The 72,089-nt window shown below is 42.9% G+C and overlaps 1 pseudogene; it reads right to left on the reverse strand.

Annotated features, from left to right (window-relative positions):
• Positions 1-15,510: 15,510 nt before the first annotated feature.
• On the reverse strand, positions 15,511-35,781 carry LOC123412199 (annotated as a pseudogene).
• Between the last annotated feature and the right edge of the window lie 36,308 nt (positions 35,782-72,089).

Genomic DNA, 72,089 nt, shown 5'->3' on the forward strand with positions numbered 1-72,089 from the left:
CCACTCCCGGCTGCCACCGGCAGGGGGGGCTATCGGCGGGGGATGCGGGAACCTCAGGGGTCCCATTCCCGCCCTGAGCATGGGAAAAGGCCCCCCCTTGGCTGCCTTGAACTGCACCGGCACTACCTGCTGGTGCCGCTGCTGAGGCCGCACCGACGACAGAGAGCTCCGGCGCGCCACCCTGCGAGACCTGCTGCGCTTCTAGGCTACGCGTCGATCTGCCGCACCACTGCGCCGCTAGGCTACACGTCTGCTGCCGGCTGCTACTACGAACACCCGCGCACACCAACTCGTCCAGCTACTGCATCTCTGTCTACTGCTGCTATCGAACAGGGGAAGACGCGCCATGACGAGGTCTGAGCCGATCCGCGGAGGAGGAAGGAAGGGGGAGGACGCGGCCTCACCTTGGGAAGGAGAGGGGGCGCCGAACGGGGAGGAGGACGCCGAAGAAGCTCCTCCGACGTAGACCGAAGCAGGGAAGGAGACTCCCGGATCGCCCCGTTGACGAGGACGAGCTCGACGGGGGCGGGTCGCTCCTCGGGGTCCTAACGCCGGGAATGGGACGCGGGGAGCCGCCCCGAGCCCCCGGACATGGCGGCCGGTGCCGGAGACGACGGAACGGCGGGTTGACGGAGGAGGCGCTGCACTCTCTCTCTCTCTGCTACCTCTCAGAAGCTACCAGGGAAGAACGAGGGAAGGAGGACACTTGCGGCGGTGGGGGGAACGGAGAGGGAACCCTAGGGCGGAGGAGGAGGCCCCGGGCTCCTTTTAACGTCTTGGGAGGCGAGCTCGAGCCGCTGGATCAAGGAGAGAGCGATCGAGAGGTGGAGCGTAGGTCGTACAAGTGTGACGTCGGGAGGAAGAAGAAAACGCTCGCCAGCGGGCTCTGTCGCCAGGGGTGGAGACCTACTGGGCCAGCACGGGAGGAAGGCTTAATGGGCCAGGGAAAGAAATAACACACATGAGGTTTAACCAAATAGATCAACAGGTAAAAAAAATGCACCGAGGGAAGAAAATATTACCCAAAAACTACTGGGTTAAAAATTAAAAGGAAAATCCTGCTGGTCATGAGGAATTATGGCCCAATAGAAAAAATAGGGAAACAATATTTGGAGCTGTTTGAAATAAATGCAAAACAGGAATTAATTTTCTGTTTTGGATTTATTTGCACCTTTTAAAACAAATAACAAGTCAGAAAAAAATACTCCTCCTCATAACCACATTTTTATCTAACCACCAGACATTTTAGAATCATTTTTGGGAAGAAGGAATTTTGACATGAATAAAAATAGGAGGGAAAAGGAGTTTAAAAAGCAAGAGCTTAAAATGACTAGCACTCACTCCTACATCACACACACCATTATCACATGCATCACAAGGTAGTGCAAAACCACCACTTAACCCTAGCAAGATCACATGCACTCTCAACACCACAACACTACTCCTAGTGAAATCAAATGCAACATGATCATGGCATGCAATCATAAGGTATGGCAAGGAATGATATGTTATGCATGCATGTAAGGGAAGTAAGCACTAAGGAACACACATGAAATCATGGCACAAAATGATATCATCACAATCTCTGACAAGGTGGCCCCACATGGAAGGTTACAAAAAGGGAAAGACCTACACTTGGGGCATTACATTTACTTTGTGATAGCCATATTGTCTCTTGTCATATATCTTGCTATCACTTAGTTGTTTATCTTGCTTAGCATAAGTTGTTGGTGCACATAGGTGAGCCTAGTTGTTTGAGGTTTTGTGCTTGACATATTAAACGTTAGTTTTATTCCGCATTTGTTCAAGCCTAAACCTCAATTATTTTAAAGCGCCTATTCACCCCCCCTCTAGGCGACATCCACGTCCTTTTCACCTATGGGACAAGAACTACATCAAGCTTCCAGGCTCGGCCCCAAGGACAACACCGCCTCCGAGTCGTCGCAGGTCACCTACACCTCCATCACCTCCAAGCCCTCCACATGACGACGGCCAGCACAACACGAGTCCATCTCGATCACCGCCGCCGGACTTGGGTCGTCCGTCTCTGCCGCCGCCCGCTAAGGATACTAAGCGGAAGCGTGCCAGCAAGAACGCTCCGTCGATGAGTTCTAAGCGACGGAGCTCCCCAAAGCGCAAACTGTCACCCCTCCCAAAGGTACCTCATGCTAATCTTCCTATCAAACCCAAAGCGCAAACTAAGCGACCGGGAAGAGTTGATGCCTTCGACCCATTATCGAGACCCTTGGAACAGTTCCAAAGCCTGCAGGACATGCTCCAAGGGTATTTCAATCATTCTTGCGCTCTATCGGTCTCTTTCGATGATTTTCTGATATATCAATAAATGAAAAACTTAGCAAATCATTTTCCTTGTCAGGCAGGGTTTGGAAGCGGTTCAAGTGCGTGACTCCCGGTATCGAGCATGAGAAGCTGACCTTCAGAGCGGCTCAGGTAAGTAGTAGTATGATATACTTCTATTTTCAATACATTTATGATGCTAGATTATTATTTTGATTATATATATTCTATTCTCGTAAAGTGCGACCAGCAGCCACGGGGGACGCATCTATGCGGATACTATGTTTGCGAGACCATTCGCACGTTTACCTCTGAGCACAAGGATTACAGATACGACGTAAGCAATGAACATTCACACCTCTATTTTTACCCGTCATTCTTTGTTATCATGATTGATATTCATATTCATCTCCTCTTCTTATATAGTACACGGCCATGAGGGAGAAGTACCTACCAGAGCAACGCGCGATTGCTATTGCAGAGGACGATTTAGTGTAGCTAGGGGCCATTACTGATGTTGGTCCATGTAATCGAATAGACGGGCTCTAGTCCCGATAATTCAGATCTCCATATAATTGTATATATATGCTCGCTTGTAAGATAAGTTAATCTTATATATATATGCATAAACATGTATATTTAGAATTATATGAAAACTAATTCCCGAACACCAAACGAGGCATCACGTTAATCTCCCGAACACCTAAACCCTAAAACCCTAAAACCCTAAAATAAACAAAATCTGCAGAAACTCTTTAGTCCCGGTCCGTGTTAAGACCCGGGCCTAAAGGGCCTGCCCTTGAGGGCGCTCCGAGGCGCCCACGTGGAGCACCTTTGGTCCCGGCTTGGAACAGGGCCGGGACTAAAGGTTAGGCCTTTAGTCCCGCCTCTTTGGTCCCGGTTGGTGAACCGGGACTAAAGCCCCTTACGGGCCGGGACTATAGGCCCTGTCCCCACTAGTGCAATTGGTGCGACGTCATCCATTGGAAGTAAGTTGCTGCGGTGGTGTCGAGGACGACGACATGAACATAGGGTTGAGGCCGTGACAAGGATGGTGAAATCGACATGGGGCTGTGGCGACGACAACGATGGCGACGACATCCACACGAGGTTGTAGCAACGACAACATCAAACAACAAAATCTACGCGCGGTGGTGGATCTAGGCAGTGTATATATACTAAATGTATGAACTGGATGCATGTATTTGAATATAGTGGTGAACTATACGTATTTAAGTGTATGGAGGAATGTATAAGTATTTGGATGCATGGATGAATTGTTTTTTTAATCCATAAATATTTAATGGTGGCGTTGGTGAGTATGCTCACGTTCCTACTATTAAGTGAACAGTAGTGACGTGGATAAATGACTCATGCCATTGCTATTTTGGTTAGTGCTGGCGTGAGTGAACTGTTGAGATTTAATTAACACACGTGTTAATTAAGGAGAATCTACATTATCCCTAACCGCCATGCACAAAGGACGAGACTGTTCGCTCGTGTCTCTTCAGACCATCGCGTCTATTGGATGCATCCCCTCAGGGGCTATATATACTTGTACTCAATCATCAATAAAGATACCGATTCATTCTTGTCGATTCTTGTCTCTCGTTTTCGTTCTCTCGATTCCACTTGCAATACGTTATCAGCACTGCTCTACGAGAGCGATTCCGATGAGATCGATTCCGGGAGATCGACACGCAAAAGGTGAGGAAAATGCCTCGCTTCATGCCTTCGTACCGTCGCCGCCTGCAGCAGAACAACGACCGTCGTCGCCGCCTCGCTGCACTCCACCGCAGGTACAAGTTTGTAGAGAGCCGCCGCTTCGACAGTCGGCACTACGGGGTGGGCCGCTACATCGGCCGCCGCCACGGCGCCGGTGGCTACCATGCGCGCCGCCACGGTGTGCACCGTTTCCACGGCCAGGGCAACCGCTCCCTCAATGGTGCTGGTCCGGCGGACGACGCCGCGCCCCTCGCCCCGCTCGCGCTGGAAGTTCTTGACTGGCTTCTCGCCGGTCCAGCCCCGCCAATGCTCGGGGCCGACGTGAACACCGACGCGACACAGGGGGCACCGCCGCCGGGATTTTGGTGCCCTGCGCACGGGTGGGTCATCTGCCCACTGCATGAGGATGTCGCCGCCGCCGTCGTGGACGCCGTTGAGCAGTCGCCCGCCTCCGTCTTCGAGTTCGGCTCGACCAGCGCCGCGGCTGCCGACACCAACGCCGTCGCGCCGCGCCTCCCGTCTCCAACCCCTGAGGTTGTCGAGATGGAGGGCGACACCTCCGCGTACGTGTCCGCGCCGACGGAGGCCTCCACCTTCGTCTTCGGCTCCAGCGTCCGCAGCTTCTCGAGCACGGAGACCGTCGATGCCATCGCGCCCGCGACGCCATCCATGCCCCCGCGCCTGTCATCTCCAACGCCTGCCACGCCTCCGCCTCGCCGCCGGCTGATGCCCTTCGGCTTCACGACGTTGAGCCCTCCGTCGAGCAGCCGCGCCACACGCGCACGGACATGGAGCTCGGCCGCCCTTGGGCTCGCGAACGGTGTCTTCAACGGCATCGCGACGGGCACCTTGCTCCCAGGCGGGTCTTCAGACGAGGACCTGGACGAGCGCGGCGGGGGCACTTTCGCCCGTCTCCGGTGAGCGCTGCGCGGCTGCACGCGCGGAGCTTTGCCTGATTCGGTGCCGCCCTTGTTTCTATTGTGTTGGTGGGGATTTGATTTGGTTGAGGCTTCCGCCTGTGTCCTTATCCTCCCGTGAATAGACTATGAATAAATGACTGTGTCTTGCTGTGTTGACCAAAGTGGCCTAGGCACATGCGGTCTAGCATCAGCAGTCCAGCAGGTTTTAGTAGTATTTCTAGTACTATTTGATTTTTGCTAAATTTGCTCCTATGATTTAGCATAGCATGTTAGTCTTTTAACAGTAGCTCTAGCAGTAGAGTAATCTCTGTTTTAGATCCTGTTAAATTCAGTGTCTTTTTTTTAGTACTGTTTTTCTGTAGAGTACTTTGTATTCTAGAACATATGTGATGTAATATATATTTCCATGTTTGCTACATGTTGAGATTTATTACCTTTATTATTTGCAATTGAGATTTTCAATTTCTTGCAAATAAAAATCAATTCATAATCTTAATTGAGCCTTTAGTTTGATACAAGCAAGAATTGATATGCAAAATTTCAAGTGTTGTTTTTCAAATTGATGGTTGGGATCACAAGGTAGTCACTTGGATCTACTGGCTACGCAGATTATCAAGGACTACTGATAAAGCCTACATTTTGTCGTTTCGACATTATGGTTGCTTTACAAAGTGCTCTTCCACACATTTTTCTAAAGTCATGACATAAGGCACTACGAGAGAGTATCTAGTGATTTCATCAGATTATACTCCCTAGTGTTGCGAGATCTACTCCATTTCGGAGATTATCTTCAAGGTGTCATACTTAACAATTTGAGATTCACATTAATGGTTTCAAGATAACTTCTTGAAATACCCATTGATTTTGCTAAGTGCATTACAACATCAACCATGTGGTATTTAATTTACTAACCGTAAATTGATTATCTCAGCGTTACCCATAGCGGTAAAATATGGCTATAGAATTTGAGGCACTCGCCCTCAATGGCCATCACTGCCCTATCTGGACCATGGACATCATGATCGCTCTTGTCTCATGGGATAAAGTGTGCAATCCAGGATTCACTTCTGGTCAGGATCACACCGCTAACAGAAAAATAGTGTCTTATATATCATAAGGCATTAGATTCAAATCTTAGCATTTGATTATTCTGTATTAGCAATTCCTGGGATACAATGAACTCAAGGGCAAAGGTTTGAAGCTCACTTCAACATTCATCCCGACATCGCAGTGATGACGGGAACCCATGGACACGAAGAACGTGATAGTTGAATATGCCTCAACCGACATGTTTGGAGACTGTGAATAGTCTCTCAATCTCTTGAGTGATCAATATTTATTTATGTCTATTTATGATGTTGTATCAACAACATAAGTATTGTTGTCATCATATATTGTATATCACAATATATTGTATCGTCATCTTGGTACAAATACATTTATATGTGTTATATATATCTGACATTGATTTTCATATTGAGAATCTTCATGTCTATATATAGATTTCTACAGGAGTTAATCCAATGAAAGATGATATGTGCCTTGTGGACATATGCACCATAAACTCTATACTTGGGGAAGTCCAATGTTTCCACTCTGTTGAGAGAAATGAGATATTTTAAAATCGCTTGACGCGATGAGGTATTTGTTGGCTCATCTCGAGTCATATTTACTATCCCTCTGGGTACTCGAGTAATGTCAGGATGCTTTATTTCTCCTGATTTAACTCATACCCTACTAAACTATAGAGGTGTTCGTCAAAATAGTTTCCATGGTGAAACTTATGATGACAACAAAGAGGACTAACTTCTCTTTACCATATACAAAGGATATGCCAGGCACATTCTCTATGTATCATTTGGATTGTACTACACATATTACAAACACGTAGCACATGTTGCGTACGAGATAGTGTTCCAGAGTGTCTTGTACATGACAAACTTGGCATACTCGCCTTGATTATCGAGACATTGGGTTGAAACCGAAACTATCAGCAATTCCAATAGTTTATGATTATTTTGATGCTAAATTCTAACAATATATGGATTTTGTGTGCACTACATGTGACACAGCGAAGCTAATTTTAAGGCCCGCACCTTAAAATCTATGTTGAACCACTCAGACTCCTTGAATGCACCAAGTCGAGGTAAGTGGCTCTTCCCATCCATTGACTAGACTATTCAGGTATTCCATGGCTCTCAAAGACATATCTACATGATGGTCTTGAGTGTGTGCTTTATTCACACGAAACCATTGGCTCATTATCCTGACATCGATTTTAAGCAAATCAAATGGATAACATTGTTGAATTCTCCTCGAGTGCCTTCTATATGACGCTTGGATTGGAGTTTAGCAATTTGTCCTAATTTCTAGACCCAAAATGGATTGGTAGAATCCTTTATCCAAAGAGTTAAGCTGATTGCATTATCTTTACTTTGGAATTGCAACTTACCAACTTTACGTTGGAGTCATGCAATTTTACACGCTCATGACAGAACTGCATAATATTATTCCCCTCTATCTTTGATACGTGGAAATCTACCAAGTATTTCCCAACTGCGGTAATTCGGTTGCATACCGATATCACCACCTGACATACATCATTGGCCCCTCAACATATAGTTGGGATCTATGTGAGGAATAACTGTATTTTCGTCAATACATCAAGCCCCTCAAATGGGGAGTTATTCAAGGCCAGTATATTGATTTAATGAGGAATATTTCCAGGCATTAGGGGGAGAATTCAAGTACCATGAAGAATGCCAGGAAATTAGTGGAATGTTCAACACATTTCTGCCTCAAATCCACGTACTCAAAGATCTGAACCATGCGTTCAAAAGATTTGCAACACATTGCAAATAGCCTGCCAGACTCATTTACTGAATATAATGGTGTCACACAATCCTACAATCCTACAAAAGTACGTATGAAAGAGTGGAGGTACCAACAAAAACCACTCTACTCCCCGTTCGATGCAACAGGGGGAGATGTAAGGCAAAAGTACATTAGGATTCAGTTTCTTTGCAAGCAAGGATATCAAGGCCTATGAATCAGTAAATGCAAGTCAACTTCATGTTGACATACACCTAATGGGTAGTACACCCAGTGGATGAGAAACCTCCACCAACCCAGGTCATAGTGCACATAATGACCGGGACATCGGAATACCCGACTCAATCGCATTGGGAAAACGCGAGTAGTCACCATGGGTAATGATATTTCCATCAACTATATATTGATATATATATATATATATATATATATATATATATATATATATATATATATATATATATATGTGGAGAATCATATAACCAAAAGTCTACAATTGTCGACATACATTTTTCAACTAGATTGCAAAACCTTTCACATGATTCGGATCCAAAGACCATGGCCATGGCAAAGTGTGAACAACACTCGGACTGAACTCAAGCAAAGGGTATAATCTAGGTAGAAATGATCTTGCTCAATAATGGAAAGGTATTCATAAGAAATACCTACACCAATTTTCTTCTGGAAACAGAATTGAGAACAACGAGGTGGTGAAACAAAGAGCAAGTATTGTAGCACAAGGGTTCATGCAGATACCCAACTATTCTCTAGAGGTGGAATATCTTTCCGATAACTTATATCATTGGCAGTACAAAATCATCTATCTATGCAGTGGATAGATGTAGTGATCACATATCCATGTAGATCACTAGATTCAGACATATATGATTGATTCCTGATGGAATCTCACTTCTGAATCGAAATGCAAAATACAACATACATTGTGTAAAAATCAGTAAGTCACTATACGACTTATTGTTGTCGGTACATATGGTACAACCGGCATAGTGAGTTCCTTATGCACAATGATTACTCCTACAATGATGATTATCATGCGTGTGTGTATGCAATGATGACACATGTAATCATCTAAATGACGAAGTTTAAAATGAAGGATTTGGGTAAACCAAAATACCGCTCGTTACTACAACTTGAGCACCTTCACTCCTACATTATGGTATACTATGTTGTCTATATCCAAAATATATTGGAGAAATTCATTATGGACAAATCTTATCCATCCATAACTCTTATGGTAGTTCATTCTCTAGATGTAGAGAAAGATCTATTTGGAAATGAGATATTGGGACTCAACGTTCCATAAGGCATTTGATTCACCAAAGGCAATTGGTTGGGACTCAAGAATATCTATCGATATCTTCAAAGGCAGCAAACATCTGTCCTGGTTTTTCAAGTTTCAGAGAAATCTGAACACCAGTATCATTGGATACATTGATCAGATCCCCGCTATGTCAGATCATAGACAAGCATAGTGTTCCTACTAGGTGTGGTATCCCTCTCATGAAGAGTCTTCGAAACAGACCTCATGGCTACACTCACCAACCATTATCTCAACGATAATGTCTCTTGTGTTGCCCGGATGCAAACAGATTACAAATAAGCAATATCTCTGTATTGCATATTATGTGACTGATTTGTTCACGAAGTCTATACCAACATCTACATTCTATAAATATGTTCATGGAATTGGTATGTGACGGCTTCGAAGTTTGCAAGAATCAGGGGGACTCATGTTCAATGCATCATATTATACTCTTTTTCCCTCCATGAGTTTACTATATAGGTTCTCATGAAGGTTTTTAATGAGGTAATATCAACACAAGATCATAGGTCCTACTTCCTGTTTTCCCCCACTTGGGTTTTTAGGAAAGTATATATGACATATTTATTGTCCTCTAAACTCTATGATTCTCACATATTGAGTTAAGGGAGACAACAACTATTATATGTTGCAGCATTTTCTCCTTATTTTTCCCACTGGGTTTGAAGGAGTTTTGGCAACACATCAAATATTATACTCCTCACATTTTTCCCACAGGGTTTTTGGAGGAGCTTTTAAGATACAATGTCTACAAGGATAGCGTAGATTAGGGGGAGTGTTGAGATTTAATTAACCCACGTGTTAATTAAGGAGAATCTACGCTATCCCTAACCGCCATGCACAAAGGACGCGACTGTTCGCTCGTGTCTCTTCAGACCATCGCGTCTATTGGATGCATCCCCTCAGGGGCTATATATACTTGTACTCAATCATCAATAAAGATACCGATTCATTCTTGTTGATTCTTGTCTCTCGTTTTCGTTCTCTCGATTCCACTTGCAATATGAACATGCCACGCCACCGGTAACAAAAATACCGATGACGTGCACCATCGGTATTTGGTTAACAGTGGCTCCATATTAGTGGCAAGGTGGTTCTTAGATCGCCATCGCTAGCGTTTTCTGCATTGTGTGTGTGTGTGTGACTTGTGTTGCTTGCAGCTGGGCGCCAACCGCCTTGCTGCCCAGTCAGATAGGTGATATATGTTGTAAATCTGCTGCTTGTTTGATTTTTGCCGCTCTTGCAGTAATGTTGTTGCTGTTTGAGTGACTTTTGTTACTGCTACCGCTTTGGACAATTTTTGTGATGTACCAGTGAGAGTGGGGGACAATTCTTGTGATGTACCAGTGAGAAGTGGGTTGTTGACAAAAACATTACTAGCACATGAACAACTTTCTATTCTAGGTTTCATGCTAGTACAACACTGGTGTACTAGACTATAGATTAGTTTTTTATTGGCACAGTTCAAAAGTTAAGGTCTTGTTTGTTGGTGACCTTTCGCTCCTTCATTAGTATGGACGTCAAATACTTGATTCTATATGACCGTTTTAAAGTTTGTGCATTTGGCATGTATGGTCATCAAATCATCCTAAAATTTGCTCAAAAAATATACGGTTAATATGATATTCACTACAACCATACCGAAATAATTCGTAGACCAACCAAAGTGTATTGTTTTTCCATACCATATTAACCAAAGAATGAAAACCATATTTACAACAATAACTTATTTTGATATCATGTTGACACATGGGTCCTATGTGTCAACGTATTGGTTATCTACATACGCATTGGATTTTCGTTTTTCTATTTCCCCCAATAATAGAGGTTGTAACACTATGAATCAACACATGGTTATGTGTTACTAACGCTAAATTTGGTAACACCTTTCACCAACACATATTTGTATGTTACTCTGTCAATATCATGTAACACATTGTTGTCAACACATATATTAGGTGTTACTGTCTTTCGGTCCACACAAAAGATGTGTTACTGTAATTTTACTTGTAACATACTTTTCTATGTGTTACATGATTGTGTTACTTAAAGTATATTTTGTTGTAGTGAGCGCGTTGCTGCGGGATTTTCTTATGAATTGTTTGAGATGTGATGGTTTAAGAATATTAAGGTCCAATTTCAAATGACAAAGACTGTACATTAGTGCCCTGGAAATTCATAAGATATTGGGTATTCATGATACGTGAAAGTATTAATTTTCTAAAAGAAGATGAAAATACGATGGTATGCGTCTGCCTACTATGGTCGGCCAAATATTCCTAGATCAAGCAACGTATGTAGAGCTTATCTCAAATCCATGGAATTTGTATTGGTTCAATTTTGAAAAGAGTTCAACTCACAATTTTTTGATAATAATGTACAAAGACAGTGGTAACTAAATGAATAATTAAAAAAGGGTGATTTTATGCTACCATTGCTCGTTTCCTTGTGCAGTTTGGGATTCCGCTCCTTCTCTACTGACTAACAACGTGGACGATTGGTGCGTCGATTGCTAATATAAGATCCAGCCACCTCGCAAAAAAGATTTCTCTACCTTGGTTATGCAAATTTGGTGGCAGTTGAGGAAAGAAAAGAAAGGGGATATCTTTAGTTCCACAAGAAGATATGTGGAAGGTTGGCTTCCACAACTTGAAGCATATGGCATTACATAATTTCTTCCATCAGCTCTTGTAATCTATAAATATTCTTCATACCTCTAATCTTCCATTTTATACTTACTTTGTAATGAATTTTCTTCTTAAGCGATGCAAGAAATATTGTTGCCTTCATTAAAAAATCTTAAGCTGCTAAGCATGAAAATCGGGAGAATATGTTCGTCAACACCAAAAGCAAGCGTGTGTTTTGCTATTCTGCATACTATCAACAATCAATGAAATAATGGATGGAGAAAACTAACGAATCATGGCAAACCTTTGAGGTTGACAGGGAGCAAGAGTGGCACCTGCAGCAGCTACACCCACGTAGTTGCCACTTAATTCTTCGGCCAGTGTTGCAACCACACAACGATGATACAAATTGACAATTTCACATCACCCTCCTGAGTAGAAATTTGCCGACGTGGATTGGAAAGTTGAGGAAGACGTGAGGGGAACCTACAACTATAAAGTACGGGACGCTAAATGGTAATGAACCGTCGGCCGGCCGCTTGATTACCTCATTAGTTAATCTTATACATGTGGAATAGTGAAAGATTGAAATGGCAGCTGGCTGGTAGCGTGACGAAGAAACGAAGCGATGCGTTGAGAGTCGTAGGTGAAAGGCAGATGCACTGAGAGTTTTAAGACACGCTAAAAAAAACTGAGAGTTTTAACACACGGGAATATGGAAAGCTGAGGTGGCATATTTGCTAAAATAAATGGTTGATAGCTTGCATGTCAAGAGAAATCAAGTAGTAGGGGGCTCCTATTTAGATATAGAAGATGTGGTAATGTGTCGCTGCTATGTCTAAATGTGCGTTCTTGGAAGTACATTGTAGTATGGTATGGTGCCATTCAAGAGGATTACTGCAGCATGTTTGTATTCTCATTTCTCTTTGTAAACTTACGTGGTTACGGAGAGACATTCTCCATTCTGTTGATATGATGAATGTGCACCATGCCGTCACATGTTATTTGCGGCATGCATGAATTCTTCTTTCAGATCTAAGGTGAAGTCATGTAGCTCACACATATACAAAATCTCATGTATTTCCCTCACATTGGTTGTATTAATGCACCAAGGCACAAGCTTCTATATTTAATTAGGTACTTGTTTCAACATAATAGAGTTTTTGCTTAGTTACCAATGATATGTTGGCATTTTTAGCTTTGGTTAATTGATTTGATTCCAATCAACGAACCAATTTCCAAAGAACATAATAGGGGGAAATGATTCTAAAATGCGTAATGTTTGGATTCACAGTTTTCTTCAAATACTTAAATATGTGAACTGTTAGCATGAGCCAAATAATAAAATGTGTTGATCAATTCCAAAATGTGACTGGTTTAGATCAAACATAGAGAAAGGCCATGTCCTGCAACACAACAAGTACTACTATTTACGAGTGCAAGCAATTCTACAGGACGGGCCACTGACAGCTCCTCTTCGCCGCAAGCAAGCGAACAGCTCGCTTACTACTCCGCCCTCTATTGATCACCCTGAGCATCAAGATGCATTCTCGCAACAGAGAAAAACAAAGTAGGTGACATCGACCCATCCACTTGAATTCTCAAGTTAACTTACACCCCACCGATTAAAATTCTTATGTTTTCGCAAATCATGTGCACGCACAGAATACTGCCAGTGGTCCATGATCTACTTAAAGGCAAGAGGTCAAAGAAGGGTGAGTAAAAATGAGATTATAATAATCAATGGAACGATTGAGCACACAAAACACTGATGAACTGATGTTTTCATGTCATGCAGCCACATCGCAAAGGAGCTAACACTGATGAACTGATGTTTCCTGTCATGCAGCCACATCCCACATTGCAAAGGAGCTATTTCCGCCAAAAAAATCACAAAGAGGATGAAGTTGGCCTCAGACAAGAGTAAACAACATCCAGAGCCATCTGCCATATAAGCAAGGAAAAACAAGTTGTTTGTCCCATAGATATGCAAGCCCCTTAGCACCGTTCCTTGGACGATGCGTTGCTGTTCATCTGGTATTTTGAACCTCTGTCTTTTGGGCTGCAATAATACAGTGCTGCTTAAACATCTGGTATCTAGCATGTTCATTGTTACTCTTCGTCTATACCCACTAGTATCCCAGAGACAGTTCTTCTAATACAATACGAAAGAGCAGACCAACAGATGCAAAAGCGAGCAAAACGAGCTCAGAGTCCATATTTTGACATGGAGTTGAGTAGTCTGTGTCAAAATAATGATCGTAAAAAAAAACTCCCATGTCTGTGAGCATCAATAGAAGCTGCTCATTATGAGTGCATCTTTAACATGGTTTGGTTTTTTTCGAGAAAACGCAAAAGCCTTTGCGTTTTATTGCATTGAAAAGAGGGGGGAAAACATCCTCCTAAGAGGCTAGTACAACGGATTCCCAGATGATAGTGACATGGTTTAGTTAGCTAACTACCTACTGCATTAATAAGTGTTGGGTGTTTGGTTGACTAATATTATCCCTACCCATAGGATCAAATGTGTTGTATATTCCCAGGGCTGAGAATTCCTTAAGAAAATAAAACATACTAGAAATCATGTGGATCTCTCTATTGCTTCACGTCCACAAGGATTTATATGTCACTATCATCTGAATTATCTGCACATGGACCAGTTGGTGGAAATAAATAACAGGAAGTAGAAGAACCTGGAGACTAAAAACTTACCCAAACTTGGGGTAGCCCTTGAAGTAGAAGAACCTGGAGACTAAAAACTTACAACAGCAGGGAAAAAGACACAATAATAAAATATTTCTGCTAGGTGTGATCGTATCTCCTGGAGATTAACACCAAATGGGCTGTTTACGGTTAAGTCCATGTATTCCGATCTCATTGACTCAGTACCAATTCCAAAATCAATACACATTTGGAAGGTTAGGGTCCCTCTTAGAATAAAAGTTTTCTTGTGGTTTGTTCACAAGGGAGTTATTTTAACTAAGGATAATTTAGCCAAACGGAATTGGAAAGGAAGTTCTAGATGTTCTTTCTGTCCAAGCCTAGAAAGTATTCACCATCTCTTTCTCGACTGTCCTTTGGCTAAAATTGTTTGGCGATCAATTCACATTGCTTTTAACATCGCTCCTCCTGTTGACTTGAACTCGTTATTTGGAACGTGGTTACAGGGAATTGATGTTCAATTGGCTAAATCTATTCGTGTCGGAGCATGTGCTCTTCTTTGGGCTTTATGGAATAGCAGAAATGATTTGGTTTTTAACATAACTCGTGATATCCAATTCTTGCAGGTTATCTACCGAATTACCGCACTGATCCGCACATGGTCGTTACTAACTCCTGTGGCAGCCAGGGAGCTTATGGTTACTGGGTGTGTCCGCTGGGAGATGGTAGCACAGGGTATCTTCAACCGGTTTGGATGGCGGCATATTAATAGGATAGGTGTTTAGTCATCTTCATCTTTTAGCCATTCCAGGCTGCGGCGCGATGTTCGTCATGTATCTCCTTTTTCCTTTTTATATTCTGTACTTATTGGATACTTATTTGGATTAATATATGGCTGTATGCATCACTCGATGCAGAGGCCGGGGCAAGGCCTCCTTTTCAAAAAAAAAAAATCTAGCAAACCACCAATCCTTAATGAACGATCAACGAATAATCTTACTAATTAAAGGTGCATCACAGAAATTCTTTCTTCCCATGTATTTTATAGGGGCATGTTCAGAAAACTTGGGACAGGGAGACAAAACTCCTGGCATACCTTTCTGCTCTACTTTAGCACCTTTAAGAACCTGAATGCACCAGTAGCAGCAGTGATAAATGTTGGCACAGGCCCGATCAAGCGTTGTACGCCGGCTCCTTGATCTGGCTCGTATTCGAAGCTAGCTGACACCGAGTAGTATTCGAAGCTAGCTGACACCAAGTAAAATCCATCCAGCTACTAGGCTGCTTGCTAGCTAGCTTTGTACGTGCACCTTGTCTCAGGAAGAATCGATCAACCGTGGTATTGTACGTACGAGTTCGGTCGACGGAAAGTACTCGTCAAGGAGCCAGCGTACAACGCTTGATCGGGCCTGTGCCAACAATTGGTATCTAGAGCTTGGTTATTGACGTGATTTTCGGAAAGCAATCAAAAGATCATGTCGAACCCGGGCAAGGAGATCGTTGTGGCAGGAGCGGGAGCACCGATGCCGATGGTGAGGATGTCGCAGTTCCCCCGGCTGGATCGAGAGGACTACGCACTATGGGCGATGAACATGGAGGTCGCGATGGAGGGACCGGAGTTCTGGGAAGCTGTCGACCCCGGCGGCGCCGAGTACGCGAAGGGTGCGGTGAAGTACCGGACGGATCGTCAGGCGTTAACGGCGATCTACTCCGCCATGCCGAAGGATGTGCTGCAACACCTCGTCGGAAAGAAATCGGCGAAGGAGGCATGGGGGACCATCAAGATCCTGCACCAGGGTCATGAACGTGTCAAGGAAGCACACCTTCAGTCCTTGATGAGAAGCTACGAATGCCTGAAGATGGAGGAAAGCGAGACGGTTGATCAGTTTGCCTCCCGTCTTAAGACCCTCGTCAATGGCATACGGGGCTATGGTTCAACCCTAGAAGAAGTTGCGATCGTTCGACGATTTTTGCGCGCCGCGCCGGCACGCTACATCCAGATCGTCATGTCGATCGAGCAATGTCTCGACCTAAAGACTCTCACGGTCGAGGATCTCGTCGGAAGGTTCAAGGCCCACGACGAGAGAATTCGTCTCAGTTTCGGCGACACAGAGGCGAGTGAGCACCTGATGCTGACAAAGGCACAATGGATTGCCCTGTCAAAAGAACAACAAGGCGGATCCACGAGCAGCAGCAAGAAGAAGGGGAAGGGGAAGCAGCGCTCGGCGAGAAAGAACTTCGCCGACTCGGATGACGAGGATGCGCCTGCACCACCGAGGAGGAAGTTTGACATCAGAAAAGTGAGATGTCATAAGTGTGGCCTCCTCGGTCACTTCAAGGCTGACTGCGAGGAAGCACCGAAGCAACAGGCGCTCATGGCTGAGGAAGGAGACGACGGGGATATGATTCTGATGTGCGAACTAGTGGACGAAGATGATCCAGATGATCATGATCTGGACATGAGTCCGGTGAGTGCACCCACATCAGTACACCCAGGTGAAGTCGTGGCACCAGAAGTCCATGACACAAGACGTGATGGTGTGGTCACGCAAGAAGGCGAAGACATGGCGCCTGAAGACCATGACACAGGGCGTGATGGTGTGGTCACGCTAGAAACAGGTGACGTTATGACACCAGAATACCATAACATAAGGTGTGGCAGTGTGATCACGCTGGAAGACGGCGAAGATGTGTCGCCAGAAGAACACGGCGTGGGATGTGATGGAGTCGTCGCGATAGAACATGAAATGCGGCGACCTTCACTTAGCCCACACGAACTTGGCACATACGTGATGTTGGAAAATGCAACTTCGTGTTGTGCGGACATCCTGAGCACGGACGTATCTATTGCATTAGAAGATCGACCGGACGAGGAGAGCCCATGTGGACAGCATGCCCGAGCGCACGGAGCCGACGTTGTGCCGAACGAGCAAGTTGATGCGGCTATTGGTCGAGCATCGAACAGAGGTGGGAGAAACCCAAGTTGTGCAAGCACGAAAGCGGCTGATTTGCTCACTAGCTTGTGCTGCACAGTGGAGAAGCCAGATGGTGTTGGCCAGTACGAGCTGTATACAGCAGCTCCAGGGCTAGGGCTAGAAGGGAAGCAAATCCTAGAAATTTTGCAAGGGGCACTCAGCCTAGAAAGCAGCGTTGGAGGAGGGGCAAGTGTGTTCTCTGAAAGTCTTGAAACGCCAGAAATTAGAACTTTGGCAAGTTTAAAAGAATATGTGGCTTCTCCAATAGCACATGAACGACGCGTATTTAATCTCTATCCAGAGGAAGCGCTTCAAATAAATTCGGTGAAGATGAAAAGTAAAGGGCAACGATGCTTGCACATCGAGGAACCGGAAATTTTTGAAGAAGCAATCATGGAAGAGTGTTGGCGTCATGCTATGGATGAAGAGTTGAGGTCGATCCAAGACAACAAAGTATGTGAGCTCGTGGATCTTCCCAACGGACATAGTGCCATAGAGCTCAAGTGGGTGTACAAAGTCAAGAAGGATGCCAAAGGGAACTTGGTGAAGCATAAAGCAAGGCTCGTGGCTAAAGCAAACGTGCAAGAGCAAGGTGTGGAAATCAAAGAAGTGTTTTCTCCGGTTGCAAGGATGGACTCGATGAGGCTACTTATTGCTCTCGCGGCTCAAGAATGTTGGACGATACATCACATGGATGTGAACTTCACGTTTTTGGCTGGGGAGTTAGAAGAAGAATTGTATGTGAAGCAACCACCGGGATATATCAAAGAAGGAGAGCAACACAAGGTATTGAAGCTACACAAGGCGTTGTACGGGCTACGACAAGCTTATCAAGCATGGAGCATCAAGCTTGACAGTACATTGATTTCTCTAGGTTTTGAGAAGAGTCCACTCGAGCATACGATGTATAAGCAAGGTAATGGAAAGGATCGTCTCTTAGTGGGCATCTATGTGGATGATCTGTTGATAACTGGAGCTGACGAAGAGGTGATTGCAAACTTCAAGCTACAAATGAAGGAGCTATTCAAGATGACTGATCTAGGGCTCTTGCGTTACTACCTTGGGATCGAGGTACAACAAAAGCCGGACGAGATCACACTATGCCAGCACGCATATACAAAGAAGATACTTGAAAGCAGTAGCATGGAAGATTGCAACCCAAGTTATGTTCCAATGAAGCCTCGTCTTATACTAAGCAAGAAAAGTGAAGCACTTGCGGTTGATGCAACGGAGTATAGAAGTGTGGTCCAAAAGTTGAGGTATCTCACAAATACAAGACCGGACTTGGCCTATTCTGTTGACATAATGAGTCGCTTCATGGAAGCACCCATGACGAAACAATGGGCAGCTGTGGAAAATATACTCAGGTACATCAAAGAGACAACAAACTTCGGTTGTGTCTATTTGAGAGAGAAGAAGAAGGAGATGATGAAGCTACCGGGCTACAGTGATAATGACATGTCAGGAGATGTGGACGACCGTAAAAGTACCTCGGGCGTGGTATATTTCTTGGGAGGAAATATAGTGAGTTCGCTATCACAAAAGCACAAAGTGGTCGCATTATCCTGCCGTGAAGAAGAGTATATTGCAGCTGCAACCGCGGTGTGTCAAGGTGTGTGCCTAGGAAGACTACTCGGTGACCTCACAAGTAAGGAACGGAAACCAGTGGTGCTCAATGTTGACGACAAGTCTACAATCTCTCTGTGGAAGAATCCAGTGTGTCATGATAGACGCAAAGACATCGATACGAGGTATCGGTACCTACGGGAGTGCGTGGAAGAAAGCAAGATTGATGTCAACTATGTTTGCACCGACGATCAGCTTGCAGATATCCTAACCAGATCTTTGGGACGACGGAAGTTCATGAAGATGCGACGAAGGATTGGTGTCGAAGCTGTGAAGTGAGGACATCGTGTTTAGGGGGGTGATTGTTAGGAATAACCACGGCGTCCTAGGATTAGTTTCCGTGTACGAGTCCGTGTAAGTTTCCACGTCAATCACCGAGTAGAATTAGGATTAGTTGGCAGCCTAGCTAGCTAATATATATACTCATGTATACCCCTGTACTTTGTACCAAGAAGATCAAAGCAATACACAGAAATATTCGGAAGCGACACGCTCCCGTAGCCATCAATCTCGGCGTCTTAGTGTTGTCTTGCGTGCGTGTATTTTTCAGTGTTTCGCCGGCAACTTGATCTGGCTCGTATTCGAAGCTAGCTGACACCGAGTAGTATTCGAAGCTAGCTGACACCAAGTAAAATCCATCCAGCTACTAGGCTGCTTGCTAGCTAGCTTTGTACGTGCACCTTGTCTCAGGAAGAATCGATCAACCGTGGTATTGTACGTACGAGTTCGGTCGACGGAAAGTACTCGTCAAGGAGCCGGCGTACAACGCTTGATCGGGCCTGTGCCAACAATAAAGCACCTTCTGGGTTGATTATTGCTTGTAAGTGGCGAGATTCTTGGCACTGGAGCAGGTCTATAGTTTTGATTTGGAGTAGATCCATTGGCCATAATTAAGTTCTTACTTATAGAAATACGTAGTCGCCCATCTGAGCTTGCATAGGCTGGATACACCCTCACAGGAAACTGGTCTTCTAATACTGATCTCCAATATGGGAAAAAACTTCTCTTTGTATACGTGGGATCCCATCCTCCGCCTACTTTCGTTCTCACAGCCTGTCACATATTTCAATAGAGGTACGGCATAAAAAATAGAAAAATTGTACTTCCAGCCAGTACCTCTCACTTGAGATGTATTATGTTGATCAATACACAACATTGGTGTTTCATTAGATATGAATGATGTTACTGCAGTGTAGTACTCAAGCAACATAAAAAGTTGTTGAACCAGCACAATGCATGGCATAAACATTGCAACTGAAACATGCTTTTGTTATTGCCTCTAACGATTATATTACACTGCATCTTCGTCTATCAGTATCTTCCTCACAGGTACCAAATAAATTTCAGATGCAACAGATCATTCAAGAACACTAAGGTGTTGGAAACAACAATAATGTGAATGGAATCTACACAGATCATTCAAGAACACTAAGGTGTTGGAAACAACAAAGATTCTATTATGTATTTGACTCCACCGCCGGTCACCTCCTCCTGCCACCCTCTCCATCTCCGCCGCCCAAGGGCATGGGCGGCGGCGGGGCGTCTTCTTCTTGCGTGATGGGGTCATGGGGCAGCGTGGGCCGGCCTCCTCGGGTCTGGGCGGCATCGTGGCTCGCTGGTGTGGGGTGCCTGCGTGCGTGATGCAGCGGCGTGGAGGACTTCTTGGTAGTGGCGACCCGGGGCCACGGCTCTGGATGGTGGTGGCAGGTGAAGCCCAGGCCTCTCGCGGCGGCATGGCGTGGCGATGTCCTTGTCCAAGGCGGATTTGCGCCGACAATCTGGTGACTTTGGCTCCGGATTAGATCGGATCAGCGATGGTGACGAGCGCGCGGGATTCCTCTCGGTGGCTCTTGTGGTTTGGTGAGGTGCAGTGGCGGCCCTCCTCCCAGGCTCCAGTGATGGCACACGCAGGCAGTGGCCGGTGTGTCAGGGCTCTCCCACGGTGGCAGTGCGGTTGTGAATGGTCGCTGGATCTAGATGGTCAGATGTGGGGCTTTGAAGGTGGTCTGGATAGTGCACATGTTGTCGGTTGGATGCTTATGGGACAGATCCAGGTTTGCATCTCAAACCCATTATTTGGCTTGGTTGAGGCATCCGGCTTTAGATGTTAGGCATTTATGCGATGTCTGTTTGGTATTAGGCTCGGACTATCGGCACCACTTCATCAAGTGGATATGATCATATGAGTAGCGAAAGATGTTGCTAAGATAGTGCCTTCAGACTTCCTGATGTATTACTTTGTACGGTCTTTGTGAATAATTATAAAATGGCTGCATGGCCGGGGTCATCCTCCTTTTCGAAAAACAAAAAAAAATGTATTTGAAAGCGTTCATAAGAGTTGTCAATTGGGAAATTTTCACTTCTTTATATATTTTTAGAAAGAGTTGATGTAAAGCAAAACAAAAAATAGAAGAAGGAAAGGGCAGTTTTTTTAATAGATTTTTTTATTTTTGCTGCCGCGATATCATTTCACATTCCCCAATACAATCGTCTATCGAAGACCAGACCAACCCCAGATTTGAGTATCTCTTTACCTTTTCCTGTGCACCATCCGGATTGGCCGTTTCCTTAATTGACATGTTTGCATCTACAAGCCCAATTATGCAATTTAGAAAGAAGGGGAGAGAATAGGACTCAGTTTGTTAAATGTAAAAAGAATCACTCGAGCCTGACAAACCTTTGCATGACTCTCCATTTGACTCTCCGTCTGACTTTCTGCAGTCATAAGGCTGGCTGAAGTGGAAGACAAAATAAAATAATCAGCGAAATAACCGTTTATTCGCATAGAAAATTATTGTGTGAAGCAATACAAAGAGTAGTACAGTATTAGAGTGTCCATGGAATCTCCAGGAGGGCAAAATCCGTACTCTTTGAGGATAGATGAAACATGTTGAAAGACCTCGGCATGAGGCACCTACATGACATACAAGCTATTGTATCAGGCAATATATCACTAACATGGGAGTCCCCACTAACATAGATCTACTGTATATACAACGTATCAATTTATATAGCTAATCATAAGAAGCAAGATGATGGAAAGAATTGTTCGGAGGAGAAAACTTTAATTGTTTGAAATCACTTTAATTGTTTGTTTTGGTTTCTCAAAGAGAAAGGTGTCAATTTCTTCGGGCTATATTGAACTGTTTGTTGAACCAGCACAATTGAACTAAATTGCATACACCTAGTATTTGTTGAACTAAATTGAACAGTCCTCTAGGGTCAAGAAAAAGTTTAGGTAATGAGCCCCAACTCCGTGTTTCTTGCAGTACCTGAAGTTTGTAGGCTAAATAAAGTACCTTAAGCATACGTTTTCAGTCTAACATGAACAAAGAAGGCTCATGTCAACGCACCTAATATACCCCCAGCTCCGGTACCTATAATTTTTGGAGCTGGGGTCCTGCCGAACAGCTGCCAGCATAAAAATATGCAAGTGCTCATTTTTGCAAATTTATCTGCCATGCATCCAGAAAATAAGCAAAGAGAAATGAGAAAAGCGCATGTTGATATGGACAATTTTACTGCTAGAAACAACTAGAGACAATACAAGGCAATGACAAAACCAGAAAATAGACACAAGTGAAGCCAAGAACAGACAAAATTGGCATTTCACACTGTTTTTTTTTCGAAAAGGAGACCTCGCCCCGGCCTCTGCATCGAGTGATGCATACAGCCATTTATTTAAGTACTGAAAAGATCCAAAATAGGTACAAAGTCGAAAGTAAAGGAAAAAGAAATTACAAGGCGATCAACGCCTAAGCCGAAGATATGAATAGGATTAGTTGACTAATTCCCTATTCTATCGGCATGTCGCCATCCATATCGGCTGAAGATAGCCTGAGCTACCATCTCCCATCGGGCACACCCAGTAACCAAAGGCTCCCTGGTTTCCACAGGAGTGAGTAAGGACCACATGTGGATCAAGGCGGTAGCCCTGAAGGTGACCTGCAAAAAGTTAATAGATTGTTGTCTGTTAAAAACTAGGTCATTTCTGCAGTTCCATATAGCCCACAAAAGTGCAGAAGTTCCAACTCGAATTAGCTTAGCGAAAGAGCATTTCACACTGTACTCGTGTCAGATAATATTAATATGGAGATCTAGTGTTTCTCTCACCAATGTTTTCACTATTAATGCAAGCATTAAGTATTGATTATAAGATTTGCATTTCCATGACAAAAATGCAAATGGTACCAAAGAAGGAACTACCATTCTTCTAGTTGTATAGTGTGTGACTTCAATGCAGAAATCATTAATGCTATATCTATCATGAACTCGTATAGAAATCTCCTTCACAATGTAAAAATATCAAGCAATATCTTACAAGATGGAGCACAACAGGTGTTCTTACAGGTTGTTTGTCTGTTCGATGATGAAGATAAAAGGAAAGAAGTAGCCAGACAGGGGATCTGATGTAGATTAGTATATGGATAACTAATAACAGACTGGTTGTTACTTATACTTCTGACATAGAACATTTCATTAGAATAATTATTACAACGGCTTTACTCCCATCAATTATTTCTCTTGTTTCATTACCTCTGACATCACCTTTTCCCAAGTGTTTAGAGATAAGAGGAGTTTGTATCTCATTACATTATATGACAGGCTAAATATTAGAGCATGAATCAGCTATACAAGCAACAAACCGAGGTGAAGTGGACGGGAACTTTCTGACTCTTAAGTAACATCTGATTTGAGATTCTTTCAATCAAACAAGCAGAATTTAGTGAGAAAAATATTAGAGAACATGTTAAATTGATCTGTAGCATCAAGCAAGAAAAAAGAAATATGCTTCTTAGAAAAATATTCACAAACTACGCATCCTCCGCACATATTATCAGGAAACTACACCTATCTTTTAGCATGAGCTGCCACGTTAGGCCAACAGGTAAACCACTCTGAGGTCAGCAGAGCCACATTTTTTTTTTGATAAGGAGGAAGCGAGCCCCCGGCCTCTGCATCAATCGATGCATGCAGCCATATTATTAAAGATAGATAAAATAGTATCTTAGATCCAAATAGCTGAAAAAGCCGAAAGTGTAAAAGAAAGCATGATAAAAGCCACATCCGGCGTATGTAACCTTAGACTACGATGCCTATACATCTAGTCTATTATTAGCACGCCATCCAAATCAGTTGAAGATAACCCGTGCGGCCATCTCCCATCGGTTGCACCCAATATCCATAAGATCCCTGTACTCCGCATGACTGAGTAACGACCACGTACGGATCCAAGACGTTGCTCTGTATATAACCTGCAAAAAATTGTTGAAGTTCTTGCCATTAAAGATCATGTCATTCCTGGTATTCCATATTGCCCAAAACAAAGCACATATCCCAACACCGATAAGTTTCGATATTTTAACGTCAACTCCATTGAGCCACGTTGTAAATATTGAACCAACACATATAGGTGGGCTGATATTAAAAGCTATTTGAATAGTTCTCCATAGCAGTTTTGCAAGAGGACATTCTATAAAAAGGTGTTTAATTGTTTCATTTTGCTCACAATAGCAACAGTTAGGCCTTCCTCTCCAACTGCGCTTAAGTAAGTTATCTTTGGTTAGTATGACCCCTTTGTGTATAAACCACATAAATATTTTAATTCTCAGGGGCACCTTGATCCTCCAAATAGGTACAGATGTTGGTAAAATTCCTGTATTTATCAGATGTGTATACATGGACTTGACTGAGAATACTCCATTCTTAGTTAATATCCACCTAATACTATCTGATTGTTCAGCTAAATGCACCTGCATGATTCTTTCAACCAAATGCAACCATGCATCCCAGCGAGCTCCTACTAAAGCCCTTCTGAACTGTATATTAAGCGGTGTAGATTGTAGTATCGTGGATACATAATCCTCTTTACGTTGTACTATATTATATAACATTGGGTATTGAAGTGCAAGTGGTGTGTTCCCAAGCCAAGTATCTTCCCAAAACCTTGTTGAGGCACCATTACCCACTATAAATTTTACCCTCTGGTAAAACTTCATCTTTATCTTCATTAGCCCTTTCCAAAATGGGGAATCATTTGGTCTAGCTGTAACCTGAGCTAAAGTTTTAGAATTTAGGTATTTGTTCTGAAGTATCTGAATCCACGTTCCTTCAGATTCTGTAGATAATCTATATAGCCATTTGCTAAGCAAACATTTGTTTTTCACTTCTAGATTCTCAATGCCCAAACCCCCCTGATCTTTAGGAGAGCATATAATATCCCACCGAGCTAATCTGTATTTCTTTCTAGCTTCATCACTTTGCCAGAAAAACCGAGATATGTAAAAGTCTAGTCTTTTTCGTACCCCTACTGGTATTTCAAAGAAAGACAATAGAAACATAGGTAAGCTTGTTAACACCGAGTTAATTAAGACAAGCCTCCCTCCATATGACATTAGTTTACCCTTCCAGCAGCTTATTTTTTTCTCAATTCTTTCTTCGATACATTTCCATTCTTTATTTGTGAGACGCCTATGATGAATAGGTATTCCGAGGTAGCTAAACGGAAGTGATCCTAGTTCACAACCAAATAGCTGTCTATACGCGTGTTGCTCTTCTTTTGCCTTTCCAAAGCATAAGATTTCGCTTTTGTTAAAGTTAATTTTGAGCCCTGATAATTGTTCAAATAAACACAATAATAATTTCATGTTCCTTGCTTTAGCCATATCGTGTTCCAGAAAAAGAATTGTATCATCCGCATATTGTAATATAGACACACCCCCATCTACAAGGTGTGGAATAAGTCCACCAACTTGGTCTTTATCTTTGGCTCGCGTAATGAGTATTGTCAACATATCAACAACTATGTTGAATAATACTGGGGACATTGAGTCCCCCTGTCTTAACCCTTTGTGTGTTTGAAAATAATGTCCTATGTCATCGTTTACTTTAACACCTACGCTCCCTTTCTGTATGGAAGCATCAACCTGATCTCTCCACCTTTCATTAAAACCTTTCATTCGTAAGGCCTGTTGAAGGAATGACCAATTTACCTTATCGTAAGCCTTTTCGAAATCTACTTTAAAGATAATTCCATCTAATTTCTTTGTATGGATTTCGTGCAACGTTTCATGAAGAACGACAACCCCCTCAAGGATATGTCTCCCAGGCATAAACGCCGTCTGTGTCGGTTGGACTACAGAATGTGCTATCTGTGACAACCTATTTGTTCCAACCTTTGTGAAAATCTTGAAGCTCACATTCAGCAAACAAATTGGTCTAAACTGTTCAATGCGTGTTGCTTCCACCTTTTTTGGCAACAACGTAATTGTTCCAAAGTTGAGGTGGAAAAGCTGCAACCGGCCCTCGAATAAATCTTGGAACATAGGCATGAGATCACCTTTAATAATATGCCAACACTTCTTATAAAATTCTGCTGGGAACCCATCTGGTCCCGGTGCCTTATTCCGTTTCATTTGTGCTATTGAATCATAAACCTCCTTCTCTGTAAAGGGAGCAGATAAAACCTCATTCTCATCTGCATTTAGTTGAGGTATATCATGATTCAAGCTCTCATCCAGTGAGACCAACGTCTCTTTTGAAGGTCCAAATAATTTCTTGTAATATTCAGATATGTATAATTTTAAGTTTTCATGACCTACTATTGTTCCTTCATCTTGCTCCAGTTGAATTATTTTTTTCTTTCTATGCTTGCCATTTGCAATCATGTGAAAGAATTTAGTATTATCATCTCCATGAACTACCTTGTTCACCTTAGCTCTTTGTGCCCATTTCATTTCCTCTTCTCTTAACAATTTTTGCAATTCTTTTTCAGCATTTATCTTATTATTCCTATCTGTCATGTTTAACTGTGCCGACTCGGCTTTGATGTCTAAATCATCAATCAGACGAGTCAGTTTTTCTTTTTCTATTTTATAAATACCACTTTGATATTTCGCCCATCCTCTCAGAAATTGGCGAAGATGTCTTATTTTGTTCTGCCATCTTTCAATATTCGTAGAGCCACCAACTTTTCTAGCCCATTCACGAGCTATGAGATCCATGAAGCCTTCTCGTTCAAACCAACTTAATTCAAATGAGAAGACATTTTTATTACCTACATGATTGGCCTCCCCTGAGTCAACCATGAGGGGTGTGTGGTCTGAGATGGCTCTCTGTAATGCCCGTACTGTGACAAAGGGGTACTTCTGTTCCCAGTCGACACTAGTTAGTACTCGGTCCAACTTCTCATATGTTGGTACCGGTAGAGAATTCGCCCATGTAAATTGTCTACCAGTAAGGTCAATCTCCCTCAGATCGAGACTCTCAATAACCATATTGAACATGAGTGACCATCGTTCATCATAGTTATCGTTATTTTTTTCCTCAGACCTCCTGATAATATTAAAATCTCCCCCCACCATAATTGGGATTGTTTCTTCTCCACAAATTCTTACTAGATCAGCAAGGAAGTCAGGTTTTAGTTCTGGTTGAGCTGCACCATATACGGCTATCAAAGCCCATCTGAACCCATCAATTTTCGATCTCACTCGAAACTTAACGGTAAACTCGCCGTAAACCACACTCATCACCTCCAATGTCTCACATTTGACATCAAGTAAGATTCCTCCAGATCTACCCCTTGGTGGCAAACAGTGCCAGTCAAATTCAACCCCTCCTGATAAAGTATTTAAAAATTGAGGTGTGAAATTATCTCTTCCAGTTTCTTGTAGAGCCATAAAATCTAGTTTATATTCTATCGATGTTTCTCTAAGGAACCTTCTTTTAGCCAAGTCTGCTAGACCTCTTCTATTCCAGAATATTCCTTTCATATATCATCATGGAATTTTTTCTTTTGTTTCACTCTGGCACTTCTCCTAACCGCTGATTCGGGAAAAACCTTCCTTTTCCAAGGTTGCTTTGGTTTTTCCAGAATCATTTGAGTGATACCTTTTTGATTAATTGATGGTGAATGCGTACCCGGAATTAAAGAGGCCGTATACCCCTCCAATCCTGTATCATCCCCCTCCTCTTCCTCTCCGTCTATGTGTAATAAACTTTGACATACTTTTTGTAATTCTACCCCTCCTAATTCATTAATATCTTTTTCATTCATAGGCTTGACCGATGCAAGATTTTGAATAAACTCCATAGTTCTATCCGTTTCTATATCAAGAATATCATTAATAGTTTTCGCTAATTGTTTGCTGGAAGAACCTAGAGTAATTCCTATGTCGCTAGCATTTTGCATAATCTCAGATTCGGTGAAATGCAGTATTGAAGCATTATGATCAATTTGCATACCTGTAGCTGCCTCGACATCTCGAAGCTTTGCTGCCCTCGTAGCACGCGCTAGTAACATGTCATCGGCATCCGGCTGCTCCTAGATACGTTGACTGAACCTTAAATCTCCGCAAGAAGGATCTGGAATTCCTCCTAAAGAAATCACATCTTGTGAGGATATAGCTGTATGTGTTCGTCCTTTTACCTTACAATCAGCAGCAACCTTGTCCTGCCCAGAAGACGGTGCGGAAGTCTGTTCCAGTATTGCAAAACTGATGTCTTGCTGCTGCTGATTCAACAAGCAAGATTCAGACTCTGTATTTTGATTCGGTCCATCAGAAGCAGCATTTACATTGCTGCTGTTGCTCACCAGCCCAGCTGAAGCAACGTTTTGCTGCATGGCTTGCATGTCCCCCTCTGACAGAGCTGACTTATAATGGCTGGCTGCGCATGTTATGTTGCTGAGACCAGCTGAAGCATCCTTTTGCTTCGTATATTGCATGTCACCCTGGGACATACTGTGAGAATAGTGGCTTGTACTTCTCACATCGTTGCTACTGTTTCCAATCAGCCCGGCCGAAGTATCAGTATGCTTCGAAAATTGCATGTCACCCCGATGTACGTCCTGATTACACGTCTTAGGCACAGATGTCTGTTTCAGGCTCAGTTGCTCATCTTCCCTATGAAGTTTGATTGAACTGATTGGCGTGGTCAGCACCTCCAAGTGTGACAAACGCATGGGCGGAGAAGTATTTTTTCCTTGACGTGGTATCTCTTCCTCGATAGCAGGTATTACTTCCTCTTCGACACATGCTTCCGTCCATAGAGTAGTTGGCGTAGGCATCTCAAAAGATCCAAGCCGTAAAGTAACCATAGGTGACACTGAAGAGGAAGGGGTTCCTGCGCTGTTAAGTGAATTATGCTTGGCAGATGATGATTGTGATTTTGCATTGTGATTAGACTTGTCGGGCTGATCCTCGTCGGCATCTCCCTGCTCCTTATCTCGATCATCTCCATCTGCCATATGAGTATCACCGTCATGTGATTGCTGTTGGACCTCCACCTCGACCTCTACATCAAGGTCATAGTGAATTCCATCGTAAGACCATGGTGCGTAGTCCGGTATGTACTCAACATCAAGGACCAACACACACACCCTCGCTATACCCCGTTTTCGAGTAAAAGGCATATCCACCTTATTTGTCTTACCAACCAAAGACCCTAGACTCCATACAATAAGGAAGTCATTAAGAAGAATCTCTGGTATTCCTGAAAATCTAATCCAAACCTTCTTTAACAGCGTACCCAGTGGTTCCGGTTTTTTACACTCCTCAAACTCAAGTAAACATTTTCTATCACTAACTTTGCTGACCCCAAATGCAAGCAACCGTTGAAGATCCTCTCTTCTTGGAAACTCTACTCGAAAACTTTGATCATCTACCTTATCTGGTGCCCACTGGTATGTCTCAGACACAAGCCTTTTCAGCTGTTGAGAAACTTGTTCTGCAGTCAGTGTTCCGTTTGTAACCGTTACTAGTCCCGTTCTGGAACTCTCTAGGCGAGGCGGAACTAGGACCGATGAGGATCTTGGTGTCTCAAAGAACATCAGCCTACTTTGACATACACCATAAATATTAATTACCGGCTTAGGAACTGAGAGTAGCGGACATGTGGCATCATCATGACCTGGTTTCTGGCAGAGATCACATATCTCAGTTGTACAATCTACTACGAAGTGTCCAGGAACTCCACACCTGTAGCATGCCAATTTTTCCTTCTTTCGAGCAGCTTTGTTCGCGCGTGCGGTGTCTCTATCCTCAGCCGACCTAGGTCTCTCAGCAGAGTTGGAAGTATTACCTGGCACTCCATCGTTTGCCATTGGATTAATTTCCTTCCACTTGGGCAGCGAATTGTTTCGGCCAAACGTTCGGAGTCCACCACCCCCACGTTGACGAAAGGTCGAACCTCTTGCACCTTCGACAAAATTGCCTTCCGGAGGTTGGAAAGGTCTGTGCCACTGATTAGCACCTCCCCCCGGCCCTCCCCCGACGTTCCATTGCCCACGTCCACCACCTTGACCGCTGAAGTTTTTGTTCCAATGTTGTCCAAAATTTCTATATCCCTGGTATCCGCCACCTCCTCTGTTATACCCTGCACCTCGTGCAGGCTTAAACGTCACACCTCCACGGCCCTGACTGTCCTTTCCTGCAGTAAGCAGAGGACGCTCCCCATCAGATCGTGACAGTGCTGGATTCCCTGCCCCTGAGGTATGCGCCACTGCAACCTGCTTGGGATCAGAGTGAGGAGCCGCTGCAACCTGCTTGGGTTCAGAGGGAGTAGCCGCTGGCTGGGATCCACCCCGTGCGGCCATGGAAAGCGCCGGCACCCGGCGGGCTCTTCCCGTTCTCGACGGGAACCCAGGCGGCGATCGAAAAGACTTGCGATATGTGCCTTCGTGGCAAACCCTGATTCCCAGTTCGTTTTCTACCGAGCTTTCTTTCTCGTACATATCAGATCGTTCGCTAATCTCTGGGCTATCCACCGGGCACAACTGGGCCTTATACCCAGCTGTCTCGGGCCCTTTCACATCAATTAATGGCCCATCTTGGCCTATGAGTAAATTCAAACGTTGCTTCCTCTTTTCTCGGATCCCGAGATCTACCTGCGACGAGGACGTCGCCGACGGACGCACCGTCGCCACAGCTCGATTGTTCTTCCGTTTGATCGGGACTGTCTTCCAAGAATCGATAAAATCAGCTAGTGTTAATGCCGGTAGTCGTACCTTCGGAAGAGGTCCTTTCCATGGTCGTATTGCGGACGGTGCAGTGCGTCGATGTACGATACGCCGGAGTACCTCTGTCTTGTCTTCCGTATGATCTCCAAGTCCAGACCAAGCACGATCGGACGAAGGAATGAGGCCATCTAAATTTTGTGCAACTTCTTCCTTGGTATATCCTAGCTGCAATGATTCGCATATAAGATCTGATGGAGTTGGGATTGTACCTCACGCTGATCTGGGACTTCATTCTCTGGTTCGTCATCGGTGTCAGTGGCCAAGGCCCAGAACCTACCTCCGACCGGACACTGGCCAGTTAGCGTGCGGGCGCCGCCGGCTGTGACCATCCGCCAGGCCCGCCGGTAGTCGCCCCCGGTGTCCTTCCTAACCTTGTGGGAAATGTCACTTTGGATGACCTTTTAAAAATGGGAGAAATTTTCACTTCCCGGCCTCTGCACCAACAAGGGATGCATACGGCCATTTTAGTATGAGTATCAAGATAAACATGGTCCTCAGAATTTTTTTAAATGAGTATCAAGATTTTTTTTGATGAGTGGTTTTACCACACGCCAAACTTGATCCTCAATAAATGGGAGAAAACTCCCTGTGCATCACCTGTCAATTCTAGGAATTGAACTCGGGTCGTTGGGCTGCACAACCGCATGCCCAACCACTGAGCCAAGGCCCTCATGCCACATGTGCATGACAATTGACATGTGGTTCATAGTTGTCAAGCTGGTAAGATGTGCAGCTTTATGATAACAGTAGTACAATAAGTACAAGGGATGAGGGTTAAAAAAGGTAGTAGTTCGGTGATAATTTGGGGATAGATAATTGCTGCAAGAAAAAGTTCATTGGTTTAAGCAGACAACTCTAAAACATTGCAGCAAAAGGACCAACTCTCTTCGGGTTTTCGGGTACGGTTTTCCTTATAAACCGGACCAAATTTTTTCTTCTTAATGAAATGCAGGAACCCCCTGCCCCTCTCAAGGTGTTCGAAAAAAAAGGAGAAAACAAAATTGGCGTAAAATCAAACACAAGGTTCAACGATATGTAACAGTTCCATCCTCCAAATTACACCAAAGAAAACCTCATATATGCTGCTCCCTCCGTTCCTAAATATAAGACCTTTTAGAGATTTCAATATGGACTATATACGGATTTATATAGATGTATTAGCCGTATTTTAAAGTATACATTCACTCATTTTGCTCCATATGTAGTCCATGTTGAAATCTCTAAAAGGTCTTATATTTAAAAACGGAGGGAGTACATAATATACATGTGTTGCAATCTTATTATTGCTTGAAACTCGGCTTTTAGGTAGAATAAACCAGCTCTGGAATTCAGATACTGAAACTAGTATCAGTAAATAAATGATATCAATCACCTAGGGCATTCTTTGTGAAGGTTGAGTTTCCCCTGTAATCTTTCTTCTCCACTAGCACCTAATAGATACTTCCTCTGCCCCATAATATAAGAGTGTTTTTGACACTATACTAGTTTCAAAGACGCTTTTGTATTATGGGATGGAGGGAATAGTATCTACTCACATAACTAATCCAACCCTATCTCAGATCAACCGGACAAGATTATATCGAATCTATCTTAAGGATGAGGGCATTCTTTGTGAAGGTTAAGTTTCCCCCGGAATCTTTCTTCCCAACTAGCCCCTAATAGATAGGAGTAGTATCTACTCGCATAACTAATCCAGCCCTATCTTAGATCAACGGGACAAGATTATATCTAATCCTTCTCAAGGATGAGGACTGTTATTGGAGCAAATATAAGAAGACCTCTAGCTTATAAACACAACGGGGCCCTTAAACTCTCTTTTTACTGAGAATCCACAACACTTTTGGGGAAGCATAATCTTGTGATGTTTTTAATGTGAAGTTGAAACTCCACTAAACGGAAGGAAGGTGTTGGCTATGCTATAGCCACTCGATGCAACCAGAGTCGGCATGTCGTGAAACAACTGATTATCTCGAGAAAGTGTTAGATTTTACTAAGTTCATTTCTGTATAGATTTGTTAAACAAAATGAAAACTTATTACGAAGTTGTCAAATACTACCACTGTCCACATTTTTTAGGCCAGCGAACAGCTTAGGCCCGCCTGTTCCTATTAGGCCATGTAATTAAGCCTGCATTAAAGGCACAGATATGCTGGATGGATAATTAGAAGAAGAGGAATCCGTAGCACATAAATATCAGGAGCATGCAGCCAATGCATGCGCAACATGTACGTCTAGGAGCAACTCTTGCATTAACCGCTGTCGTTAATGACGCAAAACATCCATGCGCTTTAATCGGATGCGGAGCGCCAGAAATTTGCTCCTAGCATTTTGGTCCCCCATGCCCAGTAAACCTAGACGGAGCAAGTATAACATATTATCATTATCAGTTGAGGTGAGAATTATTAACATTCTTCTTGCTAAGATTAGGGCATGTACTTTTTTTAAACAACAGCACTAACAATAATAAAAATACAAATATTAAGTAAAAGGCATATGAGGCACCGCAGCCACAATATACCAAAAACGCTTACCTCAGAATGTGCTTGAATGTATGCAGAAAGATCTTCACCGACATGGAAATTACATCAACAAGCAGCCATGTATAATCAAAAAGTGTCTTCCTTTCTTCCAGAAGCTCTGGTGTCATTCCATGTGAACCTTTCTCCAATCTCAATGCATATGAAAGCCTCACTATACAGTTATTGATAATGTCAAACCCATTTTTCTTACTACTGTCATTTATCTTGGGAGAACTGCCCCGACGGATCTGCTCTTGAGCAGCCAGTAGAAGAACTGCAGACTGGAGAAGTTTTCCATCCTCAATGTAATTCCAGAGCTCTTGAAGTAAATTATTTGTTTTTTCTGCAAGCAGTCTAGTTGTATCCAAGAAGATCTTCTGTAAAACAATAAGGAACAAAAATCTAAGTGCATTTAGCATTCATATGCAAGCAAGTAATGTTGAATAATCTTTCTATGTATTGCTGTGTTCCGCTATGTTTCCTCCTATCAAAGTAAATATGGGTTAGGAACAATCTCCAAGGCAAAGAGAATAAAATTAATTACTAGCAACAGTTTTTGTATATTTTATTGATGATTTCTTATCCTTTCCTATAAGAACATGTCCAAACACATGAAGACAAAAAGGAAAACTTTACTTTCTGTGACAAGTTGAGATGAAAGGAAACCCGGTAAGTAGTATCAATAATTTCATTACAACAGCTATCAGGGCTCTATGATATGGCCACAGTTACTCTTTATGTCATGCTGCAAAAGTAGTAACTCACATAGGGAGGTAAGTGAAACAAACCATTTCAGGCAGACACAGCAGATGGATAAGCTTGTAGATATAATCGAGTGGATTCTGGCTGCGAGAAAGATTGTCCTCCAGGTTATCCTCCAGATACTTATGCAGGCAAGTATTCTCAACTGCGACGTGGAGCGGGAGTAGATTCTCAATGATATTATTGCCAACTGTGCGCACATTGGCTGATGCACCATGGCGTAAAAGCAGCTTAATCATGTCAACAGAGAACCTTTCAGCAGCTTCATGGAGCGCAAAGTATCCATATTCGTTTATGCAGTTGGGATTGGCATGCATCCAATAGAGCTCAGGTGACATGCCCTTCAATACAACTTCTGCACATTGCAGGGCATTGAAACTGACAATGAAGGTTAAGGTTTGTGCGGTGACGGTAAGATCCCATGACATGCCCTTGCCTTCACAGTTCACGAATAATCGGAGGAAGCACTGGACACTATCCTTTACAAGGATGGGTTCCAATTCGTCATACTTGTCCACGAAGGCAACAGACACCCACTAGATGGATCCGTCACAATTGAAAAAGGATTGAAAAAGGTGAAAGGCATCAGTCATCATCCAACTAAAATCACAACAAAATTAACTTTCTTGTGATCAGGTGCATGTATGAAAACAACAATGAAAAGAACAAAAACTTGTAATCCAAGCAAGTTGGTGTAGGCTAACGAAATAACCAAACATGAGACACCAATGAGGGAAGAGAAAGTAAGAGGATCAAAAGCTAGCATGGTTCAGGCATGTGAATCCCATAGAGCTCAGGTGCCATGCCCTCCAATACAACTTTTGCACATTGCAGGGCATTGAAACTGACAATGAAGGTTAAGGTTTGTGCGGTAATGGTAAGATCCCATGACATGCCTTCACAGTTCACAAATAATCGGAGGAAGCACCGTACACTATCCCTTACAAGGATGGGCTCCAGTTCGTCATATCTGTCCACGAAGGTATCAGACACCCACTAGATGGATCCGTAACAATTGAAAAAGGTGAAAGGCATTAGTCATCCAACTAAAATCACAACAAAATAACCTGCTTGTGGTCTATGGAGGTGCATGTATGACAACAACAATGAAAAGAACAAAAGCTTTTAACCCAAGCAAGTTGGTATAGGCTAAAGAAATAACCAAACATGAGGCACCAGCGAGGGGAGAGAAAATAAGGGGATCTAAAGCTACCATGGTTCAGGCATGTGAATCCACGTGTTCCTATCCAAGGTTCATATATGACAATAATAAAATTGTTTTTAGTAGACTACTAGACTAAAGTATCCTATAAGGTTACAGGGTTAACGTTACAGGGTTAATGAAATAATAACTAACATAACAGAATGACCCATCATCAAATTATGTATATGAAGGTAACACAAACCTCGGGAGCAGGGTCTGGGATGATTATGTCGTTTTCTATGGACTTGGCAATCTGAACAGCCTTTTCTCGCATAAGCTTTTTTCGAAAAGGAGGCTTAGCCCCAGCCTCTGCATCGAGTGATGCATGCAGCCATATATTAAAAAAGGCCAAAATCCGGCATAGTACAAGTCATAATACAGCCATATGGCCAAAAAACAAAAAGATACAAGGCGACACACTCGCCCAAACCAGGGATGACTGAAAGATCTAGATGACTAAACACCTGTTCTATTAATATGACGCCATCCAAACCGGTTGAAGATACTCTGTGCTACCATCTCCCATCGGACACACCCAGTATCCAAAAGCTCCCTGGCTGCCACAGGAATGAGTAATGACCACGTGCGGATCAGTGCGGTAGCCCTGAAGATAACCTGCAGAAAGTGAATATCGCGTAATCTGTTAAAAACTAAGTCATTTCTGCTTTTCCAAAGAGCCCACAACAGAGCACATGTTGCAACACGAATAAGTTTAGCAGATTGAACATCCATTCCCTTTAACCACGTTCCAAATAACGAGTTAATACTATTGGGAGGAGTGGTGTTGAAAGCAATGTGAAGCGAGCGCCAAACCAATTTTGCCATGGGACAATCTAGAAAGAGGTGTTGTATAGTTTCTTCCCTCGGACAAAAGCTGCATCTAAGCGTCCCATTCCAATTTCGCTTGGCAAGATTATCCTTTGTAAGAATAATTTCTTTATGAACAAACCACATAAAGATCTTAATTCTAAGAGGGACTTTGATCTTCCAGATATGTACCGATTTAGGAATAGGTGACGAATCTATGAGATCAACATACATAGATTTGACCGTGAAAACTCCATTGGAGGTTAGCTTCCAAAGAACACGATCGGGTCTGTCTGAGAGGTTAACATCCATTAACCTTCGAACAAGATGCAACCAGTTAGTCCATGTATCACCCGCCAAGGACCGACGGAATTGAATATTTAGAGGTACCTCACGCAATATTGCAGCAACAGACGCTTGTCGACGTTGAGCAATATGGTACAACCGCGGGTATTGAATGGCTAGAGGACTATTCCCTAGCCATGAATCTTCCCAAAATCTAGTCAATTCACCATTACCTAGAATAAACCTAGTTCTGTTGAAGAAAGAAGTTTTTACCCGCATCAACCCCTTCCAGAAGGGTGAATCAATAGGCCTAGCTGTGACCTGCGATAATGTTTTAGACTGTAAGTACTTATTCGTCAAAATATGTACCCACATCCCTTCGGTTTTCCTAGATAATCTAAACAACCACTTGCTGAGTAGACATCTATTTTTGGTTTCTAAATTTTCAATTCCTAAACCTCCTTGATCTTTAGGCCGACAAATAATATCCCATTTAGTAAGCCTATATTTAGTCCGACCCTCATCACTCTGCCAGAAGAAACGGGACCGATAGAAATCTAATCTTTTCCTTACCCCTACAGGTACTTCAAAGAAAGATAGAAGGAACATAGGCATACTTTTTAACACTGAATTAACAAGAACCAGCCTTCCTCCGTAAGATAATAACTTGCCCTTCCAGCAACTTAATTTCTTTTCGAATCGGTCATCAATACATTTCCAATCCTTATTTGATAGTTTCGATGATGAATGGGAATACCTAAATACGTAAAAGGCAGATTCCCAGTTGCACATCCAAACAGTTGAATGTAAGTGTCTTGTTGATTTTTGGCTTCTCCAAAACAAAACAACTGACTCTTATTAAAACTAATTTTCAGCCTAGATAGCTGCTCAAATAAGCAAAGGATGAGTTTCAAATTTCTAGCCTTGTTTAAATCATGCTCCATAAAGAGAATAGTTTCATCGGCATATTGTAGAATAGAGACCCCACCATCTACCAGATGTGGAATAAGTCCCCCTACAAGATCCTTCTCGTTGGCCCTCTTAATCATAAGCGCCAACATATCAGCAACAATGTTAGACAAGATAGGTGACATCGGATCCCCTTGCCTGAGACCCTTGAGTGTCTGGAAGAAGTGGCCAATGTCATCATTGACCTTAACCCCGACACTTCCTTTCTTAGTAAAGCAGTCAACATGCTTTCGCCAAAGCTCGTCGAACCCCTTCATACGCAGTGTTTGTTGCAAAAGGACCATTTAACTTTATCATATGCCTTCTCAAAATCCACTTTGAAGATAACCCCATCTAATTTCTTCGAGTGGATTTCATGTAAAGTCTCATGCAAGACAACTACTCCCTCCAGAATATTTCGGCCCGGCATGAATGCAGTTTGTGAATCCTACACGACAGAGTGTGCCATCCTAGTTAGCCTGTCTGTTCCCACCTTTGTGAAAATTTTAAAGCTAATGTTCAGCAAACAGATTGGACGAAACTGCTCAATACGAGTCGCCCCTTCTTTTTTTGGTAACAACGTTATGGCACCAAAATTCAAATGAAAGAGTTGTAAGCGACCAGCAAACAGGTCATCAAACATTGCCATAAGATCTTCCTTAATAATATGCCAGCACTTTTTGTAAAACTCCGCTGGGAACCCATCTGGCCCAGGGGCTTTACCGCTCTTCATGCCCCCAATCGCCTCAAGCACCTCTTTCTCAGTGAACGGCGCGGATAGCAACTCGTTGTCAGCCTGTCCAACTTGAGGAATATCCGCCACCTGCTGCTCATCCATTGATACAAAACTATGATCGGGAGCACCGAACAAACGTTTATAATAATTGGAGATGTACAATTTTAGGTTCTTATGACCTACAATTGTACCCTCGTCCTGCTCAAGCTGCAAGATCCTTTTTTTCCTATGTTTTCCATTTGCAATCAAGTGAAAAAATTTGGTATTATTATCTCCTTGAACAATAGCCCGTACCTTTGCTCTAGTTGCCCATCTCAATTCCTCCTCTCTAAGGAGCACACGAAGCCTCTGCTCAGCCTCGTTCTTGAGCTCTCTCTCATTCACATCCAACAAGATGGTCTCCGCTTTTCGATCAAGCTCGTCAATAAGTTTGATGAGCCTGTCCTGCTCATCCTTATAGGATCCTGCTACATTCTTAGACCAACCACGAAGGTACTTCCCTCCCAAGTTGTTTTTCCATTCCTTGGCAACCATATCCATGAAACCCTCCCTTGAGAACCAACTAGACTCAAAGGAGAACCCATCTTTATTACCTAAATGCTTTGCACTGCCAGAGTCTAGTAAAAGTGGCGTGTGATATGAGATTGCTCTTTGAAGTGCACACACCGTCACTAAAGGAAACTTCTGTTCCCATTCAGTACTTGTGAGAACTCTATCCAACTTTTCAAAAGTTTGATTTGGTAGGGAATTCGCCCATGTGAACTTCCTACCCGAGAGTTCTATCTCCCGAAGGTCTAGGCTCTCAATAATAATATTGAACATAAATGGCCATCTACCATCAAAATTGTCATTATTCTTCTCATCAGCCCTCCTGATAATATTAAAATCACCCCCTATTAAGAGTGGTAATTTCTCGTCGCAAATCCGTACTAGATCAGCGAGAAATTCAGATTTTAATTCCGGTTGAGAAGCCCCATATACAGCTACCAGAGCCCATTAGAAACCATCCCCTTTTGATGTAATCCTGAACTTAACCGCATAGTCTCCTAACACCACTTCTCTAATAAGAAGTGTGTCACACCGGACTCCAAGTAAGATCCCCCCGGATCTTCCTCTTGGAGGGAGACAATGCCAATCAAAACCAATACCCGCTGATAGAGCACTTAGGAACTGAGAAGTGAAATTGTCCCTTCCCGTCTCCATAATTGCAATAAAATCAAGATGATGCTCTATGGTTGCTTCAGCCAGAAATCGAGTCTTAGCCAAGTCACGTAGAACTCTGCTATTCCAGAAGATGCCCCTCATCGTTCATCATGAAATTTTTTAACAGTTCTGAACCGAGCACTCCTTCGGACCACCGAAACCGGATACACTTTCCATTTCCAGGACCGTTTAGGTTTTTCGCCAAGTCCCTGGTCCATACAACCAGGTACATCTGATTTGGCATGATCAAAAGTTTCAGTGCTAGTACTCGTATCTAGACAAACATCCTCTCCTATGTCTGACTCCTCCACGGGCATCAAGTTATCACATAATGAATTAAGACCCCCCAAATCATTAATCTCATAATCTTTCATGGGTTTTACCGCAGCCAAATTCCGAATAATATCGAGGGCCCTATCTACCTCTAAATCTAGTAGGTCATTAATGGATTTCGAAACTTGAGCATGCGAATTACCTAAAGATACTCCAACTGAAGCAGCATTCTCAATAATTTGTTGTGGAGAAAAATGAAGAATGGAATTCTCTTTATTAAACGACATACTTGTCGAAAGTTCCGCATCCTTCATCTTTGCAGCATGCATGGCCCGCCCCAATTGCATATCATCCACATCTGGCTGGTCCTGAATCCGCTGGTTGGATCTCCTCCCTGATGTCAGCGGATCTGGTATACCACCAAATGCTATGACCTCCTCAACTGAACGTGTATTTACTCCCTGGATGACACCCTCCTGATCGGTAACCCCTACTGGAGAAAGGACCTCAATGTCCACCACCGCATCAGCCGGCAAGCAATAAGGTGCTCCCTCACTTGGCCTATCCTACGGCTGCAAAACAGACTCTCCCTTAACCTTAGCCAGGTATTGGTCCAAAGAGACCGTCGGCAACCCAACCACCGGCGAAGAAGGCTGCAACGCCGCACAAGAAGTTTGCTTCCCTGGAATAGACAAATGAACATGTCCTCCCAGCTCGGCCTCCGTCGCCCTAGTAGCCAACCTGGCTGGGGACGAAGCCGGCTCCACCGAGCCAAAACGCAACTGTGTCACCGGTGTCGAGATACCAGCCCCCCCTCGAGTGGATATCTTAGGTTTCTTCGGCAAAGCAGAAAGATTAGACGGCATACCCTTCTTTTCAGATTCTTTAGCACAGGACTCATCGTCCCCATCAAACATATCTTCATCTTCATCTTTGACCTCCTCATCAAACATAGGTGGACTCTCAATCTCTATGCGAAGGGTATACCTCATACCTGCATAGACCCAGACAACCTCATCCGGTGCGATCCCAATATCCATCACACTGACCAGCATCCGTGCAACACCTTTGGCTCGAGAGAACACCATGTCAACCTTCTCAGTCTTTCCTATCAAAGATCCAAGGCTCCAAGCAACATGAAAATCATTAACAGCCTTAGACGGGGCTCCCAAAAATCTCACCCAAATCTGATGAAGAGGAACCCCCTGAGGCTCATCACTCCTCCAAGAATCAAACTCTAAAATGCAGCACGTGCTAGGCACTCTACACATTCCAAATTTCAGCAACCGTGATAAATCTTCCTTGGAAGGGAAAACCACCTTGAACACATTATCAGCAACCGCAATAGGATCCCAACGAAAAGATGCAGAAACCAGTTCTCTCAATTGCTGCACCACCTGGTCCACAGTCATGGTTCCGCTGGCGACAGTAACCATACCAGTCAGGGCCACATCCGGTGCATGTACCGAAGTCGTCACAGACGGGGACTCAAAAAACATGAGCGCCTGACAACAAGCCCCATAAATAGCTACCGTAGGCATTTGTCCAACTGTGAGAGGACACTGAAGTGAACCGTGAACGGGTTTGAGACAAAACTCACATAGTTCCGCCGTACACTCAGACACGAAGTGGCCATTCTCACCACATCGGTAACATGTCATCTTTTCCTTCTTGCACGCCCACTTAGATGGTCTGTCACCTCCATCCAACTTGACATTGGCATTGCCCTTGACCAACTCGAGATCAGCCACCTCCTTAGCAGCACCATTAGTCGGCAGCTGCTCAAGAGGAGGAACCATGGACTGCCCTTGAGCTTGCCCAGCAATCTCCCGAGGCACAAGGTCCTCCGATGGTGGCAGTGGAGGTCTAGGCTTCCTGCCACCGGCACGACCGCCCCAATTCTGCCTATATCCTCCTCTCTTGGGATGCGCTGGACCTGCAACACCTGGCATAAAATTCCCAGGAGGTCCCTGCCACGCATACCCCGACCGCCACCGGCTGAAGATGAACCACGATGCTGCCCTTGACCGTATGCGTTGACACCATCGTCTCCCCAACGACCTCGCGGCTGCATGCGATTAGCATCATCCCTTACCGACCCAGCAGCCGCGCGGTGGTGCAGCGGCACAGGCGTTGTCGGCCAGGCGCGGCGAGCGGCCGACAGTGGCTCAGGTGAAGCGGGCGGCCATGAGCACATCGCGGTTGTGGCCATCAGGGCCATGGTGACGGCAACGTTAATGAGCAGCTTAATGTATTACGTGAATGAGCAGCTTCATTCATCTTTTTACTGTATCTGACAGCAAAGTAAAAGAAACATTGACGCCAAAGTTGGGTGGACTGGGGCTAAGGGAGAGCGTGCAGCGAATAACTGAGAGCTGACAGCATGGGAAGGAAGAGCGTGCACGTCCACTAATGCCCTTGCTGGCTCCTCCACTGATGTTGTACTTGGATATGCCAGTAAATATTTGCTGTACTTGGACGTGCAACGCCTAACACTTCGGCGTCACACTGCTGAGGCAGGATGTGTGGCGCCTATAAATCAGGCGTCACACAGTGTAGTGTGACGCCTGACTGTCGGACGTCACATAAAAGGGTCAGTTGAGTGTATTTTTTTATGTGTGGTTTAGTTTGTAAAATACTTTCATTCAGAGGTCAATTGTGTGCATTTTGCCGGTTACACACGAGTCGCGCGGACAGATAAAGTTGAACTAATACACCTATGGATAACACGTGGCGCATTGCGTCGCATGCACATTCATTGAGTTGTCTCGTCGAATATCACGTCCACCTTGCATGCCTAGCCTGCAGACCTATTTCTGCATGCTGCTCACAGCTTTCCCTCCTTGTTTGACTGCTTGGAAGAAGACGCTAATAACTACTCCCTCCGTCCCAAAATAACTGTCTCAAGCTTAGTATAAATTTATACTAGAGCTAGTACAAATTTGAGACACTTATTTTGAGACGGAGGGAGTATTAAACATGTATCATGTCTGCAGCTGCACAGTGCGCGCACGCATCTCCCCGGCGCTGGACGGGCGGGATTATGGGGTGTCGGGACCCCCGGTGCTGTCGCGCCTTTCCGTTACGGAAATCTAGAAACCAAAAGCTAAATTTGATGTTACAGTTCAAGAGGTATAAGCAATATTCACTGGTTAATGGCACCCACGAATAACTCTAACTTGTCCTTGCTGATGCCCACTTGAAGCACAATGAGACATCTTCACATGCAAGGAACGACTCAAACTAACTAAACAAAAAACAGTGGTCACACTGAGTGTCATATTTACTTTCATATAATAGCACGTCATGAATCAGTGGTCTTATAGACAACTCACAGAGTGCATGCACGTATGCACGTACAGGTGGCTAGCTAGGGAGCAGCAGCAACAACAACAACAACAATAAAGCCTTTAGTCTCAAATAAGTTGGAGTAGGCTAGAGCTGAAACTGAAACCTATAAGGTCTCAAAGCCAACTCATGGTCCCGACACGTGTGGATAACTACCTTCCACTTTTTTATATTTTATCACTTTTTTTAAACTAATGAACTTTTTTCAAAATGTTGAACTTTTCTAAAGATACGAACTTTTGTTTCAAATGAATGACTTTTTTAAAAAATATGTAAACTTTTTTAATTTTATATTTTTTCATAATAAAAAATTAAAAACAAAATTAAACAGCACTCTAGTGGGCCGGCACATGCTAGCTGCGCTGCAGGCACCGAATCGGGGCCTGCAGCGCCGCATAGGACCTCCCTGCGGTGTGTCATAGCAAAAGACACGGCGATGCTTACTTGGGCACCCGGCCCATGAAGCGAAAAGAAAACAACCAGAGATCGAAAGCCCAAATTCTCCATCGTTGCAAAACGGAATTTATGTCTTTCTTTGCTTCTAGCGAGACATGAGGACATAGAGTAATAACTAGTTAAAAGAGCGTTTTTTCGAAAGCCTCCCAGCAAACACTTCCACGCATCGTCACTTGACGCATTCTCATCCGGCATCAGGTGTCGCGTTCTGAACATTTTTTCTGGTTTTTTTTGGTATTTTGGTTTTTTCACTCGTCTTTCTAAATTTTTTGATAAAAAATTCAAAAACAATTACGCAAAAGAACGCGTTTTTGTTTTTTTCTGAAAGGCATGGTTTGCTTTCGCGAGAGACACAACTTTGCCTTTACGAAAAGCACGGTCATGCCTCTCGGAAACAGAAAAAACGTATTTTCTTTTTTTCGAGAGGCACGGTTTGCTTTCGCAAAAAGACATGGCTTTGCCTTCGTGAGAGGCACGGCCGTGCCTATCAATAAAAGGAAAAAAACATTTTTTTACGAGAGGCACGGTTTTGCCTTCGTGAAAGACATGATCGTGCCTTTCGGAAAGGAAAACGCGTTTTTTCGCAAGAGACACAGTTTTACCTTCGTGAGAGGCACAATTTTACCTTCGTAAGAGGTACGACCGTGCCTCTCGAAAAATTAAAAAAAACGAAAAAATCGTGTTTTATTAAAAAAAAATCTATCGCGGGAGGCACAATTGTTTTCGTGAAAAAAAGTTCATCAAAATCTATCAACATAAGATCTAGTTTTGAATATCTCAACGCAAAAAATCCAACAATAAAAACGGTTCCAGATTTGGACGCACGGTTTAGGAGATAAAACGTTTTAAATATACGGATGTAGAAAAAGGGGAAAACTCTCCGATTACGACAAATGGCATGCATGAAGTGCTTCACTTGTCGCAATCTGAAAAGGTAGTTGTGATCTTTGAAAGGTGTACTTCTCAATTAATTATTTTGAAGGACCTCTGGTCATAGTTATTTCGAAGGACCTCTCGGTGTAGCTGTAATGGATCGGTACAGTTTGCTTCTCCGTTCGTCCAGTCATCGCCTAGGCATCCGTACGGATGCAGTTTTTACTGCACGTGTTTTCTGGTCTATCTAGGATTTTTAGGTTTTCCGATTTTGCTTAGTTTTTCTTATATTTCCTTAGAAAAATATTATTTTGTTTTATTAGATGAAGCATATTTGTGCTTTAGACAAAAATGAAAGGCACAGTTGTGCCATCCAAAGAAAGTAAAAAAGAACAGCGGTGCTACCGATTGCCGGTTTATTTTTGGTTTCTGGTTTTTTAGGTTTATATTTTATTTTTTGTGTTCCTTTTTCCGTTTTCATTTTTTTTGTTTCTTAAATATTTTTTTGTGAAAATAGTCTGACCAAACCCAATAACATGGGATATATTTTAAAATATCTCGATACGAGAAATGTAACGGTGAAAACGGATCGTGGTTTGGACACATGTTCAAGGGATAAAATATTTTAAAAAAATAAATTTATGAAAAGACATAAACTTTTCAGGTTACAATAAATGGCGCACACACAGTAAGGTGGGGAGTGGCCTTCATAAGGGGTGTGTACTAATTAATGATGTGTTCTTCGTTTCGTTTTTCTAACGTGCTTTCTAAGTTTGTCTTTTTCCTTTATCTTTATATATTATATTAAATATATATAGAGAAATTATATTAATCATTCATAGTGCAGAATAATTTATTATTCACACGAGATAATCTTACAATCAATTTTCAAATAAATTACATTAAAATACAAATATTTACATTTATGTTAAATCACTACATAAAATTTGAAAAAATAAAAAAATATAGGTCACAAGACCAAAAAAATGAATTTATTCTATCTTTTGCACTATTTTTGTATGTTTGTAATTGTACGTGACATAAAATATTTTTACGTTGATTATATTTTTTATAGTCTCTTTTTACGTATAAAATAAGATAAATTTATGAAACGTAAAATTACAGTGCATTGAAGTTAGAATAGAAGATGGTGAAGAATAACTATTGCTCATCCAAGATGACGAATAGCGCGACCCATATATATAGACTATTCGTCACCCCACCTCCTCACGCATCATATAGTCGTTGTAAGAATCAAAATGCATGTGAGGTAATATTATGGTGTGTAGTTAAGGGCTCTTAACATTCACTGTGAGAAAGAATGTGTCATGCATGTCAGGTAAGATTACAACATGTATGTATGAGGTGAGGTAAGATTATAACATGGTGGATGAGAATTCAATGCATATGAGGTAAGATTACAACATGACGGTAATGTAAGATTACGATGTGTGTCACGTAAATTTAGCACATCCAAAAGAAATCATGCATTTTACGAGTTTACAGTAGACTTATATACTTATTCGTCACCCTGGGTGAGGAATAGTTATTTTTTACCCCCCACTATTTTCATATCAATTCACCGTAATTTTATGTTCCGTAAATTTTACCATATTATATATATATATATATATATATATATATATATATATATATATATAGATTAAATTATTCCTCACCCGAGGTAATTTTATGACCATTTCATAAATAAATTAAATTTAAAATGCAAATAGATACGTTTATATTGATTCACTATGAAAAATTTGACATAAGAAAACAAATATATAGGTCATAAGACTAGAAAAATCACATTTTATGTATAATTTATACTACTTTTTATGTTTGTAATTTTACGTGACATAATATATTTTTACGGTGATTATGTATTCTTTTACGGTCTCTTTTTACGTATGAGATAAGATTAAAATTTTAAAAACATAAAATTACGGTGTATTGATGTGAAAATAGAGGGGGTGAAGAATAACTATTCCTCACCCATATATATATGACTAACTTTTTGTACTCCTGTATGTATTTTCATTTTTAATATACTTCATATACGTATTAGTTATACATGTTTATTATTTTCAATACACTTCATTAAATATTCTAAGATACCTTAATATGAGTTTTGTTGAAAAAATATCAGTTGCGACGTATTTTTTGTAATATATCTTTTTCACGTATAAACGAAACAATATATATGTAAAACTTTAAAAATATGTAAACTCACATGATTTTTTTCATAAAATTCACTTTAAGGTATATAGTAATTAGTAATGAAGTATATTGAAAATAATAATGACGTACAAATAACTCATCTATCTTGTACATGAGGAGCGGGAGTACATACTCTCAAGAATACATAGGAAAAATACATCCTATCACCCAGTATAATTACTCCACATGTTGTATATACTATCATACAATCATATATATACTAATTTGTTATTTTAATTATGTCCATATATTATATATAACATTTTTCAAAGTGACTTTAATAAAAATTACAAGTTAACTCATAGTTTTTATTATATTTGTGAAATACATATATATTTGTACGTAAAAAAGAACATACATAAAATATGATATATACTATCAAAATATATATATATATATATACTACATAAATCTTATTATATACTACATACTACATGTACATACTCTCCAATTTGATAAATACTACATGTAACATACAAAGCGCAAGTGTGGTAACTAAGAGCGATGGTAGGTAAAATTTATCATATATATATATATATATATATATATATATATATATATATATATATATATATATATATATATATATATATATATATATATATATATATATATATATATATATATATATATATATATATATATATATATATATATATATATATATATGCACTTAAGTTTCTTGAAACGTTCATTGCACATTATAAAAATCTTGATGTTGTGTAAAAAATTATATGCCAGACTTTAGAAAATATTATACAATTGAAAAAATGTTTGTGCAGTTGAAAAAATGTTTGCGTAATTTAAATATTTTTGTACTAAAAAATGGACAAATAAATGTTCTAACACTTTAAAAATGTTTAGTGCATTTAAAACAATGTCTATTGCATTTATAGAAATAGGATCTATTCAAAAATGTTCAATGTGTGCCGAAAAATGTTCAAGGTGTTTCTGAAAAAAGTTTGATATGTGTTTGAAAAATGTCCAATCATGTATAAAAAAAATCATCATGTATTTGAATAATGTTCAACTTGTATAAAATGTTCCACATCTATTAGAAAAAGTCGACATATATCTAAAAAGATAAGAAAAAGAAAGAAAAACAGTAAATAGACGAAATTGATGCAGGAGACACACAAAAACAAAAGAATAAGAGAATGCAAGTGAGGTTCGATCCATAGAAACTGCCCAAAACCGCTTCAGAAAGGTTGCATTGGGTTGGCTCATTAGCAGCAATCTATAGCACGAGAGACAAGTCGGTGGCTTGCCTCACAATAGGTGAGGCATAGCTGGGACGTTTTATGAGTGTGGACACCTTCGAAATCACTAGTCAAGGGGTAGCCATTATAAAGGTCTTTATCATCTCTTGTGGTAATGACAAGGGATGCACCACATCACTCGGAGAGGAGTGGGTATCTTAAAGAAAACAGGGTCAGGTGGGAGTTTATGAGGGAGAGATAATAGGGAAACTGGACAAGATGAAATCACCATTCCACTGAGGCTGCAAGATGGAACACTCTTGGAATGTGGAAGGAGAGGAAGGAAGCTGGACTTTGAACACAAAAATACAGGAGGCACAATAAACAACGCAAAAACTGTAGAGAGGGGGTAGATGTAAAGAGGGGAATAATGGAAATGGTGATGGAAAAAACTCAACAAAACACAAGTCATCGTCGGTGAATGATAAGAAGTCGTTGGCAACTAAGTCGAAGGACCATGTGATTGTTTGTTCCATATGGTATCTTTTGATTGCTTGCTTCTATTTTGTATGTCTTTGTGCCATACGACCCTTCTTTTTGCAATCTTTGGGTCCTCAATATAGTTTGTTTTCCTCCAACTACTTATCATTGTATTTGTGTATTTCTTTGCACTCATTTGCTGAGAAGTACACACTTTTTGGAGGACCACCTACTATATTGGCTTTCTAAACTTTTCGTCCATTTTGGCAATCGATGCCAATGGGGGAGAAGTTTAGAGAGTTTACTTTGGATATGTTTAGAGGGTTTTGCTTTTATTGTGTAAGCATTTATATCTTGCACGTATGCATTATTGCTTTGTATCTGTGCGCTTGGGTATGCTTATTTCCTTATATAAACTCTCTTGAAGTGGTTGTCATCAATTACCAAAATGGGGGATATTGTTAGAGCATATATCTCCATATGTGGTTTTGGTAATGGATGACAATTCCTATGGACTAATGGTTGCCTTAAGTTATATTTATAGGATTTGTCCATAGGCACTTCTTGAAGTCCATCTGTTGGGTTTAAGGAGTTTATATGATGACCAAGGTGGTATTCAAGGTATTATCCAAATAATGGTCATAGAGACACAAGGTTGATCAAGATCGTCACACAAAGAGTAAATCAAAATGATCAACACACAAAGCGTACAAGATGTACCGAGAGGGATCAAGTGATCCCATGGTATGGTAAGCATTGTCCATTACGTATTTGTGTACTAACCCATGGTCTTCGTGAGAGTTCTATGTGGGGTTAGGTGTGTTTCCATGGGCTTGCGTCAAGAGGAAGATCTCATACAACCCATGGAGGATGATGTCAAGTGGTGGAGGATGGTGGCAATGAACTTGTGAAGATATGTTGAAGAGCGGCTCACCCATAGTGTGTATGGGGGAGCAATCAATTAGTCTTCATCAAGCCAATGCAATCAAGAAAGGTGGTCCATCTTGAGGAAGCCAAGATCATCGTCATCTAGCTCAAGAGGACGAGGTGCAAGGTATAGGTTTGTCCTTGATAGGTTTTCTGTTTTAGGATATATTGTCATGCTGTCAAGGGGGGCTCTCAAGTGAGTAGCTTGATCGTATCGTTCGTTGAGAGCTCAAACCATTTGCATCCTTGCATCATACTTCTTGGTTCTTGTTTGGTGTTTCTCTTTGTGAGTTTTAGAGCTTATTGTCATCTTCATGACAAGCTCGAGTTCATCAAAAACGGAGTCCATATGCATCTTCTATGATGTTTTCGATGTTGGGAGTTTTTACCGGTCTTATTCGAAGAAGGGTTCTCACCAATTTCTTATGGGACTTTTCTCAATCACTTCTTATTGATTTTTTCTATCAAGATTGTGTTAGCCCATGTCGTTAGCTTTCCAACAAACTTGGTTTTGTTGAATTCGGAGTCCGTATGCGAAAGTTAGAGCAGTTTCAGTATCCAGCGGTAGTACCGCTCCTAGTGCGAGCGGTAGTACCGCTCTTGTAGCGGTAGTACCGCCCGCGGAGCGGTAGTACTGTGATACGTCCATTTTGCATCATGCTTTCATGTTGATATTTATTGCTTTATGGATTGTTATTACACTTTGTGTAACCTTACTTATGCCTTTTCTCTCTTATTTTGCAAGGTTTATTTGAAGAGGGAGAATACCGGCAGCTGGAATTCTGGACTGGAAAGGAGCAAGTCTGAGTGCTCTATTCTGCGCAACTCCAAATGCCCTGAAAATCAACGTGGATTTTTTTTGGATTTTATAAAAAATACTGGGCGAAAGAAGTGTCAGAGGGGAGCAACAAGGGGCCCACAAGCCTGGTTGTCGTGGCCTACCCCCCTGGCCGCGACAACAGGGCTTGTGGGCACCCTGGCGGCCCACTGGCCCCCCTCTTTTTCTATATGAAGGGTTTCGTCCGGAAAAAAATTAGGGTGGAACTTTTTCGTGGTTTCTCCGCCGCCACGAGGCGGAACTTGAGCAGATCCAATCTAGAGCTCCGGCAGGACGATCCTGCCGGCGAAACTTCCCTCCCGGAGGGGGAAATCGTCGCCATCGTCATCACCAACACTCCTCTCATCGGAGGGGAGGCATCTTCATCAACATCTTCATCAGCACCATCTCCTCTCCAATCCCTAGTTCATCTCTTGTAACCAATCTCCGTCTCGCGACTCCGATTGGTACTTGTAAGGTTGCTAGTAGTGTTGATTACTCTTTGTAGTTGATGCTAGTTGGATTACTTGGTGGAAGAGTTTATGTTCAGATCCTTATTGCTATTCATTACACCTCTGATCATGATTATGATTATGCTTTGTGAGTAGTTACTTTTGTTCCTGAGGACATGGGATAAGTCATCCTAATAATAGTCATGTGAATTTGGTATTCGTTCGGTATTTTGATATGTTGTATGTTGTTTTTCCTCTAGTGGTGTTATGTGAACGTCGACTACATAACACTTCACCATATTTGGGCCTAGAGGAAGGCATTGGGGAGTAGTAAGTAGATGATGGGTTGCTGGAGTGACAGAAGCTTAAACCCTAGTCTATGCGGTGCTTCGTAAGGGGCTGATTTGGATCCACTAGTTTAATGCTATGGTTAGACGTTGTCTTAATTCTTCTTTCGTGGTTGCGGATGCTTGCGAGAGGGGTTAATCATAAGTGTGATGCTTGTCCAAGTAAGGGCAGTACCCAAGCGCCGGTCCACCCACATATCAAACTATCAAAGTAACGAACGCGAATCATATGGACATGATGAAACTATCATGACAGAAATTCCCATGTGTCCTTGGGAGCGTTTTCCTTCCTATAAGACTTTGTTCAGGCTTGTCCCTTGCTACAAAAGGGATTGGTCCACTTGTTGCACCGTTGCTACTATTTGTTACTTGTTACTTTTCGCTTGCTACGTTTCACCTCACTACACCATCACTTGTTACCGCTACTTTCAGTGCTTGCAGTTATTACCTTGCTGAAAACCGTTTATCAGAGCCTTCTCCTCCTCGTTGGGTTCGACACTCTGACTTATCGGAAGGACTACGATTGATCCCCTATACTTGTGGGTCATCAAGACTCTTTTATGGCGCCGTTGCCGGGGAGGAAAGCGCCTTTGGTAAGTGGAATTTGGTAAGGAAATATTTATATACTGTGCTGAAATTTATTGTCACTTGTCACTATGGAAACTGTTCGTTTGAGGAGCTTGTTCGGGGTATCTTCACCACGAACGGAAGCACGAGGAGTTGTTCCTCAACCTGAGGTACCTACTGAAAATATCTTTTATGAAATTCCTTCGGGTATGCTTGAGAAACTGCTGGCTAATCCTTTTACAGGAGATGGATCATCACATCCAGACTTGCATCTGATCTATGTAGATGAAGTTTGTGGTTTATTTAAGCTTGCAGGTTTGCCCGAGGATGAGGTAAAGAAGAAAGTATTTCCTTTATCTTTGAAGGATAAGGCGTTGACATGGTATAGGCTATGTGATGATACTGGATCATGGGACTACAATCGGTTGAAATTGGAATTTCATCAAAAGTTTTATCCTATGCATTTAGTACATCGTGATCGGAATTATATTTATAACTTTTGGCCTTGTGACAGGGAAAGCATAGCTCAAGCTTGGGTGAGGCTTAAATCAATGCTATATTCATGCCCCAATCATGAGCTCTCGAGAGAAATTATCACTCAAAACTTTTATGCTCGGCTTTCCCATGAAGATCGTACCATGCTTGATACTTCTTGTACCGGTTCTTTTATGAAGAAGGATATTGATCACAAGTGGAATTTATTGGAAAGAATCAAACATAATTCTGAAGATTGGGAGCTTGAAGAAGGTAAGGAGTCAGGTATGAATTTCCAGTTTGATTGCGTTAAATCTTTTGTTGAAACAAACACTTCTAGAGATTTTAGCGCTAAGTATGGACTTGACTCTGAGATAGTAGCTTCTCTATGTGAATCTTTTGCTGCTCATGTTGATCTTCCCAAAGAGAAGTGGTTTAAGTATCATCCCCCTATAGAAATCAACATAGTTAAACCCAACCTAGTTGAGGAGAAAGTCATTACCTTTAGTGATCCTATTGCTCCTTGTGCCTACGCTGAGAAACCACCTTACCCTGCTAGGAAAAAGGATTATTCTAAAGCTCCAACTGTGATACGTAGGGGTTACATTAGACCACTTGCACCCCCGAGGAAATTAGAGTTCAACCTAGTGTTGCTATTATCAAAGATCTCTTAGCCGAAGAAATAGATGGGCATGTTATCAAATTTTGTGAGGACTCCGCTAGAATAGCTAAACCTCACGCGAAAGACAAATACGGACCTGTAGTTGGCTTTCCCGTTGTCTCTGTCAAGATAGGAGATCACTGTTACCATGGTTTATGTGATATGGGTGCTAGTGTTAGTGCAATACCCCGATCCCTATATGATGAAATCAAAGATGAGATTGCACCTGCTGAGTTAGAACCCATTGATGTCACTATTACGCTAGCTAATAGAGACACTATCTACCCTCTGGGAATTGTGAGAGACGTAGAAGTCCTGTGTGGTAAGACGAAGTATCCTACTGATTTCCTCGTCCTTGCTACTGCACAAGATAGCTTTTGTCCCATCATATTTGGTAGACCCTTTCTCAACACTGTCAATGCTCACATTGATTGCATTAAACAGACTGTCACTGTTAGTTTCGAGGGTGTGTCTCATGAATTTAACTTCTCCAAGTTTGGAAGATAACCCCATGAAAAAGAGTCGTCTGGTAGGGATGAAATCATTGCTCCTGCCTCTATTGCTGTACCTCCTACGGATCCTTTAGAGCAATATCTGCTTGAGCATGAAAATGATATGCATATGGAGGAAAGAGATGAGATAGATAAAATTGTCTTAGAACAATATCCTATTCTCAAGAATAATCTGCCTGTTGAACTGCTTGGGGATCCTCCCCCCACCAAAGGGTGATCCTGTGTTCGACCTAAAACAGTTACCAGATACTCTTAAGTATGCCTACCTTGATGAGAAGGAGATATATCCTGTTATTATTAGTGCTCACCTTTCGAATCACGAAGAGAAGAAGTTATTAAAAACTTTGAGAAAGCACCATGCTGCCATTGGATATACTCTTGATGATTTAAAAGGTATTAGCCCCACTCTATGTCAGCACAAGATTAAAACCGATCCTGATTCTAAGCCAGTTGTTGATGATCAACAGAGATTAAATCCGAGGATGAAAGAGGTTGTGAGAAAAGAAATATTAAAGCTTCTGGAAGCAGGAATCATCTATCCTGTTGCTCATAGTGATTGGGTAAGTCGAGTACATTGCGTACCTAAGAAGGGAGGTATCACCGTCGTTCCTAATGATAAGTGACAATCCACAAGTATAGGGGATCAATTGTAGCCTTTCTCGATAAGTAAGAGTGTCAAACCCAACGAGGAGCTAAAGGTAGGACAAATATTCCCTCAAGTTCTATCGACCACCGATACAACTCTACGCACACTTTACGTTCGCTTTACCTAGAACAAGTATGAAACTAGAAGTACTTTGTAGGAGTGAAAGGATAGGCTGAAAGAAAGTAAAGAACACATATAAAACTAGGGGCTGGTTAGATAAATAAACAACTACGAGTGTCTAACGAGTGTGGAAAAGTGGTGGTAGGAGTTGCGGAATTGTCCCTAAGCAATTGACTACGTTACTAGATCGATAGCAAGTATCATGTGGGAGAGGCCTGTGCTAACATGTCATCCCTTACTTGGAATTCTATGCACTTATGATTGGAACTATTAGCAAGTGTCCGCAACTACTAAGGCTCAATAAGGTAAAACCCAACCATAGCAATAAGATATTGGTCCCCCTTCAATCCCATATGCATCAATTTCTATGCTAGGTTTGAAGCTTCTATCACTCTAGCCTGCCAATACATAGTCCTATCAACATACAACTTACCCTATGGTGTGATACACGCGCGCTATCATATGATGGGCACCAAAGGACAACAACATAACCACAAGCAAATTAAACCAACCATAGCAATTCATCAATCACCGATAGGACAACGATAATCTACTCAGACATCATAGGATAGCAACACATCATTGGATAATAATATGTAGCATAAAGCACCATGTTCAAGTAGAGGGTACAGCGGGTTGCGGGAGAGTGAACCGCTGAATATAGATGGGGGAAGATGATGGAGATGTTGGTGAAGATGACGGAGGTGTTGGTGTAGATCGCCGTCACACGATGATGTCCCGGGCGGCGTTCCGGCGCCGCCGGAAGAGAGGGGGAGAGAGCCCCCTCCTTCTTCTTCTTCCTTGACCTCCTCCCTAGATGGTAGAAGGGTTTCCCCTCTGGTCCATGGTATCCATGGCGGCGGAAGGGCAAGAGCCCCTCCTAGATTGGATCTCTCTCTCTCTCTGTGTGTCCTTCTATTTCTGCGCTCCCAGATTCTGCGTTTCACCGTTTCTTAAATTCCCGGAGATCCGTAACTCCGATTGGGCTGAAATTTTAATACGATTTTCTTCCAGATATTATCTTTCTTGCGGCGAAAGAAGGGCTCCAACCGCCTTAAGGAGTGGCCACAATCCTGCCAGCCGCCACCGTACCTCCTAGTGGCGGCTGCACGGCTTGTGGGCCCTCCGTGCATCGCCTCGCATTGATTCTTCTTCCCAAAAATCATAAATATTCCCAAAAAATCCCCGTAAGTTCTTATTACGTTTGGACTTCGTTTGGTATGGATATTCTGCAAAACAAAAAACATGCAACAAACAGGAACTGACACTGGGCACTGGATCAATATGTTAGTCCCAAAAATAGTATAAAAAGTTGCCAAAAGTATATGAAAGTTGTAGAATATTGGCATGAAACAATAAAAAATTGTAGATACGACGGAGACGTATCAATAAGGATGAACTAATCCCGCAGAGGATTATTACTAGCTATAGGATGGTGATAGACTTCCGGAAAGTGAACAAGGCAACCAGGAAAGACCATTATCCTTTGCCATTTATCGACTAGATGCTAGAAAGGGTATCTAAACACACGCACTTCTGCTTTCTAGACGGTTATTCAGGTTTCTCGCAAATACCTGTTGCACAATATGATCAAGAGAAAACCACCTTCACATGCCCCTTCGGTACCTTCGCTTATAGACGCATGCCTTTTGGCTTGTGCAATGCACCTGCCACCTTTCAAAGATGTATGATGGCTATATTCTCTGACTTCTGTGAAAAGATTGTTGAGGTTTTCATGGATGATTTCTCCGTTTACGGTTCTTCCTTTGACGATTGCCTTAGCAACCTTGATCGAGTCTTACAGAGATGCAAAGATACCAACCTCGTCTTGAACTGGGAGAAGTGCCACTTCATGGTTAATGAAGGCATCATCTTAGGACACAAAATCTCTGAGAGAGGCATTGGAGTTGATAAGGCTAAGGTTGATGCAATTGAGAAAATGCCTTGCCCCACAGATATCAGAGGTATACGAAGTTTCCTGGGTCATGCTGGTTTCTATAGAAGGTTCATTAAAGACTTCTCTAAGATTTCTAGGCCTCTTACCAACCTCTTGCAGAAGGATGTTCCTTTTGTTTTTGATGAGGATTGTGAGGAAGCTTTCGAAATACTTAAGAAGGCCTTGATAACCGCACCTATTGTTCAACCACCTGATTGGAACTTGCCCTTTGAAATCATGTGCGATGCTAGTGATTATGCCGTTGGTGCTGTTCTAGGACAAAGAGTTGACAAGAAGTTGAATGTCATTCACTATGCTAGTAAAACCCTAGACAGTGCCCAAAGAAACTATGCCACTACGAAGAAGGAATTTTTAGCAGTCGTGTTTGCATGTGAAAAGTTAAGATCTTATATAGTTGACTCCAAAGTCACTATTCACTTTGATCATGCTGCTATTAAGTACCTCATGGAGAAGAAGGACGCTAAGCCTAGGCTAATCAGATGGGCTCTCCTGCTACAGGAATTTGATTTGCACGTCATTGACCGAAAGGGTGCTGATAACCCTGTAGTAGATAACTTGTCTAGGCTAGAGAATGTCCTTGATGACCCACTACCTATTGATGACAACTTTCCTGATGAGTAATTGAATGTCATCCGCACTTCACATAGTGCACCGTGGTATGCTGATTACGCAAACTATATCGTAGCCAAATACATACCACCCAGTTTCACCTACCAGCAAAAGAAGAAAATCTTCTTTGATTTGAGACACTATTTTTGGGATGATCCTCACATTTATAAGGAAGGGGTAGATGGTGAAGAGAGGTGAATCGGGCTTTAGCGTCATCCTTTAGAGAGAAAGGAAACAACTTAAGGATATAGTAGTGGCGGATCTTCTCCTCATTAGTGAAAAGGTTGGCTATTTCGGATAGTTTGGCAAGATGGGCTATGACCGTCTCAGACTCATAACCGTGAAAAGGATCAGATTCGACTAGAGAGATTATCTCAGGGTCGACAGAGAATTCATAATCCTTATCGGTGACAAAGATAGGCGAAGTGGCAAACTTCGGGTCATTTTTCATCCTAGCTTCCCGAGATTTTTCCTTCCACTTGAGAAGTAATGTCTCAGCGTCATAGGCATCCTTACACGCAAGAAAATCCTCAGCTATCTGTCCCTCCATAACGTAACCCTCAGGTATATCAGGCAATTCATATCTAGGAGAGCTAGATCTAGCAGGAGCAAAAGCAGGTTCTATCTCAATAGCATCGACAGTTTCAGAAGCATCACGAGCATTGGCAGTAACACTAGCAATATGAGCATCAAGGAACACTCCTAGTGGAACATCAGCCAAAGTAGTATCTCTAGCAATATCAAGTATAGCATCATCAGGCAAAATAGCATCTCTAGCATCATTAGGCAAAGCAGTATCAAGCATAGCATCATCACGCATAGTATCAAGCATAACATCTCTAGCAGTATCAGGCATAGTATCAAGCATAGTATCATCAGGCATAGTATCAAGCATAGCATCTCTAGCAGTAGTATCACAAGCATCATCAAGCACAGGCGACATATCAAGATTTCTAGCAGGAGGTGATGTCGCAAACTTACTCATAACTGAAGGTGAATCAAGTGCAGAGCTAGATGGCAATTCCTTACCTCCCCTCGTAGTTGAGGGCAAGACTTTGGTTTTCGGATCCTTAAAATTCTTCATAGTGATGACCAGATATAAATCCCAAGTAACTCAAAGAATATAGCAATACCTCCCCGGCAACGGCGCCAGAAAAATGTTGATCTGCAATCTCTGGCGTTAACTAGACGAATGCTTATGACAACAAACCTTCTCCTGCAACGGCACCAGAAGAATGCTGCTAGCACTCCCCGGCAATGAAACTGGAACAATGTTGTTGATGGCCCACCAGCATGTGGGTTCGCAGCAGTTTTCGAGGGTAGAGTATTCGACCCAATTTGTTGATAAGCCTCAGGAGGTGAGAGTATACTTTCAAGTATTAGCAGCTGAATTTGTCAGATTCAACCACACCTGAAAGATTAGTATCCGCAAGCATAGTAGTAACAGCAAAGTAATATGATAACAACGGTGTCAGAAACGATCTGTTGACGGCAGACTATTCCTAACGATTGTATCAATGGCGCCTTCGTTGCCGCATCGACGGAAGTTGTCAATTCCCGTCAACGGTAGGTGTAACGAGCAATAGCAGTGGCAAGGAACAGCAGTAGTGAGAGCAGTAGCAAGTAGCAACAGTAGCAAGCGACAGTAGTAGCAACACTAATAGCACAGCAAGACAAGTAAAAACAGTAGCAACAATAGTAGCAGCAGCATCAGAGCAAGACAAGTAACAGCAGCAGTAAGACAAACTCGTAGGCAATGGGTCAGTGATTTGTTTGGATGATATTCATCATGCAACGGCTATAACACGGAGAGATATGTGGCTAGCTCCCGTTCGTCAATGTGATGTAGGCATGCATTCCGTGTGTCGTCATACATGCTTAGGGAAAATAACTTGCATGACATCTATTGTCCATCCCTCCCGGGGCAGAGGGGTCCAAAAGGAAACTACGGGATATTAAGGTTCTCCTTTTAATAAAGAACTGGACCAACGTATTAGCACTTAGTGAACACATGAACTCCTCAAACTATGGTCATCACCGGGAGTGGTTCCGGTTATTGTCACTCCGGGGTTGCCGGATCATAACACATAGTAGGTAACTACAACTTGCAAGATCGGATCTAAAACACACATATATTGGTGACAACATAATAATTTCAGATCTGAAATCATGGCACTCGGGCCCTAGTGACAAGCATTAAGCATGGCAAAGTAGTAGCAACATCAAATCTCATAACATAGTGAATACTAGGGATCAATCCCCATCAAAACTAACTCGATTACATGATAGATTTCATCCTACTCATCACCGCCCAGTGAGCCTACGAATAGATTACTCAAGAACGACGAAGAGCTTCATGGAATTGGAGAGGGAAGAAGGTTCATGATGACGATGGCGTCGATTTCCCCTCTCCGGAGCCCAAGACGGACTCCAGATCTGCCATCCAGATGAAGAACAGGTAGTGGCGGCGCCTCTGTATCGAAAACGCGACGAAAACTTCTCTTTTTTATTTTTTCTGGGACGAAAGGCAACTTATAGAGCTGGAGTTGGGGGCGGCAGGTGCCTGTGGGCCCCACAAGCGTTCCCACCGCCACTAGGCGGGGTGGTGGCGGAGCAGGGGCTTGTGGCCCACTGGCCCACCCCCTGAGGTGGAACTTGGCGTAGATATTTTTGATATTTTCCAAAACTGCTCCCCGTAAATTTTCAGGACGTTTGGAGAACTTTGATTTCTGCACAAAAATAACACCAAGGCAATTCTGCTGAAAACAACGTTAGTCCAGATTAGTTCCATTCAAATCATGCAAATTAGAGTCCAAAACAAGGGCAAAAGAGTTTGGAAAAGTAGATACGATGGAGACGTATCAACTCCCCCAAGCTTAAAACCTTGCTTGTCCTCAAGCAACTCAGTTGACAAACTGAGAGAGAAAGAAAAACTTTGACAAACTCTGTTTGATCTTGTTGTTGCAACTATGTCTAACTCATAACCAGAGTTTCAGCAAGATCACAAGTTAACCACAAAAGCAAATGACACAGAGGTCTCACGATAAACTAATATCAATGGCATAATCAGCTAACGAGCAAATAATAATGAGTTTCAAATACCAACACTTCAATCAAAACAAGCATGAAGCAATATGAATAGGTGGTATCTCGCTAGCTCTTTCTGAGACCGCAAAACATAAATGCAGAGCACTTTCAAAGATCAAGGGCTGACTAAACATTGTATTTCATAGCAACGAAGATCCAGTCATAGTCATACTCAATATCAATCAAAAGCAAAGCATAAAAATGACAGAGGTGCTCTCTGAGTGGTGCTTATATAAGAGGAGGATGACTCGACAGGAAAATAAATAGACAGGCCCTTCTGTCACGCCCAAGATGTGACCCTATCCTCAATTTGGCACGAAGGCCTCGTCAGGGATAGAAGTGCATCTCGTCGTGTCGCAAGAATGGATATCGTTACAAGTACATGTACTGAAAAGAAGAGATATATACATAGAATTGGCTTACACTCGCCACAAGCTACATCAGAGTCACGACAGTACAATACATAATCATCATGAAGAAGAGCAGGGTCCGACTACGGACGAAAACAAACGAGAAAAAAAGAACGACGTCCATCCTTGCTATCCCAGGCTGCCGGCCTGGAACCCATCCTAGATCGATGAAGAAGAAGAAGAAGCAACTCCAAATGAACAATCAACGCGCTCGCGTCAAATAACCTTTACCTGTACCTGCAACTGGTGTTGTAGGAATATGTGAGCCACAGGGGACTCAGCAATCTCATTTCCAAAGGTATCAAGACTAGCAAAGCTTAATGGGTGAGGTATGATTAAGTGGTGAGGTTGCAGCAACGGCTAAGCATATATTTGGTCGCTAAACTGAGGAGTACAAGAAATAAGAGGGGCGTGACTACTGATGATCAAATGAATGATTCTGATCACCTACCTACGTCAGACATAACCCCACCGTGTCCTCGATCGGAGCAGGAGCTCACGAAAGAGACAATCACGGTTACGCACACAGTTGGCAAGTTTTAATTAAGTTAACTTCAAGTTATCTAGAACCAGTGTTAAACAAAGTTTCCACGTTGCCACATAACCGTGGGCACGGCTTTCCGAAAGATTTAACCCTGCAGGGGTGCTCCAACTAGTCCATCACAAATTACCACAAGCCGCATAGAAATCCTTGATCACGACTCTCGCGATCTCGTCGGATTCCTTAGTGGAAAACCTCAACTCCGAGATTACCCAAAACATCACCGGAATCCCGATGCACAAGATATCTTGTCAAAGGTAAAACTAATCCAGCAAGGCCGCCCGACGTGTCGACTTACCCGATAGGAGCCGCGTATCTCGTTCTCAGGACACGACGGATGGAACTAGCTACGAGTGCCAAACCTCGAGTTTCCTCGCGGTGGCCTCGCAGGCAGACCGTTTGGGACCAACACCATCAGCACTGCCCCCCCTGTTTATGTAAAATTACTCCTCGGGTAGCGCTAACTCCCTATGCATTTCAGTATTATCAAAATTATTATGTTGGGAAAATGTAGAACCAAAGTTGGGCCTTGCCAGACCAGCTTTAATCTAAAACGAATTATCAAGGGGGTCCCCATAACAACCAAGATCGTGTTAGGAGCGCTCAATTATGGAACATAACACCGGTAGCCGAAACTAAGGGGGCAAAGGTGGAACAAAACACCAGGCTAGAAAGGCCGAGCCTTCCACCTTTTACCAAGTATATAGGTGCATTAAATTAAATAGCATTTAATAGGGTGATATAACAAGGAACCCATGTTTTCACATGGAAGCAACTGCACCTGCAACTAGCAACGCTAACACAGGATTAAGAAAGCGGTAACATAGCCAATCAGTGGTTTGCTAGGTTGTGAACAGGTTGAAGGTTTTCATGGCACTGTTGAGAGGCTGATATATAACATGTGGTAGGCAACGAGACATAATCGATAGCAGCGGTAAAACTAGCATGGCAATGATAGTAATGGTATCTGGGGAAATGGTCATCTTGCCTGAGATCCCTCTTGGAAGAAGAATGCCTCCGTGAAGCAGACGAACCAACGTAGTCGAACGGGTCCTCACAATCCGGCACGCTGTGGAACTCTATCGAGACGAAGCAAACTGGAAACACAAATCAACACACGGAATTCACCACGCGATGCACAACACATATTATGCATGAGCAGCTGAATACTTGCAAGTCACGGCATGACAATTCACACATCAAACACTACACATTAAGTGAAGTTCAATATGCAACAAGTTGTATATTGACGAAACTCCATGTTTATTTATTTAGTTCTATCCCGATTAGATACACGACAATATTAAATGTGGTTAAACATGGCAAGAGGTGAAGCGTAATTAAACTACCTATCTAGGCATTTTAAATGAGGTCGGAAATGACATATAGCACCTCCGAGACGACCTCACATGTTAATTTACAATTCTATCCAGATCTCAACTAACACATTTAATTAGTTGTTAAACAGCAAAACAAATAGGTTCACGTGATTCTACGCGTTGTTACAAGCAATTTACACATAGAGAACATCTCCAACGGAGCTACGGATCAAAAGATACGGACACCGAAGATATGATGGCATGAATGCAATATGTGTGCAAGGACAGTCATGACCACTTCAAAACACACAACCAACAAGAGAAAATGAAACTACACGAGATTCTAAGCAAGTTTCATGTAGACACGATCAAATCGGAGCTACGGTTCAACAACTACGAGCAAAACATGAAATCTCTACAATCTGCCAAAATCAGCCACATAGCATTTTCTACGCCCCACAACTACGGGCTACATAACTCCGAAAAACTCAAGCAAGGCATGACACGAAAGAGGGCAAGAAGCACTACTACAAACAACTAACAACAACTAGCATGGCATCATGGATCACTAGGGAAAGAAGACACAAAATGGCATCTCACACACTATTTCAGACTTAGTGAAAATTACACCTCATGAAAGTGCAGTTTTCGATCTGAAGCCATATTGACAGCAGTAAAACCGACTCCAAATGGCATCAAAATTCACAACATGCTAGAGAATCACAAGGTCTACAACTTACTCCATTGCACCAACCTCAAAAGAGCTACAGATCACAAGATACAAGCAAGACAAGACAACAACAAAATATAACAGATTCCAGACTTACAAATATTTCAGCACCCCCAAATCAGCACTATTACTAGCAACTTCAGAGCAAGCAAACAACACCTAAACATGCATTTCTATTGCAACCAAAAATACCAGGGGCTAGACTAAACATCCAAGAACAACTCCCTAGTTGACAACTCCTTCAAACGAAGCACGGAATAAATCCTACGAAAAAGAGAAGAGGGCAACATAGCAAAATATCTCGCGAACTAACTTGCTCAAAAGCTAAAACTAATTGCACAGAAAAATCCTATGGATTTTTCTACCCCGAAAACATATAAAATATGTGGGGTTGCAACACAAAAATATTGCCACACGTAAATGCGAGATAATTACCTATACACGGAAAAATAAGCTAGCGGCAATCCCTACACGCAAAAATACCAATGCCCGCTCTAAAATACATGGCAAGAGGGTTCCTAAATCATGGACATTTCTACTACAGCATTCGGGCTATTCGAACACGCGCGGAAATTAAATGCGGGCACTATCCTATTGGAACAGCATGTTAATCTATGCATTCGGCACGCTACATCACGTCAAACAAATATGCAAGTTGCGAAAACGGATTCTACGCAAAATTCTACACCAAAACCATATACTACACGTCGCGGCCCGACTTACGAATTAAAAACTACGGGCAAACTAATATTCGGCTATTTTCTGGAATTTTAAGTCATTCCAAAAATCCCTAAAAGAAAATAAGCTACCGGGCCTATTCTATTCTCATGGGCTACACAAGGGGGTGCAAGTTAACTATCCTGCGCCTAAGGCATGGAATAGAGGGGCAGGGGGGTCTCACCAGACGGCCAACGGGACGGCTTGGTGGGGCGCTTGGGCCGCTGGACGATGGGCCGAAGGGAGGAGCTGCTGGACCGGGGCGCTGGCCAGGGTGCGCTGCACCTAGCAGGCTGGGGCGATGCGGCCCACGCGGAGAGAGAGAGAGCTGGACCGGCTTGGCCGCAACTGGCCCACGAGGCCGGTGCGTAGGGGAGCCATCGCACGAGAGGGCGACCCAGGCGATGGGCAGCCTGGTAGGGCGCGGTCAACGCCCTCGTCTCCTTCCTTCGCTCGTGACAGGGAGGCCAGCCACCGCGACGGGAAGGCTCGAGGCAGAGCCATGGGGCAGTTCCATGGCGGGGAAGAGCTCGCGACGGCGGGGATCGACCGGATCTGACACAGGACGGCGGGATCCGCTCGTTCCCGAGGTGGAGGCGTGACTTGGCGGCAGGGACCTGCGCGGGAGCTCGCCATGGCGGCTGCGCCAGGAGCTGTGCTGCGCGCAGCGGCGGAGGGCGGCGAGGCGGGGAACGGGGCACTAGCGGGGAGCCGAGGGCGCGGGCTCTGGCGCACGAGGAGGCGGCGGCCGGCGAGGGTGGTGCTTGGGCACGGGAGGCGCTGCTCGGAGCCAGGGCACGGGAGCACGGGAGCGCGGGCGGCGGCAGCGGCGGTTCGGGCCCGGGCGAGCCTCGGATGGGCTCGGCGGGCCCGCGAGGCTGGTGGGAGGCTGAGGGGAGAGAGAGAGGGTTAGGGTTTGGCACAGATTTCGAGGTGGAAGAAGAGGTTGTCCAAAAATAATACTCGAGGGTCTATTTATAGACAAATGGGGGGCTAGGTTAACCGGAATTCCGTTCTGGATCCAACCGTGCGGTGGATTCGGACGATTCCGAACGCGGGAACGGTTACGAGGCCGTGTAGAGTGGATATACGGAGACGAGAGGGAGAACGGGCGGCGCGACAACTATTTTTAAAACACCGACAAACGTCCAACGGTAGACCGAATACGGTGCCGCTACGGTCGACCGTTCGGGTACCAAACGGACTCCGATTGCGACGAAACTTGACAGGCGGTCTACCTATAACTAATTACGACCACAAGCCAAGTTTCACCCCGATCAGAGAAAATTTTCAACACACTTTTAAAACAGGGTTTTGACGATGCCGCGGTGCGTGCGTGTGCAGTCGGGCTTAGAACGGACAACGACGTGAACTGGCAACTAACAACGGATGCAACTTTTGAAAACTCGCGGCAACAGATATGCCGATGCAATGCAGAATGCGCATGATGCGATGATGATGCGACAAAATAAAATAGACACACGACCAAAACGGAATAGAAGGGGAATCTTGTGGAACGTCGGCATCGGGCTGTCACACCTTCGCAGAGGGAAGCATTGATTTGCACAGGTACCAGAGCTCAAGCTTTGAAAACAGAGATAATAATTTTCGGTGGCATGCTTTCATTGTCAACGCAATGACCAAGAGTTTTCAATATCTTCCATGCTACTCATGCTATAGGCGGTTCCCAAACAGAAAAGTAAAGTTTTAACTCCCCCACCACCAATCAATCACACTCCACGGCTAGCCGAATCCTCGGGTACCGTCCATACTAACATCAATCCGGGGGGAGTCTTGTTTTACAGTTATGTTTTCGATTTAAGCGTGGAACTAGGCATCCCAAATACCGGCCCCTTTCTCGTGAATGACTGTGAATAAACACATGTCGAGGATAACACTCCTATCATGGAAGATACCAATAGCCCTCTGTCACCACATGAGCGGTTCGGGCATGCAAAACAGATTATTTCTTGAAGGTTTAGAGAATGGCACATGCAAATTTACTTGGAACGGCAGGTAGATACCGCAAATAGGTAGGTAATGTGGACTCTCATGGAAAAACTTTTGGGTTTATGGAAGTGGATGCACAAGCAGTATTCCCACTTAGTACAAGTGAAGGCTAGCAAAAGACTGGGAAGCGACCAACTAGAGAGTGACAACAGTCATCAAGATGCAATGAGTTTGACTAACATTGAATGCAAGCATGAACAGGATATAAATCACCATGAACACGAACATCATAGAGGCTATGTTGATTTTGTTTCAACTACATGCATGAACATGCGCCAAGTCAATCCACTTGAAACATTCAAAGGAGAATACCATCCTATCATACTACATCATAGTCATCTCAAAATCTATGTTGGCAATCAAGACAAACCATTATAAGCTCTCAGCTAAATAAGCATGGCATCAGAAACTATGATCTCTAAGTTGTCATTGCAAACATGGTTCTCTCACAACAAAGCTAAATCTGGGTCGACAAGCTAGTCATATTTACAAAAACAAAATAGATAGAGTTCATACCAGCTTTTCAGTCTCAGTCACTTCATCATATATCATGATTGTTGCCTTTCATTTGCACGATCGAACGATGAAAACGATAATAAGCGCATTGGACTAAGTTGAATCTGCAGGAAAACACAAAGGAGAAGACAAAATAATATGGCTCTTTGAAAGCTAAACAGGTAAGCATGCAAGAACCACTAAGCATTGTAACCAATATCTTCTACCTTGACACAAAGAAAAATAAAACTATTTACACGAGAAAACTCCCAACAAGCAAAAGAAGAAAGAAAAATCTTTTTGGGTTTTCTCAAAAGGACACAAAACAAGAAAACAAGAAAACGAAAAGAAACTAGCATGGATAATACAGTGGCAAAGTGTAAACACCGGCTAACAAAGTGAAAGCATAAGCATGAATGTAAAGTTGGTGAGAACACGTACTCCCCCAAGCTTAGGCTTTTGGCCTAGCTTGATCTACTCCCATGGATGATCCTCGCAAAACCCAAAGTCATAATGGGTGTTATACGGGAGTGCTGCAGCCACTGCCTGAATAGCTGCCTCACGAAGTCGAGCAGCCGTCGCCTCCCTCTCATACTCCTCTGCCTCTCCTATGGTTATGTAGTATCTTCGTTTCACCTGAAAGTCAAAGAAAGCAGGAGCAGGAAGGGTAATATGGAAAACATGTTGCCGGTTAAATATCAAGCGGTATAGAAGAGATCCATGATCTCTCTCAAGGAACTGGTAGCGTGTTAGAGCAACACGATCAAGGTAGGCTGTACGGAGAGGTGGGTCTTCTGGACGGATGGATACCCCAAGAAAATTTGCTAAGCGTGTAGCATAAACTCCACCAAAGAAATCCCCCTCACCGGCATTTTTATTCAGCCTCCTTGCTATAATAGCTCCCATATTAAAGCTCTTGTCACCTGTTACTCCCCTCTTAAGGATACTAAGGTCAGAAGCGCATAGGTGACAATGTGCACCCTTGCCGTTAATGCACATACCTATGAAGAGGGCAAGGTAGTGCAAGGCAGGGAAATGGATGCTTCCTATGTTGGCTTGCGTGATATCTCTGGTTTCTCCAACAGTTATACTGGAGACAAAGTCTTTGACCGAAGACTTAGGAGGATCATTAACACTACCCCAATCGGGTATCTTGCAAATCCTATTGAAATCCTCCAGATCCACGGTATAGGATTTATCTTACAGGTCAAACAGTATGGATGATTCACGTCCAGCTAAAAATTTAAATCTACGCACGAAAGAGGCAGTGAGCATAGCATACTATTCAAATTTATCTGAGAGGAATTCTTCTAACCCGACATTGCGGACAAGTGCATCAAACTCATCCTTGAAGTCTGCTTCGATCATGAACTCATCAGAAGGCCATTCACATGGTTGCACCGGTGCGTCCCTTAGTTGAAAAGGTTCGGGATCCCGAAAAGAGAGACGAGGACCCTTCTTACTTGAGGAACCACCATGTCACTTCCTCCTGAACATAATTTCCTTATGCTGAAATTTTTGAAGTTCAAGAGAAAAGTGAATAAAGACCAACCACACCTTGTAGCAACTACTCCTACTAGTGCCTAGAGATCGTATCACGCGCTAAAACTACTTGGGACCAGCTAAAATCAACCTTTCTAGCTCAAGAACAGGGTCACCAAGGTAGCAAGAATACGCGAAGGATAAAGCACTAGAGCAAAAACTAATTGGACCAATGGAGGAGTCACTTACCAAGGAGTAATTTCCCCAAAACGGTTCGGAGAATGGTGCTTTGAGCAAGGAGATCGAAAATCACAGCCAAATGAGCAAGAACACGGGTTTGAGCTGCGAAACAATTTTTTTGGAGGTGGAAAAAGAGGTTGGGAGCTGGAATGAGTGGAGGGGGTGCCTGTGGGCCCCACAAGCTTGCACCCCGCCACCAGGGGGTAGGTGGCGGTGGCACGGCTTGTGGCCCACTGGTCTTGGCCCTAGGCCAGCTCTCAGGCCCAGAAATTTTCAAAAATTCCAGAAAAAATCATACTAAATTTTCAGGACCATCGAAGAACTTCTATTTTCGAGGTATTTTCTCCGGGACGCTAAAACAGAAAACAGGAAAAACTAAACTAATTCTATCATTTTTCTTCTAAGCAACAGAAAAGGAAAACTCAAAACAGAGGTATGTGACTCTCTGATTCATCCGTCTCATGGTCATCGAAAGAAATCCGTCAATGGGATTGATCAAGTCCTTATGACAAAACTTTCTCGAATCGCAAGAGAGAACGGAGAATTTTCGAATAGCCACTAAGTCACATGAATGGGGATATGTATCTCCCCAACAAGCAAATCATACTTCATCTTGACACGAGGAATAGGGCATTCAAAGCTCCCAATGAGAATCAGTGAAGTCTTTTCGATAGCATTGATGCAATGTACTGGATATCGTTTCTTCGGAAAGTGCACTGTGTGCTCATTACCGTTGACATGGAAAGTGACATTGCCTTTGTTGCAATCTATAACAGCTCCTGCAGTGTTTAAAAAGGGTCTTCCGAGGATGATAGCCATGGTATCGTCCTCGGGAATATCCAAGATAATAAAGTCTGTTAAGATAGTGGTATTAGCAACCACAACAGGCACATCCTCGCAGACACCGATAGGGAAAGCAGTTGATTTGTCGGCCATTTGCGGAGAAATTTTAGTGGGTGTCAACTTATCCAACTCAAGTCTACGATAAGGAGAGAGTGGCATAACACTAACACCGGCTCCAAGGTCACATAAGGCAGTTCTTACGTAGTTTCCTTTAATAGAGCAAGGTATAGTGGGCACTCCGGGATCACCAAGTTTCTTAGGAGTTCCACCTTTGAAAGTATAATTGGCAAGCATGGTGGAGATCTCAAGATCTGGTATCTTCCGTTTATTAGTCACGATATCTTTAATGTACATGGCATACGAAGGCATCTTGAGCATGTCAGTTAACCGCATCTGCAGAAAGACGGGTCTTATCATCTCAACGAAGCGCTCAAAATCCTCATCATCCTTTTTCTTGGATGGCTTAGGAGGAAAGGGCATAGGTCTCTGAACCCATGGCTCTCTTTCTTTATCATGCTTCCTAGAAGTGAAGTCATTCTTGTCGTATCTCTTAGGTTGTGGATTATCACGATTAACCGTAGGTTCAATCTCCACATCCTCATCATGTCTAGGTTGAGCATTATTATGAACATCACTGTCCATATTGTCACCAGGTTCATGTTCATCACTAGATTGTGTTTCTGCATCAGACGCAGAGATATCATTAGGTTCTTCAGGTGTGAGAGTATTTGGTGAACTGGCATGTAGGTTTCTATCATCCTTCTTCTTCTCCTTAGGATGACTGGGTGTATCAACATTGATTCCTTGAGAATCTTGATCAATTCTCTTAGGATGACCTTCAGGATACAAAGGTTCCTGAGTCATTTTGCCTGCTCTAGTAATGACTTTGATAGAGTTGTCATTTAATTCATTGAGCAAGTCATTCTGAGCTTTAAGTACTTGTTCTACCTGAGTAGTAATCATAGAGGCATGTTTGCTCAGAAGCTTGAGAGCATTGACATTTCTGTCTACGCAAGCACTTAAATGGCTAAGCATACGGGTACTTTGTTCCAAATGTCTGCTAACATAATCATTAAAACTCTGTTGTTTGGCAACAAAGTTGTCAAATTCATCGAAGCATAGGCTAGCAGGTTTATCAAAAGGAATATCACTCTCATCAAACCTACGCAGAGAATTCACTTCTACTACGTGTATCGGGTTATCGAGACTGTGGATATCTTCGATAGGTGGTAGATTTTTGACATCTTCACATCTAATGCCTTTCTCTTGCATAGATTTCTTGGCTTCTTGCATATCTTCGGGACTGAGGAATAGAATACCTCTTTTCTTAGGAGTTGCCTTAGGAGGTGGTTCGGGAATAGTCCAAGCATTATCGTTGATCAAGAGGTTATTTAGTAGGGTCTTAGCTTGTTCGATAGTTCGTTCCCTAAAAACACAACCAACACAACTATCTAGGTAGTCTCTAGAGGCATCGGTAAGTCCGTTATAGAGGATATCAAGTATCTCGTTCTTCTTAAGAGGGTGATCAGGCAAAGCATTATGTAGCTGGACGAGCCTCCCCCAAGCTTGTGGAAGACTATCTTCTTGGAGTTGAGAAAGGTTGTATATTTCCTGCAAGGCAGCTTGCTTCTTATGGGCAGGGAAATATTTCTCGCAGTAGTAATAGACCATCTCATGGGTACTACGCACACATCCAGGAGCAAGAGAGGTGAACCAGGCTTTATTGTCATCCTTTAGAGAGAAAGGAAACAGCTTAAGGATATAGTAGTGGCGGATCTTCTCCTCATTAGTGAAAAGGTTGGCTATTTCGGATAGTTTGGCAAGATGGGCTATGACTGTCTCAGACTCATAACTGTGAAAAGGATCAGATTCGACTAGAGAGATTATCTGAGGGTCGACAGAGAATTCATAATCCTTATCGGTGACAAAGATAGGCGAAGTGGCAAACTTCGGGTCATTTTTCATCCTAGCTTCCCAAGATTTTTCCTTCCACTTGAGAAGTAATTTCTAAGTGTCATAGGCATCCTTACACACAAGAAAATCCTCAGCCATCTCTCCCCCCATAACGTAACCCCCAGGTATATTAGGCAATTCATATCTAGGAGAGCTAGATCTAGCAGGAGCAAAAGCAGGTTCTATCTCAATAGTATCGGCAGTTTCAGAAGCATCACGAGCATTGGGAGTAACTCTAACAATATGAGCATCAAGGAACACTCCTAGTGGAACATGAGGCAAAGCAGTATCTCTAGCAGTATCAAGCATAGCATCATCAGGCAAAATAGCATCTCTAGCATCATCAGGCAAAGCAGTATCAAGCATAGCATCATCAGGCGTAGTATCAAGCATAACATCTCTAGCGGTATCAGGCATAGTATCAAGCATAGTACCATCAGGCATAGTATCAAGCATAGCATCTCTAGCAGTAGTATCACAAGCATCATCAAGCACACGCGACATATCAAGATTTCTAGCAGGAGGTGATGTCACAAACTTACTCATAACTGAAGGTGAATCAAGTGCAGAGCTAGATGGCAATTCCTTACCTCCCCTCATAGTTGAGGGCAAGACTTTGGTCTTCGGATCCTTCAGATTCTTCATAATGATTGACGTTAGATGTGCTTCCCTCGCAATGGCTCCAGAAAAGGGTTGATCCTGCAATCTCTGGTGTTAGCTAGACGAATGCTTATAACAACTAACCTTCTCCTGCAAAGGCACCAGAAGAATGTTGATAGCACTCCCCGGCAATGAAACTGGAAGAATGTTGTTGATGGCCCACCAGCGCGTGGGTTCGCAGCAGTTTTCGAGGCTAGAGTATTCGACCCAAATTTGTAGATCGCCAAAAGGAGGTGAGAGTATAATCTCAAGTATTAGCAGCTGAATTTGTCGGATCCAACTACACCTGAAAGATTAGTATCTGCAAGCACAATAGTAACAGCAAAGTAGTATGATAACAACGGTGTTAGAAACGATCTGTTGACGGCAGACTATTCCTATCGATTGTATCAACGGCGCTTCCGTTGCCGCGTTGACGGAAGTTGTCAATTCCCGTCAACGGTCAGGCGAATCAACAGTGTAACGAGCAATAGCAGTGGCAAGGAACAGCAGTAGTGACAGCAGTGGCAAGTAGCAACAGTACCAAGCGACAGTGGTAGCAACAGTAGTGGCAGCAGCAGAGCAAGACAAGTAACAACAGTAGCAACAATAGTAGCAGCAGAGCAAGACAAGTAACAGCAGTAGTAGGACAAACTCGTAGGCAATGGGTCGGTGATTTGTTTGGATGATATTCATCATGCAACATCTATAACACGGAGAGATATGTGGCTAGCTCTCGTTTGTCAATGTGATGTAGGCATGCATTATGTGTGTCGTCATACGTGCGTAGGGAAAAGAACTTGCATGACATCTATTGTCCATCCCTCCCGTGGCAGCGGGGTCCAAAAGGAAACTACGGGATATTAAGGTTCTCCTTTTAATAAAGAACCGGACCAACGCATTGGCACTTGGTGAACACATGAACTCCTCAAACTATGATCATCACCGGGAGTGGTTCCGGTTATTGTCACTCCGGGGTTGCCGGATCATAACACATAGTAGGTAACTACAACTTGCAAGATCGGATCTAAAACGCACATATATTGGTGACAACAGAATAATTTCAGATCTGAAATCATGGCACTCAGCCGTAGTGACAAGCATTAAGCATGGCAAAATAGTAGCAACATCAAATCTCATAACATAGTGGATAGTAGGGATCAATCCCCATCAAAACTAACTCGATTACATGATAGATC

The sequence above is a fragment of the Hordeum vulgare genome, chromosome 1H (assembly GCF_904849725.1).
Source record: "Hordeum vulgare subsp. vulgare chromosome 1H, MorexV3_pseudomolecules_assembly, whole genome shotgun sequence".
Taxonomy (NCBI): domain Eukaryota; kingdom Viridiplantae; phylum Streptophyta; class Magnoliopsida; order Poales; family Poaceae; genus Hordeum; species Hordeum vulgare.